The sequence below is a fragment of the Cricetulus griseus genome (genome assembly GCF_003668045.3).
Source record: "Cricetulus griseus strain 17A/GY chromosome 1 unlocalized genomic scaffold, alternate assembly CriGri-PICRH-1.0 chr1_1, whole genome shotgun sequence".
Classification (NCBI taxonomy): domain Eukaryota; kingdom Metazoa; phylum Chordata; class Mammalia; order Rodentia; family Cricetidae; genus Cricetulus; species Cricetulus griseus.
Genome location: NW_023276807.1, coordinates 102290429 through 102357120, shown reverse-complemented (window position 1 = coordinate 102357120; position 66692 = coordinate 102290429). Strand labels below are relative to the sequence as shown.

The 66692-nt window shown below is 46.7% G+C and overlaps 1 protein-coding gene and 1 pseudogene across 4 annotated transcripts; both read left to right on the top strand.

The window, feature by feature from the left end:
* Positions 1-325, top strand: part of LOC100770829 — a 583-nt pseudogene extending 258 nt beyond the window's left edge.
* Positions 326-37052: 36727 nt separating this feature from the next.
* Ctbp1 (C-terminal binding protein 1) lies at positions 37053-61920 on the top strand. 4 transcript variants are annotated; one of them, XM_027387223.2, is made up of 10 exons: positions 37061-37287; positions 42394-42586; positions 44978-45132; positions 50282-50426; positions 51333-51539; positions 58568-58782; positions 59118-59248; positions 59900-60027; positions 60389-60506; positions 60955-61920. In XM_027387223.2, exons 2-10 carry the CDS (start codon positions 42580-42582, stop codon positions 61139-61141), a joined length of 1293 nt encoding a protein of 430 aa, XP_027243024.1. In that variant the 5' UTR covers positions 37061-37287; positions 42394-42579; the 3' UTR covers positions 61142-61920. The 4 variants fall into 4 exon arrangements, with proteins under 4 accessions (XP_027243023.1, XP_027243022.1, XP_027243024.1 ...); XM_027387222.2 differs by lacking the exon at positions 42394-42586 and having other exon boundaries at positions 37053-37287; positions 60958-61920; XM_027387221.2 differs by lacking the exon at positions 42394-42586 and having other exon boundaries at positions 37058-37287.
* The last annotated feature ends 4772 nt before the right edge of the window (positions 61921-66692 follow it).

Sequence of the window (66692 nt, the reverse complement as noted above, 5' to 3'; positions counted from 1 at the left end):
TTTTAGATCTAATTCAAGTATTTGTGGAAACACTAGATAAATGTTTTGATAAAGTCTGTGAACTGGATTTAATATTCCATGTAGATAAGGTTCCTAATATTCTTGCAGAAATGGTGATGGGGGAATGGTACTGGAGACCAACATGAATGAGATTGTTACACAAACTGATGCCCAAAATAAACTGGAGAAATCTGAGGCTGGCTTAGCAGGAGCTTCAGCCGGTGCTGTATCAACTGTAAAGAATATGAATCTTGCCGAGATCTCAAGAAATATTAACATTGGTGACATCAGTATAAAAGTGCCAAACCTGACCGCTTCTAAATAAAATTGTAAAAAGGTCACTCCCAGGTAAATCCAGAGTGAAAGTCATCTAAGTTTACCATGAAGTTGTTTACCAAAAATAGAGGAGGAGAGTCTTAACTTTGCTCTTGGATTTAAGTCAAGGTACTGTATAGAAGCTGCATAAAATCAGTATGGAAGTTCAATGTTGCTTTTCTTGTTCAGTGATTTTAAAGAAATTGAGTGGTTCCAGTGTTTTTTTTTTTTCCCTCTTTTCTTAATTGCAATCCTATGCCCACATAAAGGCATACCTCTATATATTGGCTATTACAGTATTTCTAAAAGTGAGATGTTTCTTTAATTATGTACAACCCAAAATGTTGATGTTTTGTATGGATCACAAGTGCAGAGGATCACAAGATCCTCTAGTTCTTTCTGCTGTTTGTCACAATTGTTATTTAAAGAACCAAGTATGTATTGCAGGAAAACATGACCTTTTCCTTAGTTTAAATAAACTCCAAGGTAACTGGATTCGAAAGTAAAACAAAAACAAAAACAAACAAAAACAAAAACAAAAACAACCTCAAACGAATTGGAAGTGGGCTGCTTCCTACAACTGTGCCTGGGACAGTCCCTCTGGGGGTGGTAAATAAAGACTCCATATGACTTAATGAGTCATCTCCGGAGTGTTTCTCTTCAGGAACCCCATGACAGTCTTGACTCCTGTTTTTTTTTTTTTGTTGTTGTTTGTTTTGTTTGTTTGTTTGTTTTTTAAAGATTCATTAATTTATTATGTATACAGTGTCCTGCCTACATGTATGCATGCAGGCCAGAAGAGGGCACCAGATCTCATTATGGATGGTTGTGAGCCACCATGTGGTTGCTAGGAATTGAACTCAGGACCTCTGGAAGAGCAGCCAGTGCTCTTAACCTCTGAGCCATCTCTCCAACCTCCAGTCTTGACTCCTTAAAGGTTGCATGAATCCTTAAAATTCACAAAAGAGGCCAGGCATTGGTGGTCATGCCTTTAGTCCCAGCACTTGGGAGGCAGAGGCAGGAGGATCTCTGTGAGTTTGAGGCCAGCCTGGTCTACAGAGCAAGTTCCAGGATAGGCTCCAAAGCAATACAGAGAAACCCTGTCTTAAAAACCAAATAAATAAATAACATTGACAAAAGAGATAGGAGTTTTTGATATATTAGCATGGCCACTGTCTGAATGAAATCTGAAATGAAATCTTCATTGCAGAAAAAGCAGTGTCTGTAAATAGCTGGAGCAGATTCATTCAAGCCTTTGATCCATAGCAAAACAAAGCCAGAAAAGTTAATGTAAGAGGAGTATGAATATTCATTTGTAACAGGACAGAAATTCCTTGGTAGAAAAGAGAAAAAGGGTAAGAATAGCTTAAGGACTCCAAAAAGATGGCTTGGGATAACTTCTCCCTCTGTGAAGAGGGCTGGATATATAGATATAGATGATATAGATAGAGACAGATAGATTGAACAGAGAAGTTTTCAGTACACTGAGATGCATTTTTAAGTCTATATTTAGAAAATAACCAAAGGCAATTTAAAATTTGAACCTGTGACTATGATAATATAACTATTACCAGGACTAGATTAATAATTTATCAGAATTCTATTGAACTTTGAAGTCTTACCAGCATATGTATCTTTAAACCTCATTTTTCACATACCTTAAATAAATTCCTCAGATCTTCACAACTTATATCAACTATAAACTTATTTTTGGAAACATTTAATCATACACTTGGATTCTGAGGTATCTGGTTCCTGAGAACAGTTATTGAAAAGCAAGTCCTTTTAAGTAAAAGAATAGTAAAAAGTAAATTTCTAGTCAATAACAACAGCACGGTAGCTTGAGTTTGATTTTACATTGAAATCTGGCTATGAGTCAGTCTGTGTCTCTCGGTGGGAGCTAGTAGTTCTAGGAAAAGCAAGGCCATATTTTCATAGATGGAACGAATTCAGGCTGGCAGGTAATCATGCCTCAGCCTCAAAGCCTTTTATTTAAGAGACTCGGGTAATTTACACTTTTTAGAAAGGTTTTTAAATTTGTATCACCAGTAAGTAACATTTTTATCTCTTGCGCCATACTTTAAAGCCAAAATGTTTGAAGGTGAACTCTAGTACCTAAAGTTACTGCAACACCAAATGTCTTAATGTGAAAGCCGACTATCTATGAATGAACTGACCTGGCAGCTGCAGTCTAGTGGGAGATCTGGTTGAGTTTGGCTTGCTGCTGCTAAATTGTCTGGGAAAGCTAGGGCCCACCATCAATGCCATCACAGGGAACTAAGAAGGATATATTTGAGCAGTAAGTATTAACCAAGTAGCCTTTGTATGAATTAAAAATGGCAGAGACTGTAACAGCCTTAGCACAGCTGGCCATGTTAGAGGCAGCATTCTGACCTTAGAACCCTAATGCAGTAACTTTGTTTTTGTTTTTGTTTTTTGGCTTCTATAATTTTACTTCTCACTAACTGTTCTTACTAAGTGAAGTGTGTCAACCAGGGTGTGATTTTCATGCATAGGAGGTAAAGAATGGTGAGGCTCAGGGCTGCATGATCTGGGCAAGTTCCCCTGACTTCCTACTCAGCTGTAAGAGTGTCCACGGATGTTCTCTGGTGGACTTAACTTGTAATGTTCTAGAAGCACCCACGAACTTCCCAGAGATTAGATGCTGGGACAGGGCATGGGAGTGGGGCCTCGGATCTCCTCGGGGCTGGTAGCACAGGGGTCAGGCAGTTCCTAGGGAATGCACACTCTGAGCTATTCCAGAGCCCCAGGAACTCCTCCCACCACTGCTCCTGTGAACTCGGAGGCTTCTGATACCTCCACTCTAAATGGGAAACTGCAGAAAGTTGCCTGGATCTGTCCCCTCCAAGGTTGAGTCTGTTTGTGGCACCTTCTGCATAAGACATTTAGAAAAGGGTGGATAAGACCCTATGTCTGGGATCCATATTTGATATCACTGGATCCCGTTTTCAGTTTATGTGGTGGCCACTCCTGGTTGTCTTTACTTTGTGTCTGTGTGTGTTTCAGTCAGTTCTCTTGATTGGAGAAACAGATCTAAAATGTCAGGGGGAGTGAGCAGACCTGGGACCACATCTGCTGGGGCTGGCTGGGAGTGGCCATGGCCCCAGGAGGGTTTTGTGAACAAGGATGAATATGATGTCTGTTTCTTGCCTGGAAAACTCTGAACCTTTTGTGAAATTGGTTGGTCCTCTTTTGGAGTCACGTGGCACAGTGGAATATGGTACTGGAGACCCTAGCCATCACAACCAGTTTTCCTATACTTACCTGTGACTTTCTCTGTCCTTTTGTTGGGGACCCAAATCCTCTTGGTTCAGCCAGGTGGCCCAGAGTAATCCAAACCTCTGCCTGTTCTCAGTCCTGTCAGAGGAAACTGACTTCCCCTCCATATGGGCCAGGAGAAAATTGACTTTCCCTCTCCATATGGACCCTGGTCACATGGGGAAGGGATGGTGGAGAGACAGTCTCTTCTACCTCTGACCCCTTCTCCTCCCTCCACATGCATGGAGTGGCTCTGGTTATGGGAGTTCTGGAAGGAGTTTCCCTGGGGCAGAGGTAGCCCCCATCCTCCCTTTAAAGGAGGAACCTCCAGCAGGAACTTGATCTCTTCCCCCTTTCATGGTTTATATCTTCTTTTCAACCAATGGTCTGATAATTGGAAAACTCATAACCCAAACTTTCCCCCAACACTCCCCTGCCACAGGCTTTCATTAGTCTCTTTGAGACTGTCTTCTACATCCACCAGCCAACCAGCCACTAGACCAACACCCACCAGCCAACCAGCCACCAGGCCAACAGCTCTCCTGGGCCACTCTCTTCATGGCTAAGGAGTGGGACAGAATCTGGCTTGGGAATGGGAAAGCCACCTGGGACTAGATGGGGGATTGCTGCGGGACAGTGCGGCTCAGATAAAGTGGATTCCCCATTGCATGACCTGACTGAGACCCCAACACTAACCAATGTAAGGAGGTTCTAGATAATTTTTGCCAGGCCTTTTTAGGAAGATTGAAAGCAGCTGCTAGAAAATCTGCTAATCTGTCTAAGGTCACCAAGGCAATACAAGAGCCCCCTCTAAATTGCCCACTGGATTCCTGGAGCGCCTTTACAAGACTTACTGGGTGTTTAACCCTCTAGATCCAGATGCACCAGAAAACCAGTGAGCAACCTATATTGCTTTTGTTATGCAGTCAGCCCTAGATATTAGAAACTTCAGAGCCACGAAGTGGTGGTGCACACCTTTAATCCCAACACTCAGTAGACAAAGGCAGGTGAATTTCTGAGTTGGAGACCAGCCTGGTCTATAGAGAGAGCTCCAGGTCAGCTAGGGATACATAGTGAAGCCCTGTCTCAAAAACAAACAAACAAAGCAACAAAACAAAAACATAAGCAAAGAAACTTCAGAAGTTACAAGCCCTTGAGAATATGAACAGATCTCAATTAAACTGTGACTCTGTAAAAGAAAAGCAGAATAAAAGATTGACCTGAGCAGTAGTGGTAATTTTCAGGGAGACTGATAAAGGGACCCTGGGGGGATGTCAGAGACCTTGGGAGGAGAAGAGGCTAGAGAAGGACCAATGTTCTTATTGTAAACAAAAAGGACACTGGAAAAATGAATGCCCAAGTCAAAATAGGAAAGAAGAATGTCCTGTCCTTCATTTGGGTGAGAACCAAGAGGTCTGGGGCTGTTCCACCGAGCCCCTAGTAGCCCAGGTTAAAATTAAAGATAGGTAGAAAATCTGTTAAATTCCTAGTTGATGCCAGACTTCCCCATCCTCTAATTGGTAGAGCCCAGACACTGGGGCCCTTGGAAAAGGTCAGTGGCCCACCTATCCAAAGGACTTGATCTTATTTCTGCCAGTTGACCAGCTTGTTTGTGGATAGTTGCCACTACAGCCATGATAGTAAAAGAAGCTGACAAGTGGACATTGGGCCAGGAACTAATTGTCCCTAATCATCCTGCACTCTGTAGAGGGCCTCCTGAGGGGAACCCCAGAGAGGTGGACGTCCAATGCCCACGTAAAGCATTATCAAGCACTTCTCCTGGACCACCCTCTATCCAATTCTGTAAAAGCTCAGCCATAAACCCAGACAGCCTGCTGCAGAGTCTCTCCATGATTGCCTGGAAGTGACTGATGTGGTCCAGTACATCAGACCAAAGCTAAAATGTGTTCTGCTACAGGAAGTGGAAGAGATACTGTATACTGAGGGGAGAGGTTTTCTTCAAGATGGAATCAGGTATTTATACAATGGAGTACTACTCAGTGGTAAGAAACAATGGCATCCTAAAATTTGCAAGCAAATGGACAGAACTAGGAAAAGCCATCCTGAGTGAGGTAACCCAGAGCCAGAAAGACAAATATAGTGTGTGCTCACTCATAAGGGGATACTAGACATAAAACAAAAATTGCCCAGCCTACAATCCACAGCCCCAGAGAAGCTAGAACTCTCTTCCAGAAACAGATGGAAGCAGATGTAGAAATCCACAACTAACCATTGGGCCAAGCTCTTGGAGTACAATTGAAGTACAATTTGAACAAAGGAGTCAAGATCATGATGGGAAACCCACAGAATCAGCTGACCTGAGCTAGTGAGAGATCACTGACTCAGGTCTGACAAATGGGGAACCTGCATAAGACTGAACTAGACTCCCTTAATATAGGTGACAATGGTGTGACTGGGATAATATATGAGGCCACTGGCTGAGGGTCCAAGATCTAACACTAATGCACAAACTGACTTAGTGAATCCCATTCTGAATAGAGAGGTACCTTGCTCGGCCTAGACACAGGGTTGGGGGGTGGAGAGGTGCCTTGGTCCTGCCTCAATGAGATGATAGGACAGACTAATAGACTTCCTAGGGAAGGCCTTACCTTTTCTGAAGAGCAGATGGGAGGTGGAGTGGGGGAAGCAGGAGGAGAGGGAGGGAGGGAGAACTGGAATTGGAATGTAAAAACAAATTAATATAAAAAGAAACAAGGAGTCCCACCTCCATCCACCGGCCTGGGTGGGCCAGGGGCTGTTTTGGGTTCGGTTCAGTGACTCTGCTCGTAGGCATCTGATGCTAAGGGTTTGCTCACCAGATCCGAGATCGGCAGCCGGATCCAACACACCCGGACACTGCCAAGGCCCCGGTGGCAGTTCTGCCTCCATATACGACAAGAGGACAGACATTAGAGTATTGGAACTGTTTGCATCTACTAGAATGGAACCTTGGTCCCATACCCACCAGGAGAGGAAGAGACTCCTGCTACACCCACCAGAAGAAAGGATGAGAAGAGGTCAAGGTAAAAACACATTCAACAACAGAAAACCCAATATGACACCACCAGAGACTAGGAACCAGACACCAGCAAGATCTGAACATCACAATGCAGATAAAGCAAAAGAGAATGACCTTAAACACATCTTCATGAAAATGATAGAGGGCCACAAAGAGGACATGAGAAAATCCCTTAAAGAAATGGAAGAAAAAACAAATCAAAAATTACAAGGTATCAACAAATCTCTCAAGGAAACAGTTCAAGACCTAAAAACTGAAATACAGACAATAAAGAAAGCACAATCTGAGGGAATGCTGGAAATAGAAAAACTGGGTAAACGATCAGGAAATCTTAAGTCCATCAAATCCCTAACACAAAACATCCAGGAAACATGGGACACCGTGAAAAGACCAAACCTAAGGATAATAGGTATAGAAGAAGGTGAAGAAATCCAACTCAAAGGCACAGAAAACATATTCAACAAAATCATAGAAGAGAACTTTCCCAACCTAAAGAAAGACATGCTAATAAAAATACAAGAAGCCTACAGAACACCAAATAGACTGAACCAAAATAAAAGGTCTCCTGGCTACATAATACTCCAAACACCAAACATACAGAACAAAGAGAAAATATTAAGATCAGCAAAGGAAAAAGGTCAAGTAACTTATAAAGGCAAACCTATCAGAATTACACCTCACTTTTCCATGGAAACTTTGAAAGCCAGAAGGTCCTGGATAGATATTCTACCTACACCATGGATGCCAGCCCAGACTACTCTACCCAGCAAAGCTTTCAATCAATATAGATGGAGAAAACAAGATATTCCATGACAAAACCAGGTTCAAACAGTACATGTCCACCAATCCAGCCCTACAGAAAGTTCTGGAAGGAAATCTGCAACCCAAGGAAGTTAACTACAACCAGAAAAATATAGGCAATAGATAATCCCACTTTACAAACAGCCAAAAGGAAAAAGGGATAGAATTCCACACACAATTTCGTCACCATCACCAAATCAAAAACAAACAAGAATGAACAATCAGTGGTCATTAATATCCATCAACATTAATGGTCTTAACTCACCTATAAAAAGACACAGATTAGCAGAATGGATAAGAAGACAGAATTCATCCTTCTGCTGCATATAAGAAACACACCTCAACTTCAAAGACAGACGGTACCTAAGAATTAAAGGTTGGGGAAAGATTTTCCAATCAAATGGACCCAAGAAACAAGCGGGGGTAGCAATCCTAATATCCAACAAACTGGATTTTAAAATAAAATCAATCAAAAGAGAAGGAGGTCGCTTCCTACTCATCACAGGAGAAATCCATCAGGATGAAATCTCAATTCTGAACATTTACGCCCCAAATACAAACACGTCCATGTTTGGAAAAGAAACATTACTAAAACTCATATCACACATAAAATTGCACACACTTATAGTGGGAGACTTCAACACCCCACTCTCACCACTGGACAGGAACACCAGACAGAAACTTAACAAGGAAACAAAGGAACTAATTGAAGTTATGGCCCAATTGGATTTAACAGATATCTATAGAACATTCCATCCAAATACAAAACAATTTACCTTCTTCTCAGCGCCACATGGAACCTTCCCTAAAATGGACCACATACTTGGCAACATAGCAAACCTCAACAGGTACAAAAAAATTGAAATAACCCCTGTATCTTATCAGACCACCATGCTTTAAAGTTAAAATTCAACAACAACGCAAATTACAGAAAACCTACAAACTCATGGAAATTAAGTAACACCTAATTGCACAATTCCTGGGTTGAGGAAGAAATAAAAAAAGAAATTAAAGATTTCCTAGAATTCAATGAGAATGCAGACACAACATATCCAAACCTATGGGACACTTTGAAAGCAGTGCTAAGAGGAAAGTTCATAGCTCTAAGTGCCCACATGAAGAAACAGGAGAATAATCACGCTAGAGAATTAACAGCACAACTGGAAGCTTTAGAAAACAAAGAAGCCAATACACTCCGGAGGAGCAGACGCCAGGAAATAATCAAATTGAGGGCTGAAATCAATAAAATGGAAACTAGGAGAACAATACAAAGAATCAATATAACAAAGAGTTGGTTCTTCGAGAAAATCAACAAGATAGACAAACCTTTATCCAAACTTACTAAACAGCAGAGAATGAACATGCAAATTAATAAAATCAGGAATGAAAAGGGGGACGTAACAACAGACACAGAGGAAATCCAGAGAATCATCAGGTCATACTTAGAAAACCTATATTCCTCAAATTCGAAAATCTAAAGGATATGGACAATTTTCTGGACAGATTTCACTTACCAAAATTAAATCAAGAACAGATAAGCAACTTAAATAGACCTATAACCCCTAATGAAATTGAAGCAGTCATCAGAAGTCTCCCAACCAAAAAAAGCCCAGGGCCAGATAGCTTCAGTGCAGAATTCTACCAGAAGTTCAAGGTACAGCTAATATCAATTCTCCTCAAAGTATTCCACACAATAGAAGCAGAAGGGTCATTGACAAACTCTTTTTATGAGGCTTCAATAACCTTGATACCCAAGCCACACAAAGACACAACTAAGAAAGAGAATTACAGACCAATATCCCTCATGAACATTGATGCAAAAATAATCAATAAAATACTGGCAAATTGAATCCAAGAACACATCAGAGAAATCATCCACCATGATCAAGTAGGCTTCATCCTTGGGATGCAAGGATGGTTCAACATACGAAAATCTGTCAATGTAATCCACCATATAAACAGACTGAAGAAAAAAAAAAAACCCACACGATCATCTCACTAGATGCCAAAAAAGCTGTTGACAAAATCCAACACTCCTTCATGATAAAGGTCTTGGAGAAATCAGGGATAACAGGAACATACCTCAACATAATAAAAGCGATATACGGCAAGCTGACAGCCAACATCAAATTAAATGGAGATAAACTCAGTGCAATTCCTCTAAAATCAGGGACAAGACAAGGCTGTCCACTCTCTCCTTACCTCTTCAATATTGTCCTTGAAGTTCTAGCTAGAGCAATAAGACAACAAAAGGAGATCAAGGGAATACAAATGGGAAAGGAAGAAGTCAAACTCTCACTATTTGCAGGTAATATGATAGTCTACATAAGTGACCCAAAAAACTCTACCAGGGAACTCCTACAGCTGATAAACACCTTCAGCAAAGTGGCAGGATACAAGATTAGCTCAAGAAAATCTATAGCCCTACTATATACCCATGACACATCGGTGGAGAAAGAAATCAGAGAAACATCACCCTTTACAATTGCCACAAACAACATAAAATACCTTGGGGTAACACTAACCAAAAAACATGAAAGACCTGTACTGTAAGAATTTTGAGTCTCTAAAGAAAGAAATTAAAGAAGATACCAGAAAATGGAAAGATCTCCCATGCTCTTGGATAGGTAGGATCAACATAGTAAAAATGGCAATCTTGCCAAAAGCAATCTACAGATTCAATGCAATCCCCATCAAAATCTCAACACAATTCTTTACAGACCTTGAAAGAACAATTCTCAACTTTATATGGAGAAACAAAAGACCCAGGATAGTCAAAACAACCTTGTGCAATAAAGGAACTTCTGGAGGCATCACCATGCCTGACTTCAAGCTCTATTATAGAGCTATCCTGAAAACAGCTTGGTATTAGCACAAAAATAGATAGGTAGACCAATGGAATAGAGGTGAAAAACTTGATATTAACCCACACACCTACGAACACCTGATTTTTGACAAACAATCCAAATTTATACGCTGGAACAAAGAGAACATCTTCAACAAATGGTGCTGGCATAACTGGATGCAAACATGTAGAAGACTACAGATAGACCCAAGCCTATCACCATGCACAAAACTTAAGTCAAAATGGATCAGAGACCTCAACATAAACCCAGCTACACTAACCCTAATAGAAGACAAAGTGGGAAATACCCTTGAATTAATTGGTACAGGAGACCACTTCCTGAACCACTTCCTTACACCAGTAGCACAGACACTGAGGTCAACAATTGATAAATGGGACTCCTGAAACTGAGAAGCTTCTGTAAGGCAAAGGACACAGTCAGCAAGACAAAACGGCAGCCGACAGACTGGGAAAAGATATTCACCAACCCCACATTTGACAGAGGGCTGATCTCCAAAATAAACAAAGAACTCAAGAAGCTAGTCTCCAAAACACTGAACAATCCAATTAAAAAGTGGGGTACAGAACTAAATAGACAATTCTCAATAGAGGAATCTAAAATGCTGAAAGACACATAAGAAAGTGTTCAACATCCTTAGCCATTGGGGAAATGCAAATCAAAACAACTCTGAGATACCATCTTACCCTGTCAGAATGGCCAAAATCAAAAACACCAATGACAGTTTATGCTGTAGAGGATGTAGAGAAAGGGGAACACTTCTCCACTGCTGGTGGGAGTGCCAACTTGTACAACCACTTTGGAAATCAGTATGGCGACTCTTCAAGAAAATGGGAATCAGTCTACCACAAGATCCAGCAATTCCATTCTTATGCATATACCCAAAGAAGTGCATTCATACAACAAGGACATCTGTTTAATGATATTCATAGCAGCACCATTTGTAATAGCCAGAAACTGGAAGCAGCCTAGATGCCCCTCAACCGAAGAATGGATAGAGAAAATGTGGTACATTTACACAATGGAGTACTACTCAGCAGAAAAAAACAATGGAATTTTGAAATTTGCAGGAAAATGGATGGAACTTGAAGAAACCATTCTGAGTGAGGTAACTCAATCACAAAAACACAAACATGATATGTACTCACTCATATGTGGATTTTAGATATAGAGTAAAGGATTACCAGCCTACAATCCACATTGCCAGAGAAGCTAGGAAACAAGGAGGACCCTAAAAGATTCAAAAATGGTCCCCTGGGGATGGGGAAAGGGTCAAGATCCCCTGAGCAAATTGAGAGCATGGGAAGAGGAGGGAGGAGTTACGAGAATGAGAAGGGAAGAAGAGGAGGGATGCAGAGGTCATGAGGGAGCAGAAAGGTTGAATCAGGGGAAGAATAGAAGAAAAGATGTGATAGGTAGGGCTTTAGTTGAGGGGGGGTGGTAGGGGAGGAAGGGAGGGAGAAGGGAACTGGGATTGTCATGTAAAACAATCTTGTTTCTAATTCAAATTAAAAAATTATTTTTTAAAAAAGAAACAAGGAAAAACAAAAGATGGAATCAGGTATGTTGGGGCTGCCATTGTCAGCTTGGACAGGACAGTGTGGGCCAATCCCTCAGCTGAGGGACTTTAGCACAAAGGCCTGAGCTCCTAGCATTAACCCAGGTCCTTCACTGGGGAAAGGGCAAAGACATTATTATTTACATATAGGTTGGTATGCATTTGCCATATCTCATGTCCTTGGGCCTTCTGGAGAGAGAGAGAGAGAGAGAGGTCTTCCTCTCAGCTGAAAGAAAGACAAAAACAAGGAATCCTGACCTACTAGAGGCAATATGGCTACCAAAAGAGGTAGCCACTGTCCATTGCAAAGGGCATAAAATAGAAGATTCCCCAGAGGTCAAAGAAACAGTGCAACAGACTTGGCCACTATCTTAGAATTACTTTAGCTGTGATGAAACACCATGACCAAAAGCAACCTTGGGAGAAAAGGATTCATTTGGCTTATATTTCCACATTATAGTCTGTCATTGAATGAGTCCAGGACAGGAGCTTAAAGAGGGAAGAAACCTGGAGGCAGGAACTGATGCAGAGATCATGGAAGGGCACTGATTACTGACTTGTTCCTCATGTCTTGATCAGCCTGCTTTCTTACAGAACCCAGGATCACAAGCCTAGGGATGATACTACTCATGATGGGCTGGGCCTTCCTCCATCAATCACTAATTAAGAAAATGCTCTATAGGCCTGTGTATAGCCTAATCTTACTGATTTTTTAATTGTGGTTTTTCTTAATTGTGGTTCTCTCCTCTTAGATGACTCTGGCTTGTGTCAAGTTGGCATAAAACTATCCAGTATAGCCACCCAGAAGGCAGACTGATAACTAGTGGGGCCTCTTCAGATCTTGGTTACCCTGCTCAAACTCCAACTGCAACGATACACAAACCACACAGGGGAAGACACCAAGTGGCTAAACAGGATGATGTACAGTGGTTCTTGCTGGACAAGAGACCCATACTCCCTGCTGCTGGACAATCTTGTCAAGTACATTGTGTCTAAGTGTACCACTTGTGTGAAAGTGAACCACAAAGGAGGAAGAAAAGCCCCAGAAGAAATTCATGCTAAGGGAGTACTCCCAGGGAACACTGGGAAGTGGACCTTAGAGAAATAAAACCCACAGTTCTTGGCTATAAGTATTTGTTAGTTTTCATAAATACCTTCTCTGGATAGGTGGAAGCCTATCTAACCTGTCTTAGTCACTGTTCTATTGCTATAAATAAACACCACGGCCAAGGCAACTCTTATAAAGGAAAACATTTAACTGGGGGCTGGCTTGCAGTTTCACAGACAGAGTCCATTTTCGTCATGGCAGGGAGCATGACAGCACAGAACACATGGAGTGGAAACTGAACGCTACATCCTGATCTGTAGGCAGAGAGAGAAACTGGGCTTAGTATTGGTTTTTTGAAAATCAAAGCCCACTCCCAGTGACACTCTTCCTCCAACAAGGCTACACATAATCCAACAAGGGCAAATCTACTCCAACAAGGCCACACCTCCTAATACTTCTCAAATAGTGCCACTCCCTGATGAGGTTCAAACATAGGAGCCTAGGGGGGCATTCTAATTCAAAACACCGTACCACAAGAATGAGACAGCCTCAGTGGTCACCAAAAAACTTCTCTAAGAGCTAATTCCTAGATTTGGATTGCCTCTCTCCCTGGGGTTCAACAATGGCCTGGCCTTCACAGCCAATGTTTCCCAAAATCTGGCCAAGTTCCTAAATGCTGACTGGAGGCACAATGTAACTGTGCCTGTAGGCCACAGAGCTCAGGGCAGCAAGAAAGGATGAGGAGGACCTTAAAGGAGTCTTTAACTGAATGTGTCCTTGAAACTGACAAAAATTGGGTCAACCTCCTTCTTTTTGTCCTCCTAAGAACTAGGTGAACCCTGTATCAAGAAGGTTTTGCCCCATTTGAAATTACCTCCCTTACTCCTCATTAAGTTCAGAGATGTTCATAAAGCAGAAATTACTAACCTCTCTCTCCTCAGTTCCTTACAGGCTCTTCAAAAAACCCACAGGACTATTCATCAGACGGCTTGAGAGGATGTGCTCTTGCTTGTGTCTAAGCTTACCCACAAGTTCCAGCCTGGCAACATTGAACAGTGTGGTGGTTTGAAGGAAAATAGAGAGCTCATAGTGAGTGTCACTATTAGGCGGTATGACCTTGTTGGAGAGGGTGTGTCGCTAGGAGGCTGGCTTTGAGGTTTCAGATGCTCAAGCCACACCCAGTGTGGCACTCTCTTCCTGCTGCCTGTGGATCCAGATATAGAACTCTCAGCTATCTGGTGCCATGGTGCCTCTCCAGCACCATGTCTTCCTGCATGCCACCATGCTTCCTGCCGTGACAATAATTGACAAAACCTCTGAAACTGTAAGCCAGCCCCAATTAAATGTATGTTTTTTTATAAGAGTTGCCATGGTTATGGCATTTCTTCACAGTAATAAAACTCTAAGGCATATGGGTAAAGACAATCCCAGCACAGAGCCTAAAACCAATGTGGAAAGGTATATACACTGTAATCCTCACTGTTTCCACAGCAGTGAAAATTGCCAGTGTCACCCCATGGAGTTACACCCAGATGAAGATGAAAGGGGAAAACTAAACTAAAAGGCTTCACTTCTAAGAATGAAGGGACCAGTCCCTCACTCAGCTCCTGCTTTAGCAGCCATGACAGGCTACAAAAAAGATACGTAGGCCTCTGACACAAGGAAACTACAGATCCTCTGGCCTCCTGGAGCCTAGGGCCAAAACTGAACACAAAGAAACTCCAGCCCCCCACCTCCCCAGCCTCCTAGGTACTTGGTTCCTGGGAACTGTTTGGCTACAAAAGAAACTCCAGGGGATACCAAAACCTCCCCTATAGTCTCCAGGATACAGTTCTAAAAACTATTGGTATCTATGAACAACAGGCCACCTGCAAGTAACAAGACAAAGCCATAGAAACCACAGAATGTTCCCTCTCAGCACTGACCAACGAGAATACTCGGTACATAGGTATTTCATGCCAAAATATGACTTTGAGAAATTTTCCTGATTGTTCCCAAATGTCAACCAATCAGAAACCATCCTGTACCTACTGATGTAATCCTGTAGCTTTTGTCTTTAAAACCTAACAGAAGACAGGAAACTTCACTCCCTCTGGAGGCTGCTGCATCAGCTTGCTAGACAGGGTCCCTCCCAAGGTAGGATAGACAATTTAATAAACCTTGTGCATTTTCATCGGTGGTCTGTCTCTCTGGTCTCTTTGGGGATCCTTGTGACTCTGGCACAACAAAGGAAACTATAAAAGATGACAGATAGGTCATCACCAGGTCCTTAGAACCACTAAAGATAAGAGTGACATGGCCCTTTGGTTATAATGGTCTTATTTTTGTCTTCTTTGTATTTCCCTTGGTAAGACCCACTCTGGGTATGGAAATTAAGAAAGACTATTGGTTATGCTAGATCTCAAACACCAATATTATGTTAAGATAGAAGTTAAACAATAAGCTCCACTTTCAATCCTGACAACTGTAAATGGGACCAGGCCAAGCTTACCCTGGGGGACCGCCAAGAAAAGGCTGTCTGCTAAATATCACCAAAATACCACCTAGTTACTTCCCTTATGCAGATTCCTGTGGCCATACACAACTTAACCAAGTGTGCATCTTCTGAATGGTTTATACTGGAGGAGACCCCACTCCCTTTTGTCCTCATGTATATCAAAGCACAGGTGTTTATCAATAATGGAAAAGAGGGCAGGGCCCACTTAAATCTAGATTCTGGGCTCCCTCATGCATTGAAAACTGTTGCCATTCGCATTTCCCAGTTGGTGGGGAAAGTATGGCAGGCTCCATTGCAGTTGGAACCTCAGCTCTTGTTGTGGGGGATAAAGCCTGGATCTCCTCTTCATAAAACATGAAGATCTCTGTATGGCACTAGGAGAAACCTGTTGCTTCTAAGCCAATAATCCCCAGGGTAATTAAAGAAAGATTAGTGTCTTAGATAGGGTTTCTATTATTCTGAAGACACCATGACCACAGCAACTCTTTTTTAAAATTTCTTTTTAAAAAATATTTATTATATATACAGTGTTCTGCCTGCATGTATGCTTGCACACCGGAAGAGGGCACCAGATCTCATTATAGATGGTTGTGAACCACCATGTGCTTGCTGGGAATTGAACTCAGTACCTCTGGAAGAGCAGCCAGTGCTCTTAACCTCTGAGCCATCTCTCCAGCCCCCACAGCAACTCTTATAAAGGAAAACATTTGAGCCAGGCAGTGGTGGTGCACACCTTTAATTCTAGCACTGGGGAGGCAGAGGCAGGCAGATCTCTGTGAGTTTGAGGTCAGCCTCACCTACAAAGCCACACAGAGAAACCCTGTCTTGAAGAAGCAAAACACATACACACACACACACACACACACACACGCACGCACGCACGCACGCACGCACGCACGCACGCACGCACGCACGCACGCACGCACATACCACTTAATGGGGTGGCTTACAGGGTCTCAGAAGTATCATCATGGTGGTGTGCAGGCAGAGAGAGTGCTGGAGTTGAGAGCCCTGTATCTTGATCACAGGCAACCTCCACGGTGACACATTTCTTCCAACAAGGCACACACTCTAACAAAGGTGCACCTCCCAATAGTGCCATTCGCTATGAGCTTATGGGGACCAATTACATTCAAACTACCACATTCTACTCCCTGACCCCCATATGCTTGTAACAATATCATAGTGCAAAATGCATTTAGTTGAACTTCAAAAGTCCCCAAAAGTTTAAAAGTCCAAAGTTTGAAGTATCTTCTGAGATTCAAGCAGTTTCTCAACTGTAATCCTCTATAAATGCAAACTAAAAAAGAGATCACATACTTCCAAAATATAATGACACAGAATATATATTACAGTTCCAAAATGTAGGGAAGGTGGGATAGTAAGGAAATACTGGACCAAAGCAAGATTGAAAACCAGCTGGGCAAACTCCAAACTCTACATGTCTGATATCAAAATGTTCTTCATATCTCTAACTCCGTTCAGCTTTGTTGACTGCAACACACTTCTTTTCTTGGGCTGGTTACACTTCCTGTTAGTAGCTCTCTTTGGCAGGTGTCACATGGCTCTGGCATCTCGAACATCTTGGGTTCTCCAAGGCAATCTAGGCTTCAACCTCACAGCTTCACACAATGGCCTTTCTTGGCCTCATTCAGGGACACCTCTGACAAATGCCTGGCCTCAGCAGCTTTATTTAGGGGTAGAGGCAGATTCTATAGTGCCTTTTTTTCTATCCTTAACTCTAAAACCAGACCACGTGGCCAAAGCTGCCAAGTTCTGCTGCTTGCTGGGACTGGGACATGACTGGGCCCTCTTGTTCAGCTACATTTTCACCAGCTAGCTTTGTTTTTTATGGTTCCTTCACTGTCTAAGCTTGGCTGTCATGGAACTTGCTTTGTAGACCAGGCTGGCCTCAAAGTCAGAGATCCACCAGCCTCTGCTTTCTGTGTATTGGGATTAAAGGCATGTACCAACACACCCAGTTCTAAGTTTTTCTTAATTCCTTTTTACAAGTTGGAAACTTAGCTGGGTGGGATCTTGCCCTGTGGTTACTACTCCCTTCATTCCATTTTGTTCGTTTGCTTTATTTTTTCAAGACAGGGTTTCACTGTGTATTCCTGACTGTCCTGGAACTCACTCTGTAGACCAGGCTGGCTTTGAACTCACAGAAATCCACCTGCCTCTGCCTCCCAAGTGTTGGGATTAAAGGTGTGTGCCACCATGCCTGGCTCTTCTCTAAACAACCTAGACTTTCCAGAAGTTTGTCTATTTCTTTAAATGCCACGTCTCCCTTGTAGATGGAGGTTTCTGTCCTGCTAGGTCCTGCAACCCTTTAGTCCCAAATAAATCCACGGAAGCTTATATTAATTATAAACTATTTGACTGATGGTTCAGGCTTCTTATTGTCTAGCTCTTTCTTAATTATTAACCCATTTCTATTATCTATGTATCTCCTTGTAGTCTTGGCTTAACAGAGCATGCCCAGACATCCAAGCTTCATGGTGTCTTGCTGGCAATTCACTCTCTCCCTTCCTCTTCCCAGCATTCTCCTAGTCTGGTAGCCCTGACTATACTTCCTGCCTGGCTATTGGTCAAAACAGCTTTATTCATCAACCAATAAGAGAAACATATGTTCACAGCATATAGAAGGACATCCCTCATCACTCTCTGTTTTGCTCAATTAATCTCATGGACTTAATCTGTGAGTCCAAGCAATCCCCCTGCCTCAGCCTTATGAGAAGTCAAGAGCAACTTTATCTATGGTGACTGTTGTCTTCCATCATTGACATTCTGTGATGGACAGTTTTATGTTAACTTGACACAAGCTAAAGTCATCTGGGAGGAGAGAACCTTAATTGAGAGAATGCTTCCATACTGGGGCTGTAGCAAGCTTATAGGGAACTTTCTTAACTAGTTACTGATGTGGGAGGCCCCAGCCCATGTAGGTAGTGCCCATTGGACTGGTGGTCCTGGGTTCTATTAAGAAAGTAGGCTGAGTAAGCCAGGGAGAGGAAGCCAGTAAGTAGTACCCCTCCATGGCCTCTGCATCAGCTCCTACCTCCAGGTTCCTGCCCTGTTTGAGTCCCTGTCCTGACTTACTTGGCCTCAATGGGCTTGCTCTGTATGATCATTCTACAGAAACACAAGTTGCAGAGAAATGCTTACTAGTAGTAGATGATGGGGGATATCCTTCTGTATATGTGTTTCTCTTATTGGGTGATGAATAAAACACTGTTTGGCCAATAAGGTCTAGGAGATGAGGAGAATTCTGGGAGAGAGGTGCCGCTCGAGGAATTGCCATGTAGCCAAGAAAGGAGTAACAGTTCCAGACCCTTCTCTGGTAAGATAAGACCACGTGGAAATACTTAGATGAATAGAAATTGGTTATTAATTAAAACAGAGCTAGCCAATAAGAAGCTCTAGCCTCTGGACAACAGTTTTATAATTAATATAGTGTCTCTGTGTGTTCATTTGGGACTGACGTGGTGGGACCTAGCAGGATGAGAAAACTCCAGAAACAAGTAGGTTAAATACAACATTGTCCATCAGGCATGAATGGAGGGCAGTGTAATGGGTCTTTTTCTGTTCCTCCAGCCAGCTCCCAAATAGTAACACAAAGACTTGCTAATTATTAAAGCTTGGCCTATACCTTAGGCTTGTTCCTGATTAGTTTTTATAACAACACATTTATATTAATTCATGTTCTATAATGTGGTGTTACCTCTCTTCCATCTTGCGCCTCCTGTCTCCTCTCCATGTCTACCTTTCTCTCTCTGGAAATCCTTCCTATATCTGCTACTTAGCTATTGGCTGTTCAGCTTTTTACTATACCAATCACAGCAATACATCTTCATGCAGTATACAAATATTCCACAAGACAGCCCAATAAGGAACAGTACACTATATGGGATGGTGCCACCCACATTCAGGGTAGGTCTTCCCATCTCAATTTACCCAATATGTAAACTGTTTAAGGATATGCCCAGAGGGTTGGTGACCCTAGATACTGTCAAATTAACAGTGGTAACCATCACACTAGGAAAATACAATCTCATTCTTTAAAATAAAACAAGTCCTGTTGAGATTAAGGTTAATGCAGGAAAAGATGATCCAAACAAGCAAATGAAGGTCTTGGGAGGAATGATGCCGTGCTTTGAGGGCATTTTTCTGGATGGAGGTGTTGGGGTTTGGTGAAGGGAAAGCATATTTATGTTCTCTGATTAAGCCAGGCCTCAACAAGGGGCAGTGACATAGCCAGCCAGTTTCCCTAACAGGGGGTGGGGGGCAGATGAAGCTGTCTGGCTGTATCTTCTCAGTGCTGTGACCACAGGTAGCATGAAACGGCTAAGGAAGACCCTGTGCTCCAGAGGTTGAGGCTTCCTGTGCCAGCATGCAGACTTCCCAAAGATGTCTTCAATTTATGCTGCCCTGGATCCCTGCACAACCTCCTTTCCTAGCCCAAATGCTTAAAAAGGCAAGCACATCAGGAAACAACAGCTGTGTGCAGAGAAATTGTGATGGTGTCTCTCAAACAATACTCAAGTTGTGAGCATCCAGGTTGAGAAACAGCAGGGAGGTGAAGACACTGGCTTTCCCCTCCTCTGTGGGTCAGTGGGATATGGAGGAGCAGATGGGGCAGAGCCAGGTAAGGGGCAGATCTAGAGTGCCATAGAGAATAGCTAGTACTCAAATCCTTTTACAAAGGCTGGAAAGACTGCACATTCTGAGCCAGCTCTATTTAAAAGGCAAATAACTACCAATACGAGCACCAGCCATAAAAGGCTGGAGGAAAATAGCTTCAATACCACAAAGAATGCAGAAGGTGGTTAACCATGTAGTCTTGACTTCAGAAAGTCAAAATAGGGATTAATCTCTAGAGTAATAATTCTGCTTGATAGGGGTAATAATAAAAATGATGTAGTTTTAACGTTAAGAACAGGGATGTTAGTGGGAATGATTTCTTACAGGAGACTGTGTTAGACAAGTCATTATTCTGGGCAGAACCATGGATCCTAGCAGCCGCTCCATCATTGTGTTGTTTCGTCAGCTGCTTTGTAAAGCATGTTTATAGACACTGTCCACTTCCCTCTCCAGCTGCTGGAGAAAGTCAGATTTTGCAGTTTATCACAAAATGCCAGATTTTCCCAGCATGTAATTTAATCTCTTGCTTGGAGGCCTCCATATTACGTGGTTATCACAAAATTATTCTTTAATAAAAATGCATGCATTGCAGTCCCTATTTTATTAATTTGGCATGTCATTTCATCCATCACCATAGATGCCAGGAATTCCATTTGTCACAGTTATTGGCTGGCTAGCAGCGTGTGCTCATGCTGCACCATAGCTCCCCACTCCCAGACTTCATGGAAATAAGTGTCTTGATCTACAAAAGACAGCGCTGGAATGGCAGGTGTTAACAATTCTAACACTGCTGCAGTTTCAGTGTCAAAGTATCAGGATGGGGTTATTTTAAACTCCATTTAAAAATCTGTACCTGTGGAAGGCAGGACAGTGAGTCCTGTGAGCAAAGAACCACTGCCCAGTGGGAGCCCAGGTCTCTCTGGTGACACCAGAACCTTTAGAGGGCAAGCTGGAAACTGGTAGAGCCACTGGCAGTTTGCAGAACTGCCCTTAATTGCTATCAGTCAAAATAGAAGGCAGTTTTGACAGTGCAACTCTGTATTAGCCTTTTTCATGTTATCTACTTATATATAATGAATGAGAGAGCCCACAATTTATTATATCAACTAGGTGATTCTTTTATTATTCATTTTGCTGGTGCTGGAGACCTAATATCTGGGTCTTACAGATATAGATGAGCATACTGCTTCTGAGCTGCAGACTGACCCAGTGGTATAAGTCTCAGCTAAGCCCATGAATTAGAGTGTCTGCCTCTTCCAGCTTCCCTGAAATAAGGTTCCCCTTCTTCAGAGCATGGAGAACCATATCCCAGTGGGGTTCCATATCCCAGTATCCTGGAAGGTCTGTGATGAGTGGGCTCATGGTAGGAGACTGTGGTGGCTTGAAAGAAAATGCCCCCCAGAGGGAGCAGCACTATTAGGAGGCATGGTCTTTTTGGAGGAAGTGTGTCACTGTGGAAGCAGGCTTTGAGGTCTCATATGTGTTCAAGATACCTCCCAATGTCTTAGACTACTTCCTGTTGCCTGTGCAAGATGTAGAGCTCTCAGCTACCTCTCCAGCACCATGTCTGCCTATACACCACTGTGTCCCACCATGATGATAATGGACTAAACCTCTGCAACTGTAATCTAGCCACAATTGAATGTTTTCCTTTATAAGAGTTGCTGTGGCCATAGCATCTCTTTACAATAAAAACCCTAACTAAGAGGCAGAGCTGGGATCTTGGGGATGGGGAGTGTAGGGTCCCTATACCCTCATCTCCTCCCTCCTAGAAGCAGAACCAGGCCTGATCACTGACCCTCCTTTTTCAATACCCTTTCAGATGGAGTAGGGGCTCTGGACACAGAGAGGCACCTAAAACATGGTAGGCAGTAAAAACGGGCTGAACTGCTTCCTTCTCTCAAATGGGCCTGCTGCACCCACATGGGAGTCTCATCAAAGTAAACCTCTAAAACATCAAGCAAGACAATAAAAGAGAAAATAAAGCCTTTATTACAGAGATTAAATAAGGTGCTTGCATTTGGTTTTTATTTAGTTTTTGTCGAGACAGGATTTCTCTGTGTAGCTTTGGAACCTGTCCTGGAACCAGGGCGGTCTCAAATTCACAGAGATCCGCTGCCTCTGCCTCCCGAGTGCTGGAATTAAAGGCATGCACCACCACTACCCAGCTTGGTGCTTGTGTTTGGATTTTAGTGTCCCTTGTGTCTCTTCCGATACAGTTCAGTGGGAACCTCCATGCTGATTTTGAGGTGTGGCTCTAGAGATTACTGTGTGCCCTTTAACACTTCGTGATTTGCTCATATGCTGCATCCATAAAACAAGAACCTCACCAGTGCATTTTTACTTGACATCCTCCCTCCTTGATGCTCCTATGTTGTGTTGTTTTTGCTTCTGTTGTGCTATAACCCCAACAGTGTGCTGATGCTGATGCATCAGTTTAGAGAAAGGATCTCTTTCCAGATAAATGGTAAATAGACCGGCTTCACTTGCTTTTCCTCTTCTTAACATTTATGTGCATCTTTAGTATGTGAAGTGTGGCCCATCCACTTATCTATTTAGTCTTCTGCTTCTCTCATCTGTTCATGCAGATTCAGCTTCCAACTGCTCTTCCATTCCTTCACCCTCTAGAGCTCTGCTTGTACCTACTGTGCAGGCCTTCTGGAAATGAGCCTGCTTAGATTAGCTTTGTCCACCTTGTTCTGTGAAGACTAGGTCATGCCCTACCCAAAAGACACTCCACATTGTTTGGAACAGTGACTTTCCCGCTGTGCCTTATCCAAGGTAACTCCATTTTATCTGTAGCACTCAGCTCTGTTTTGAGAGCAAACACAGAGGCAGGATGATTCTCCTTGTTCCTGGATGTAGAAGACACAATGTGCCTGCCCTGCACTACCCATGAGGCATAGCCTGATAAATAGCTTGCTGCTACAGATGAAAAGCTATCACACAGAAACTTGTCAAAGTAGATCAGAAAAATGTGAGCACATGGAGATATTAAAACCATATCAAGGAGCTGGAGAGATGGCCCAGTAATAAAGACTGCTTGCTGCCTTTGCAGAGGACTCAAGTTCAGTTCCCAGTGTCCACATTAGGTGGCTCACAACGGGCTGTAACTCCAGCTCCAGGGGATCTTATGCCTCTGGCTTCTGTGGGTGCCTGCATACACATGTCTATTTATGCAGAGGCACACTCACAAGAAAACAAATAGTTAAGTAAAAGTAATCTTAAAATAACACATTGGATGAACCATGACCAAGAGCTTATAAAACGTGTTATAACAAGGAAAGGTGCAATGCTGTCACCTGGAACCCATAAAGAGGAGGGCATGCACCACTGTAATGGCTGTGACAGCATCACTGATCTGCTATTCAGACACATTATGTGTGGGTAAAGGGACCAACAGGCAGATAATTCCTGACTCTCCCGGGACTTCAACTCAGTTGATCCCCAGGGCTTTACATGGTCCAATCGAATTTCAAATTGTGCACTCATCATCCACCCCCTCCCACCTATCGTCTTAGACAGGCCTACACCTTACCTTCAAGGTCCTGTGTTGCTGTGGCTCCCCAGACCCTGCAGTTTCATTTTGCCTCCAGCAGCTGATATCAAGCTTGGTTCCTTTTAGTGTCTTGTCTACCTACCTGCAGTGACACAGATGTTTCTGTATCTATATCAGCTCTCTGCCTCTAGTATGGCCTTTGGGAATCTTGTGGCTTCTTTAACTCTTTGGTGGTTATTCTGTACTATGAGTGTGTGTGTGTGTGTGTGTGTGTGTGTGTGTGTGTGTGTGTGTGTGTGTGTGAGAGAGAGAGAGAGAGAGAGAGAGAGAGAGACAGACAGACAGACAGACAGACAGACAGACAGACAGACAGAGAGGGGGGGAGAAATGAGATTTAATATAACTAATGAAGATTACTTCGTAAATTGCAGCCACCAAAACAAGGTAGCTTATGAACTGATTATTACTGAACGCATCTGATATCATGGAAGTCAGTAATTAGTAATCACAGATTAGTAATCACAGAAGGATGTGAACATGCCCATCCGTGTTTCAGGCACAGTGTGCTCACAACACCTTGATTTGTGCTGGATATAAGGTTGAGCTGGCATTACGTTATCTCTTTAACAATCTTCTGTTCTCTGGCATCTTGTAAGATGAGGATAATGAGTAGGCACGATCAAGGTAAATAAGGAGGTCAGTGGACAGGTTCATGGAGTTGGTTCTCTCCTTCCATCTTTCTTGGGTTTCAGGGATCGAATTTGGATTGCCTAGCTTGTACAGTAAGCATCTTTGCCCACCTAGCCATTTTTATATACCAAGGTCTCCATTTTTTAAAAAGATTTTATTTATTTAGTATACAACATTCTGCTTCCATGTATATCTGCACACCAGAAGAGGGCAACAGGTCTCATAATGGATGGTTGTGAGCCACCATGTGGTTGCTGGGAATTGAACTCAGGACCTATGGAAGAGCAGTCAGTGCTCTTAACCTCTGAGCCATCGCTCCAGCCCCAAGGTCTCCATTTTTTAAAAAGCCATATTTCTCCCATTTATTTGCCATCATGATCCCACCATCATATGTCTTCCTTTTTTTTTGTTTTAGTTACACAAGTCTTTTTTTTTCTGCAGATTTTTTATTTGAATTAGAAACAAGATTGTTTTACAGGACAATCCCAGTTCCTTCTCCCTCCCCTCCTCCCCTACCACCTTATGAATTGATTCCCCCCCTAACTAAAACCCTACCTATCACATATCCTTTCTGCTCCCCCTGGATGGTGAGGCATTCCATAGGGTGTCATCAGATTCTATAGTATCCTTTGGGATAGGGCCTAGACTCTATCTTGTGTCTTGGCTCAGGGAGTATTCCTCTATGTGGAATGGGCTCCCAAAGTCCACACCTATGCTAGGGATAAGTAGTGAACTACTACAGGAGGTCCTTAGATTTCTGAGGTTTCCTTACTGAAACCCATGTTCCTGGAATCTGGATCAGTCCCATGCTGGTATCTCAGCTATCAATCTGGGGAGCAAGAGCGTCCCGATGTTTAGGTCAGCTGTTTCTGTGGGTTTCACCAGCCTGGTCTGGACCCCTTTGCTCATCACTCCTCCCTCTCTGCAACTGGATTCCAGTTCAGTTCAGTGATTAGTTGTGGGTGTCTGCTTCTACTTCCACCAGCTGCTGGATGAGGGCTATCGGGTGGCATATAAGTCAGTCATCAATCTCATTATCAGGGGAGGGCATTTAAGGTAGCCTCTCCTCTGTTGCTTAGATTGTTAGCTGGTGTCATCTTTGTAGATCTCCAGACATTTCCCTAGTGCCTGATTTCTCTGCAAACCTAAAATGTCTCCCTCTATTATGGTATCTCCATTCTTGTTATCTTCTGTTCTTCCCCTGCAAGGTCTCCATTTTTAATGATGAGATTTTCTCTATGTCTTACTTTTTCTTTTCCTTCCTTTCTGTCTTTCTGTCTTTCTTTCTTTCTTTCTTTCTTTCTTTCTTTCTTTCTTTCTTTCTTTCTTTCTTTTTTGGTTTTTCGAGACAGGGTTTCTCTGAGGCTTTGGAGGCTGTCCTGGAACTAGCTCTTGTAGACCAGGCTGGCCTTGAACTCACAGAGATCCGCCTGCCTCTGCCTCCCGAGTGCTGGGATTAAAGGTGTGTGCCACCACTGCCTGGCTTATTTCTTACTTTTTCATAGCTGGTTTTATGATTGTTTTATCTTTGCCTTTCAGCAACAAGGCTGACCTGTCAGGGAGTAATTTTCCTGGACTTACCCCTTTGGGATTTGGTAACATTCTTTGGTGTGTGGGTTGAACTTTTCTATAACTTCGAAAGTCCTTGACCATTCCTGTCTCCATGGGTTATTCTGTTCACCTCCTTCCAGTACGTTTCTGGATGTCATACTATATACACATTAAGCCTCTTGAGCTTGCCCCATATATCTCAGATGTCTTTTTATGTTTTTATTTTTATGCTCTCCATCCTTTCTTTCAACTCGCTACCCCCCCCTGTGTGTGTGTGTGTGTGTAAATCAGAGTATAACTTATGTTCCTTCTCCCCATAGGGTGATGACACCCTATGGAAGGCCTCACCATCCAGGGGGAGCAGAAAGGATATGTGATAGGTAGGGTTTTAGTTAGGGGGGGAATCAATTCATAAGGTGGTAGGGGAGGAGGGGAGGGAGAAGGAACTCCCCAGATTGATAGCTGGGATACCAGCAGGGGACTGATCCAGATTCCAGGAACATGGGTTTCAGTAAGGAAACCTCAGAAATCTAAGGACCTCCTGTAGTAGTTCACTCCATCCATCCTCTACCATGTGGATTCTGGAAATTGAATTCAAGTTTTCAAAATTGGTGGCAAGACCCTTAAGCTGATAACCCAATTAGTTTTCTCTTTTGTTTTTGTTTTGTTTTGATAATTTTCTTTTTAGGCTTCAATTTGTTTGTGTGTATTGTTGTGTGGGTGAATGTGAGCCATGGCATGAAATGCTATGGAGATCAGAGGACAACATTATAGAGTCAGTTTCTCCTTCCCACCTTTATGTAGGTTCCATGAACTGAATTCAGTTCATCAGGTGTGTGAGATAAGTGTTTTTACCTTTGGAAACATCTTATCATCACTTTTCCAGGCTGTTTTGGGAAACGGTCTCTCACTCTGTAGCCCAGGCTGCACTCAAACACATGGTCTTCCTGCCTCCTCAATATACGATCATATATTGATCAGAAATCTTTTTTTTTTTAAAACTCATTTTCTTTCTTTTTTTTTTTTTTTTGGAGACAGGGTTTCTCTGTGACTTTGGAGGCTGTCCTAGAACTAGTTTTTGTAGATTAGGCTGGTCTCAAACTCACAGAGATCCGCCTGCCTCTGCCTCCCGAGTGCTGGGATTAAAGGCGTGCACCACCAATGCCTGGCCAGGCTTTCTTTTTCTTAATGTATCTTTATTCACTGTGTGTGTGTACATGTGTGTATATGAATGCCAAAGTGCGTGGCATGTGTGGAAGTCAATGTGTTGCAGTAGGGGTTCTCGACTTCTACCATGTGAGTTCTGGGACTCCAACTCAGGGCACCAGGCTTGACAACAAGTGTCTTTACCCGGTGAGCTACCTTGCAGGCCCTAGTCAACATCTTCTTATCCTCAAGTTCACAGAGTCCTTCCTCTGATTAATTCATTTCCAATGCCATGTTTTTATTTTTAGAATTTCATTTTGGTGCTTTTTATGGCTCTCACCTATCTCCTGAAATTTCCTGTTTGTTTATGCATGCTGCCACATTTCCTGCCCCTTCTCTGATCTATACTGATGGCTTTAGTCCCTTCTGACCACAGTGTCAGTGCCACTTTTCCAAGTCACTATCTGCCAATATGTCTCCTTGTGTGTCTGGTAAGTTTTAACTTTATGCTGTTTGTTGTGGATAAAGACTTGTTGAGACCCAAGTAAATAGTATCTAGGAAGGGCAGACTTTCTCTTTGGTCAGAACACTCATGTGACAGGATGAAACATTTATCTGAAGTTGAGCAGTGGAGTCCAGGTTGTGCTGTGACTTTAATGAGGTTTAGTCACTGTAAACATACTGCAAGTGCGATCACTACTTCCCTGCAGCAGAACCCAGGATCTGCATGTGGACGAGACAGAAGTGTGGGTCTCTCAAGGCTTTACAGCTGGACCACAGACTTCTAGAACTTCTAGATTAGTAGATGGGTCTGACTGCTACCCAACTTGGTTTTCTGGGACTCTGGGCACTTTTCTCTGACCCATGTCCTGTCCTCAGACTTTAGAAAGTTATGGTATGTACTTAGAAGAAGTCCTACATCTAAGAGGACCTCTTTGGAAGTTTGAAAGAAAATGGCCCCCAAAGGGAGTGGCATTATTAGGAAGTGTGGCTTTGTTGGAGGAAGTGTGTCACCACGGGGGCAGGCTTTGAGGTCTCTTTTGCTCAAGTTTCCCTCAGTGTGACAGTCAGTTGACTTCCTGTTGCTTGCAAGATGTAGTAATCTCAGCTCCAGCACCACATCTACCTGTATGCTGCCATGCTCCCCCACCATGACAATAATAGATTGAACCTCAGAAACTATGAGGGAGCCATCTACAATTAATTAAATTTAATTCAAAATTGCATGGTCATGGTGTCTTTTCACAGCAATAAAAACCCAAGTTGTGAGAGACTCCATCAAGGACTCTGACTCCTAGTTACACCCATGTGCTCTGTAAGACCTACAGGAAGGCTAGAAACAGAATGCAGGCCCTGTGCTGGCCTGGGAGGGCTCATCATGTCACAAACTCGCTGCACATTCCTTGACATTGCTGTTGCTCTTCTCTCTACAGAAATGAAAGCAGCTACAGTTCAGTGCCCAGGGAAGGCTGCAGACTTTCTAGAGTTTGGCTTATCCAGGCTTCTTGGCATCTTTAGGCATTTGATGAAATTAGAAAAACAAGCAACACTGCTGTGGCTTATCCAACTGTCCCCCATGCTCCAGTGGGCAGGACTATGCTCTGTGGGCAGACTGTGTTCTGTTAGCCTCCACAGCCTGTGGGGATGCAAACGTCCTGGAAGGCTGATTTTAGCAAACTGGGAGAGACTGGAGGAAAGTGCTTCAGGACTGGGATTTCCATCTGGCCTCAGTCATGATGCCCTCAGCAATAAGGATACTCACTCAGCTCAACCATCAGAATGTTTGGTGTGAATAAATTTCACTACAATAAAATAGATTTGTTATTCTCTGGAACCGAGTGTCCCTCTGCTTTCCAAGGGTAATTACGCATTCTAAAATCCCAGTGTCTCCTAACATTGCTCCCTGAATTTTAGTCATTTTTTAATGCCAAGTCATCAATGCACTAAGCTTTTCTGCTTATTTTATTCACTTGAGTTATAGATACAACCTTAATTAGAAAAATTTGAACCAGGTATGGTGGTACATGGCTGTAATTCAAGTACTCCAGAGGTTGAGGTAGGAGAATTGAGTTATACAACTAATAACAATGTTAAAATTCTTTATTAATATAATGAAACAGAGAAAAACCAAATGCAAGAGTCTTCTTGGAACTCTCTTGTGTGAGGTTTAAGCACTCCTGTGTTCAGCGCTCAATGTTTTAACTTGTAAATCCCACATCAGATGCATTCTTTTTGCTGTGGTAGAGTTGAGATTATTTGCAGGTGATTTGCACTTGTCATAGAGTTTTCTGAGCACTAGGATGAAGGCCTTGCCCAGAGTTCACAGTTTGACATGCCATAGAAACCCTAGAATGGAGGAAACATGTGGCTGAAGCCCCAGAGTTCCCTATGGCTAGAGCTGCCGTCCTGATGGCAGCTCTCATAGGAAGATACCTTCCAATGAGCATGCACAGGTTCCAGAGGCAGCTGCGAGCCAGGTACTTGTGAGGCTGTGGACAAAGCTTTGGCATGTGTTTTCACATCATGTATGTTAGGATCCCCAAGAACAGGAAGGAATTGAGGGGCTGGAGAGATAGCTCAGCAGTTAAGAGTGCTTACTGCTCTTGTAGAGGACCTGGGTTTGGTTCCTGGTACTCTCTGTAACTCTGCCTCCAGGGGATCTGATGCCCTCTTTTGGTCTCTGCAGATACTTGTATGCATATGGTACATACAAACTCATGTAGATACATACACATAAAAATAAATAAATAGCTGGGTGTGGCGCACACCTTTAATCCCATCACTCAGGAGACAGAGGCAGGTGGATCTCTGTGAATTTGAGGTCAGCCTTGTTTAAATGGCAAGAGTGAGTTGTAGACTAGCCAAGGCTACCATAGTGAGTTCCTGTTTTAAGAATAAATAGCCGGGCATGGTGGTGCATGCCTTTAATCCCAGAATTCGGGAGGCAGAGGCAGGTGGATCTCTGAGTTTGAGGCCAGCCTAGTTTACACAGTGAGTTCCAGGATAGTCAAGGGTACACAGAGAAACCCTGTTTGGAAAAACAAAACAAAACAAAACAAAATCAATTAACCAGTCAATCAGTCAACCAACCAACCAATCAATCAGTATTTAAAAGGGATATTGGTGGGGATTTAGCTCAGTTTGCTTGCTTAGCAAACACAAGGTTCTGAATTTAGCTCTAAGCTTCTGTTTAAAAAGGAGCTGAGAGTGCAAAGCTGAGAAGTAGACAGGCCAGTGGCAGGTCTCCTTTTCTGCCAACATGGTCTAGCCTACACTGCCCAGGAGTTCTAGAACACTCCATTCTATCTTACCTGTGCAATTACATGGAGGGCCTCTGTCAAGGGGGAAGTATAGGGCAAGTCCAGTGTCATGAGCTTGGTAGCACTGTTCGCCAGGCCCCTGGTGTGGGCCTCCATGTCCTGACTGAGCTCTCTATGGCAGACCAGCCTGGCCCGAGAACTTGTGCTCTCCATGACCATTCCAACACCACCATCAGAGGATGAGTTGTCTTCCCCAACCAAATCCTTAGAAAACTTTTCACGTGTCCAGTGGTTTTGTGTATGGCAGTTGGTTCATAGTTGGCAGCAGATAGCAAGTGATTTTATGTGATTCCTGACAATGATGCAAAAAGCTGTATCTCAGATAAACAGTATTGCACCCCCCTCCTCAAAATTATCTTACTGTAGTTCAGCAGAGAATTTGTTAATAGCCATTTTAAAGGGGGGCATCTTTAGCTTGGACATGTGGACCTGGTAGGGAAAGAGGCTGTGTGTAGTGGGAGATCCAGCTCAGTCTGAGCAGGTGGGGCCTTTTCCCATGAGGTATCACCAACTCCATTTCAAAACAGAGGTGGTAGTCTCCCTCCAGGGAACATGTGGGGCAATTGTAGGCCAATAGGAAAACAGAAGAGAAAGTGAAATAAATGATCTCTTTGACAGAGATCTGAATGCATCCACAACTGGGCCATTTGAGAATTGTGTGCAGCACACTCAAGCCATGAGAGACAAGTTGACAACGGAAACCAGCACAGGGATGAAGCATCACAGGACTGTGAGCACAGGGATGAAGCATCACAGGACTGTGAGCACAGGGCCACAGCACTCAATGCTTTGGGGCTACCACAAGGTGTCTGCTAGCACAGTGCCACCTTTGGAGAGGAAGGGACATGAGCCAGGGAGAGTGCTGAGTATGTAAGATTTCAAAATCCTTGTCCTAGAAGGGATCTGGTGTCAGAGAGTTTACACACACACACACACACACACACACACACACACACACACACACACACACACACACACACACACACACACGGGTGGGGGTGGGGAAACAGGGCGGAATGGGAATGGGAATCAGCAAAGCTCTATGTTTCTCTAGGACTTCCTTATTCAACAAGGAACTGTAGAACTGCAGGGGGCAGCAAAGAGTGCCCAGGCCATTCCACCCACCACAATGTAAGTTATATCCTGTCATGCCTGGCTGTGAGGTTGGCTTGCTATGGGGTCTCAGCTCTGCCACTAATTGTGTATGAGGCACTGGACAGGCTGCCTATCGGTCTGTGACTCAGTTTCCTCACCTGTTAAATGGGGTTAACAGCAGTGCTTAGCTTATAGATTACAGAGCTCACTAAATGTGTGTCATTAAATGACACAACTCTGAAGAGAGACAGACATGAGACTTCTCCACCTCAAAGTTCCTGTTATGATTTCACCATTGACCTTAAACATTTTACTACAAGTTCTGCTCAGAGTATAGAGTAGAAAAGGAAAGAACAAGAAGATACATTTAAATCAGAAAGGAAGCAATCCCATACACAGCAACCTCTGAAAGAGCTCAGCACCTAAGAGTGAACCTGCCAAAGAGAGGAGAGACCTGTATGCTAAAAACTAAGGACATTTAAAAAAGAAGCCAAAGAATAAATAAACAGAAAGGCATCCCATATTCACAGACAGGAAGATTTGCCACAATGATTCTGCTCCTCAAAGGGATCTACAGATTCAACACCAGGCAGCTTAGGGAAGCAAAACCAAAATCTCTAGAAGCTAAAACATCAAGAACTTGCAATATCTAACAACAGAAATATTTGTCCTCCAGACATCTGGAGATGGAACATTGCATCGCATTTGTCTGACCTCGTAACATGAGCCTGGGTGAACAAGAAGGGAGTGGACCATTTCTTCCCATCCACTTTATTGTTAAACTGTATCTTGTCAGCATTGCCAGATGTGACCAAAAGACAACTCAGCTCCCTGGGGCCCACTCACAGAAGCTGTTCCTTCACCCAGAAGGATACAAATTATTTGATTCCCGAGCAATGTCTGGAGCCACAAAAGCTAGAACACTGCTCATGGGGAGCCTGCTGTGTGAGGCACAGATCTGCCTCTCCTGCCACTCCTTCCACCTCACTCACAAGAGACAGGGTTTCTCTGTGGAGCCCTGGCTGTCCTGGAACTGGCTCTGTAGACCAGGCTGGCCTGGGAACTCACAGAGATCAGCCTGCCTCTGCCTCCCGAGTGCTGGGATTAAAGGTATGTATCATCATTCCTGGCTAAAATTTAATCTGTTGAAGTGTGTCCTGGCTACTGACAATGCTATTTACACAAATGACTTACTTGTTTTGGGAAAATACATATATACACACATACATACTGACAGAAAGAAATAAATGTCTAGAGGTTGTGCAGAGTCTGCCTCTGTAGAAAGCCTTGCTCTCCCTCTGACCACAAAGGAAACTTTGCATTTCAAGACTTTGGGGGATAAGAGATTGCAAACTTTCATATTGTTATTTTTATTACAAAAATTCGAATTTCAGGCTGGAGAGATGGCTCAGCGGTTAAGAGCACTGACTGTTCTTCCAGAGGTCCTGAGTTCAATTCCTGGCAACCACATGGTGGTCACAACCACCTTGAATGAGATCTGGTACCCTCTGTTGGCATGCGGGCAGAAGACTGTATATATAATAAATAAATAAAATCTTTTAAAAAATTTCAAATTTCTACCTCATTCACTTTGTGTGAGTGTTCATATCACTGTGACAGAATGTCTGCCATAAACAACCTAATCGGTTATTTTGCTCAGAGTTTCCAGGGTCTTGGCCCATCATGGCAAGGAAGGCACAGGGGAGCCGAACATGTGAGTGGGCCATACCAGCCGGCTCCTTTTGTTCAGTGGGGCTCCAACTTATGACGATGGCTCCACCCACATTCCTCCTTAGTCCTCCTGGAAATGTCTTCACAGACAAGCCCAAGGTGTGTAGAACTAACCTCCTTGCTCTTAATTTAATCAGCTGTCAATCAAGATGAACCATGTTGTCTTGTGAATATTTTGTTGCAATGTTTTAAATTTTTATTACATGTTAACAAACTGTAGCAGTGGATATAGGAAATCTTGAGGCCAGAAGATACATTAGCTGTGGCACTAACCGGTACATGGCTTTTCACAGAGCACAGAGAATCTGGGTGGGAAAGTGAGGCCTCAGCTCCAGGATCCATGGGTGCCTGTGGCCCCTATGGTGCAGATCTGCTGTTAGGTGTTAGGCTCAAGTTTTGCAGTCTTGTGGTGTGGGTCCCTTACAGATTTCCACTATATTGCCACTGGAGCCCTCCAGTGGAGCTATAGGCCACCATACTCAGTGAAGTTCAGCTGTGTGCAGTAACATTTGTGTGTGTCGGGTTTTTAGTTTCTGGCCACATTAAACCCCTCTTCTGTCAGTGTTTCCCTCCCTTCCAGTCTGATGCTGGTAGCTCTGGAGCTCTGGAGCTCTGGGAGGATCCTGGTTGCTGCCTCAAGAATGGGAACTCTCAAAGAACAAAATTCAGCAGGTAGGATATGCCAGGGAGCTTTGAGAAACACAGGGCCATATGCACAGAAAATTATTCAACAATCATGAGTGTAAATGTCTTGGCTCTGGTCACTGCACTAGATAGCAGATAAGAGCTCTGTGGGTGGCCCTGACCCCAGCTAGAGAGGACACACCCAGATAAGGCAAGGCTGCCAGCAGAGGGGAAGCGGTTATCAGTTTGAAATGTCTCTCATATGTTTGGATACTTGGTTACCAGATAATGGCAGTGTTTTGAGGCGTTGTGAAACCTTTGGGACTTGTGGACTAGTTAGCAGAAGTAGGCTGTGTGTATGTGTATGCCCATGGGGATACGGGCAGAGTTGGAGGTGGTATCTGCTCTCTTCTTCCTGATCTACCAAGATGTGAGGAGCTCTGCCATGTGCTCCCTTCACCATGGGCTGACCCACTCTCACTGTCCTGATGGACTACCACTCTTCAACTGTGAGCTAAAATAAATGGTCACCCTTTTAGCTTTTCTGTCAGGTTTTCTGTCATGGTGACAAGAAAAGTAACATATAAAGAGGAGCCACGACCCAGCACTGACAAGGCCATCAGAGGGAGAGTGAAATTCAGCAGGTGCCGATCTGTGGCTCACTTCTATTAGTTGTCTTAGCCACTGTTCTATTGCTGTGGAGAGACACCATGACCAAGGCAACTTGTAAAAGAACCAACACATTTGCCTAATCCTAAGATATGCCCAGAAGTTGGGGAGAAGGGGTTGGTTTCAGCTACATTTCAAAATAAAATAGATCTGAGAGAGAAAATATTTCTGAGCTGAGAGTGCCTGTTTCCCAGGAGCCCTACTTACTGAGCTTGATCCTGTGTGAAGTTTGTTGTACCTGTGGCCTTCTGCAAGTCCTGTCATTCAAAGTTCAAGGCATAGGCCTAGATTTCTTTCTTTACTATTTTGTTTACTGGCTCCTTGGTGTGTTTCAGCCTCATTACAAATGGAGAGGACAGACTTAGAAGAGCCTCTGTCCCCACCACCTTTTCTGCTCAGTGGCTAGACTTTGGGTTCTGCCTACTTTCCCTGATATAACCTCTCTGGATGTCACTAGATATCTTTTGGGTCACCTATCCACCAAGCTGACAAGCCCAGTGGGCTCTCTGCCATTTGTATCCCAACAACCATGATATCCCTTCCCAAAAGTCCTTGGGCCTGCAAACCCAGCTCTTCTTGGCCTCCAGTCATGCCTTCTGTTTCCTGTATTATATCTGGGCTTTGAGTTTTCTGCTCATTTTCTTGGAGTGTTCTTTTCCCAAGTCTCTGCAGGGCTGCTCCCCATTCCTCCATGGCTCCACATGTTCCAAATCAGCAGCCTCCACTGACTGGGACACCACCCCTAAACCTTCCAGATGCTTCCTAGGTGATCAGCAGATATGTGGGTGTCGATGTCTTGGTGACCAGAAAAGGAAGTGAGCAATTACCCTGGAGACCTCCTTAGAGCCTAGAATATGTCTTAGAGTGGATATGCTCAAAGCTCCATGCAGTTTCCACACTACTATTCTGTAAATTGTGTAATCTGAACAACATTTGAGAAAAGCAGAGTTAAGAGTCTCAAATGGCTTACAAGAATGGCTGGTGGACAGGGTAGTGCCTTGGGAACCGTCTGTCTCTCCATAGGTCTCTTTGGTTGAGTACAGAGTGTCCTCTAGCCTCAGCAGACAGATGTGATTTCATTAAGCTGAGGAAGAGCCATGTTAGCATGCTCATTCCTTGGATGCAAACCTAGTGCTTTCAAGTAAGGGAAGAGCTGGGGGTTCCTCTGGTCTTGTCCTCCCAGGAAGAGGACTGCTTTGCCAGAGGGTGGACAGCTGAGAGAGGCAGGCAGGATGGGTCCATTTACCAGGTACCCAGGCCACTCTGTGGCCTGGGGTGGAGACAGTCAAGACAAGGGTGAACATCACACTCTCTCACTGGCTAGCTGGCACCAGGATGATGACTCAGGCTTTCAGGTTTTGAGCAGCTGGGCAGAGCGGAGTGGAGTGCAGGGTGAGTGAGGCCCAACAGACACCAGATCCTCTCTCAGAAGCAGGTGGTGCAGGTGCCTCTGGGCAATCATAAAGTCAGGTCTCTCTTAGGATGGGTGTGTTCAGACCCTGTCCATTTCCATATCCCTACCCAGCAGCTCTCCACTTCAAATACTCAGGAGTCGACTCCTGCCGGCAAGGGGCTATTTCTGGAGTAGGAGGATGACAGCCCGGTAGTCCTACAGCAGGCACAAGGGTCCAAGTCAACGTGATGGGGACAAGAAACCTGGGCTTCCTCTAGCGCAATGGGAGGCCCTAACGGGTTTCAAACAAGCCCTGATACAGTCTCCCGATGTGGTGGCCCTGGTCGCACTGTGCAAGAAAAATGAGAATTGGGTAGACTGAAATGGGAGGTGTCAGGCTGCCATGGAGTTGCCATGCTAGGATGGAAGAACTGGGAGGAGCCCTTTGGACGATCTCTAGGGAGTTACCTGCTGCCTGAGAAAACTGGAACGGAGCGGGAGAGGCAGTCCAGAGGCAGTTCCGGATGGGGGTGAGGGCTAAGGGGAGGTGTATGTCTGCTGGTCTTACCCCAGCCCTTAGTCTGTTTAGGAAGTACCGTAGCAGGTTTGAAACTCCACCTGTTAGATCCTTTTCTCTATCCATGCCAGCTAATGGATCGAATTGGAAGGTATTTTCAAAGCATTTGCTCTGTAAACAGACGCCCAGACCCTTGTCATCAGTCACTCGATCTGCCCACTTTTCTCAAGATTTGATTTTCACAGCATGTAGGTAACAAAATGGCCTTCAGCACCCTCCAGTTTGGGCTGTTTTCGTGAAAAAATTTTTTTTTTGAACCGCTAAGTGGTATCACTTGCCACGCCTGCCTGACAGTTCCAGAAACAGCCAGCCTCCCACTCAGATCACCTTCCCAGGCTAGGGCGCTGTCCAGCTCCTGGGTCCTGGGTCCGCGGCCCCGGCTCCGGCCGTGCTCAGGCCGGGTGCGCCCCTCTCGCTATCCGCTCGAGGCCGCGGCGACCAGCCCGGTAGCGCCCCACGCGGATGGGCTGCTCCACCACGCGGGCTCCGGCCCGGGTCACCGCGCCAAGGAGTGGCAGAGGCGCAGTCCCGGGTACGCGCAGGGGAGGGGAGGGGAGGGGCGGCCCGGGGCGGGAACATCTGGGGGCGTGTCCAGGAAGAGGATCCAGCCTGGGAGGGGCGCGAGTGGTGGGGGCCGAGCGCCGGGCCGGCGGGCAGCGCGGCCCCTGAGCCGCCCGCGTACGTCCAGCGTGCCGCCTTGCCGGCAAACAGCAGACCAACCGAGGCCCCGCCCGCGCGCGCGCGCGCGTGTCCCCGCCCGCTCGTCGGTCGGAGCGCGGCTGGCGGCGCGCGGTGGCGGCTCGGCACGCGGCGGCCGGGCGCAGGCGGCCGGGCGGAGCAGCAGACTGCGCCGAAGCCGCCCCAGGCGTAGGCCTCGCGGCGGCGGAGACCGCCACACTCATCGGGCGCCGCGGCCACCCGCGCCTTTCAATGGGCAGCTCGCACTTGCTCAACAAGGGCCTGCCGCTCGGTAAGGCCGCCGCGCGCGCGCATTTCCGGCTGCGGCGGGGGGCGGGGGGGGCGGCCGGGCGCGCGCGGCGCTGGCTTTGTGTGCGAGTGCGCGTGCGCGCTCGGTGAGCGCGCCGGGGTTGGGGGGGGCCGGTGCGGCCACAGGGCGGGGCGCATGCGCGAACTGCTGCACATGAGTGCGCGTCCCTATTTTCCCCTACCCGCTCGCGACCCGTGCAGGTGACAAAGAGGCCTGTGGTGCTTCGACCCAGGCTGTGACCGAGCTGGGCCCGTCTTCTTGGCCTATGGCCCCACGAGGCTCCTTCCCGTGGCCATCCGGGCGGGACCTAGGTGTTCCCGGAGTGACGAGCCTGCGAATCCCGCCTGGGCCTCGGGTTGGCGGATCCGGGAGCAGTTCTCTAGAGGTGGCATTGAGGGAACATGGGTGGCATACACGCCCATCACGCCTCCAGGCGACTTAGTGATGCTCAGCTTGGCCCCTGGCCTTGGACCATTTAAGTTTTTTATTCATTTGTGAAAGTCCTTAAACCGCAGGAGTCCTGCTGGTGGAGGGCAGTCTTGGCGGCGTTCGCTGGCTGCGTAGCCTGGCGCACGCGCAGTGGGACCGACCCCACCTTCGGGCGGGGCGGCCCAGAGGTTGCAGAGCCCAGAGGAGCTTTTGCCCACCGTCCTAGCGCCCCATGGTGTCCCCCTCTCTGTCTCTTCTACCTTAATAATAAAAGGGCCTGCCTGAACCCATCTCTGCCCTCACAAGGACACTCACTGCCGTCTTCCTCATAGCCTGAAAGATCCTTGCAGTGTGTGCTGCCAGCAGGAAATACGGAACTGTGGGCACGAGGGAAGGAGGGAGGCGCCCTGTGATGGCCTACTGCGCCTCTTATCACACAAGGCCGTTTCGCAGAGTCTGTCAGCCTGTTTCAGGGTGTGGCAGGGTATGGGCCTCCAGGCCTGCCCTGCATTCTGGGCCGGTGGTAGGTACCCCTCCCCCAAGACTGCACTATTTCAGAGCTGTAACTCCCTGAAGGCATTCTATATATTGTGTGTGTGTTTGTGGGAAGCTACTCTGCACCCAAACCATCAGGGTTATAGGCCAGAATTTCATGTGGGGTAGGGAAGGCAGGCCCAGCTCATTGATTTTCAGAGATAAGGAGGACCGCCTGCATCTTGGCCTTGCCTGTCAAACCTTTCCAGGCCCAGGGCCATCACCCTTGTTCTGATGAGTTTGTGATTGGTTAGGACAAATAAGCTTTCTAGGAAGGAAAAGGGAAGGAGTTTTCTAGTATTCAGGAAGGTGAACCCTGTGAGCCAGGGTGTCAGCAAGATGACACCAAGATTTTCCCTCACTGTTTCTGCTTTGTCATTTCCAGAGTCAGAGAGCATTTGTTCATTATAAACAGGAGTGTACAGGAGCCCACCCCACTGTAGTTGGCATGCAGGACACTAGGCCCACTGCTATAGAATGGAGCCAACATCTTTGAGTCCTGGGGCAGCATGATCTTTGGAAGAACGGTGGCTATGGCCATGAATATGATCCTGGGCTCATGTGTGATCTCTCTGTGTTTCATCCACAACATGGGGTAAATAGCTGTGGGATGTGCCAAGTTCAGGGACAGCTTTGTGGGTATGTGGGGTGATACTGTTCTCCGGAACTGTGTGTGCTTCCTTGTCTTGTTACTATTTAGACTGGCAGCTGTGGTTTGAGGCTGCCCTTTCTCCACTCTGGAGCTTGGTCAGGCATGGCTCTGGTATGTGTGTCAGCCAGCTTCCAGGATGTTTGAGGCTACCATGTCATGTTAGTTGTGCATAATGTAGACTGGAGCCTGTAGATTCTTGGTGGGACCTCAGTGACACACTGCTCTTCCTCTGGTCTCTTACTTTTCTTCTATCACCTGTGGGCCTGTCGTTGGGTTTCAGCAGTGTGCTTAGCCTCTCCAGCTGGGCCTTGGGCTCAGAGAGGTCCAGTGTTCCCCTCAGGGTTTCAGGTAGGATCAGGTCCTTGCCCCCCAGCTTCCAGCAGCTTACTGTTTCCTGCCTGCCTTTTGAACTAAAGTGGTGCCTGTCCTGCCCTGTAACCTGGCCAGAGGCTTCTGTGACCATTCATCCTCAGACCTAGGTACTGCTGAGGACCCTCTTGGAGTAGAACCTGCATGTTACCTGGTGGCCCTGTGGTTCCTGGGCAAGATGTGTGAAGCAGAAATAAATGCCCCGAGGTCTTTGTTGCATGGCAACACCTTTACACCAGCTCTCATTCTGCTGGTGGCAGGAAAGGGTTTGGCCTGCATGGTGCTGGGCAGGGTGGCCTGCCTCCAAGCCCTGGGATGTAAGCTGGTATAAGAGAAGTATTAGTTTATATTGCGTTGGTTTTGTAGTTCAGCCATGTCACTTGAAAGTCTGCCAGCACCAGGGTCTGCACTCTGTATCCTCACAGTCACTGTAATGGTGACTCTGTGAGTTCTGCAGGGTAGACATGTTCAGCCTCCTGAGTCTTTCAGCATTCCTGCAGCAGCTGCAGCACCCTGCCCTCAGGTACTGAGGACCATGATCACAAACATGCACCATCTTTCCCAGAGCCCAGGCTGCGTACTGTGGGGTGACATCTTTAGAAGATATGCTCATTTCCTATAAAATTAAAACTTTTAGTATACTCTTTTGTCAACCTTGCTTGACTTAGCTGCTGTGATGTCCTAGGTCTTTGCGTGTCCTCCAGTCAGCATCAGACCTGTGTTATATAGGCAGTGTAGGAGCTTGAAGACTTTGGGGGACAGGGTTAAATTGGCCTGGGTGGCTCAAGGAAAAATCTAGCAGGCTTGGGATGATGTTGTATGGGCCAGGGGTGTGGGATTTATAGCTCACAGGGAGGCATAGATAGTGGAGACCCAGATTTGTAACCCTCCCTAGGCATCACTGTCCATTCTTTTAGTTCTGTGTGGTGCTCTTCCTGCCATTGTCTCCAGTGGAGATACACACAGGGCTGCTTTGTCTAGAGACAAGTCTCCAGTGAAGCTTTCTGTAAGTCGCATGACCTCTATGTCCTCTACAAGACCAAGCCTCCCTACAGCATTGGAAGATGTCCTACTAAGAAGGGCAGGGAGGGGGGCAGCCCCTAAAAAACTGGAATATCACGCACAGCCTGTGCTCTTCCAGTGAGGATAGTGTTCCCAGATGGCTTTGAAATGGACAGGTGTTCTCAGGTGTCAAGACCTGAGGCATCTGTTGTAACATACACAGGCAGGCAGACACACAAAGTTGACCAACATTACTGAAATTGAGTCTTGGTGGCAAATGCATGCCCTGTATCATAGTTTCCATTCTGTGCCTTCCCTAGTATGTGATCTAAGTCGAAGCTGGCTGGGAACACTCTTGTTTCTCATGGGCACCTTCCCTCCTTGCTGTCCCACTGTCCTGTTGTGTTTTACCCATCCATGCCTTTGGCAGTGCCTGTGCTGGAGGTTCATGTAGTGATGTTTTGCCTACCTTACTCCATGTTGCCCTTCCCAGTCAGCTCTATTGCCAGGCAGCAGGCACTTCCAGCTTCTGCCTCCACCCGACCTGAGTGACCAGGTTCTGTCCCCTGGCTTCCAGAACTGGGTAGGACTAGCTTAAGGACAGCTTTGCCACCAGAGAGGGCTGCTTGGGAGTAGAGCTGGCCTTGTACCCCACAGGGATCTGGGCCTAGAGATAGGAGGAGACCCTCTCTGTTGCTGCAGAATCCCTTCCCAGAGTACCTTTAAAGAGGATGGCGGATGCTGAAGGGTAGGAGGGATCTGGTCCTAGTTGAGAAGTGATGGCTATTCCCAGGAAGAGTTTTTGGTTGATTGTTTGAGACAGAGTCCCTGAGCCCCCTTGGCCCAGATAACTGTTGCTTTTGCTATTGGAGATGATGGTGGCCCATGGCCCATGCAGGGTGCAAACACTCCTTGCCTGAAGTCTGTCAGAGCTTCCAGCATTCTGACTTCAGGTCCTTTCCTTCTGCAGTGGCGCCTTAGCGCCCTCTGCTGGGAAAGTCTATCCTGGCACCTACTGAGGGGAGAATTGGGCCTGTGGCAGGTGCCTGGCACGGGCAGGACTGTGACTCAAGGACATTGTTGCTGCTTTATTGACAGGTTCTTCATTGTCTGTAGTGTTTCTCAAGTCTGGGAATATCCTGGAAGCCAGCACTGGGCACATGTGCTGGGAACTCACAGAGAGAGCATGTGAAAAAGTTTGTGAGCCTTCTGGAAGGAACTGTCCTCAAATACACTGGGTGCTGGGTCCTAAGGCCCCGATCTGCCTTGGATTGGTGGCCACATATGGCCTTTCTGGATGAGCTTCCAGAGCCTGGGTTGACAAGTGGTCTTGTCTCTTGGTTGTGTTGAAGGGTGTCATAGCCAGACTCTATCCTAGCCAGCCTGATGTTCAGCTAAACTGAGGGGTTGGCCCCTGTTAGGAACAGGGACCAGGGCTTTGGCTGCTCAGTGACTGACACACACTTCAGAGGCTGGGTTTTTGTGCTCACCTGTAATAACCTGAGTCTTTGGGCTATTGGCCCTGGCAAAATATGTTTGGATGTCATGGCCTCCATTTTCAGCATAGCCAGGCAGCACTTTCAGGTGAACCAAGTAATTGTTAGCTGTGCAGGGACTGGGAAAGAAGTTGGGTGGAATGCTGGAAAGCTAGCACCTGGCAAGCTTTCCTGATAGCTTTGCTAAAAGATCTATGTTGGGGCATGGTTGGGATAGCCTTAGATGTCAGGAAATGTAAATGTAAAGGAGAGAGTCCCAGGGAAGCTAGTAGACCCCTTTCTGCAGTTTCACAGCCCTGTACCCAATGCTGGCTGCTTTTACCTCCCAATTTGAGAACACTGTGGAGTCTGGGCTGAGCCAGAAGTCTGATGGGGTAGCCAACTACAGAGCTGTTCCTAGGTTCACACAGATGACTTGGGCTTGCCCCAACCTGGGATTATGAACTCAGTGAGTGAGTGTCTTGCTGTCCGGTTGATCTTCCGCAGCTGTGACTGGACAGGGCTAAGGTTGTAGGACACAGCTTCTCTCTCATGGAGCATCCTGGAGTCTGAGCTTTAGCTGGCCTTTGATGGCATTTTAACTTGTCTCTTGTGTTTGATTTTTAGTAAGACTTTGAACCCGACGCAGGCTTCAGTGGCTGCTGTGGAGCAGAAGCCTGAGAGCTTTGGTTGGAGAGAATAAGACGTGGGATGAGGCTCCGTGACAGAACGTGGTTCGGCCTGGGGATTCTGAAGACAAAAAGCTTTGGACAGGCGAATTCATGGTCGTGGAAACCCCGCCCCAATTAAGCAATGTCAGGTTGGTAGGGGTTGCCAAGTGAAGCCATCTCTGTGAGGGAACTACAGGAGGGACTTGGGCTGCACTGCCATAAGCTAGGCAGGCTGACCCATGCCTGAGGAATGTGCTTGGTGTTTGCAGGCTGCCTTGGCCAGTGGCCATCCAGCTACTGCGCTAGGGGTTGGTTTCTGTCAGAAAAAGTGTCCCAAGGGTATGGAGGTGGGTGCTGAGGTCAGGTCTTACCTGAAGGAGCTTGAGGGTCAGTTCTGAGGCTGTGCATGCCCCAATGCAGACCTGAGATCCTTGTTTCTTGTCTTTTCTGTCTTCTGCCTGGGAAAAGTTCTTAAGTAAGCTCAGCCCTGGGCTAGAGCTCCTGCATAGCATGGGTCCAGTTAGTAGATCTGTGTCTCCTGGATGGGTTTGTTTGGGAAGACCCTAGGGCTGGAGCAGCTCTGTGAATGAAGAGGTGGCCAAGCCCACCAGCTTTTAGAGGGCTTGGACTTTGGTCCTCCCATATGAATCTTTGGGTGTCATACCCATCATTTAGATGAAGATACAGGCTCAGACCCCAGCCTAGCCACACCCACATCCATAGGTCCTCTCTGAGGAGTTGTTTATAGGGCGAGAGAGTGGGGTTTCCACCCAGGCTGGGCAGGTCCTTGATGAGGTATAGGCCACTTCCCAGGCAATAGGTTCAGGCTGTGCTCTGAACCTATTGGACTTGCTTTGTAGCCTTAGAGGATTTGTGGACATGGGCATTGCTCACCACATTCTTATAGAATGTGGTGTTCAAGCCAGGGAATGAGAAAAGTAGATGTTTATCAACTCTTTTAAAATAGCAGTAAGTCTGTTACCTTCTATAAAAAGTAATACTTTTATGTGAGAAAAGCCACTTTGCAAGTCCGAGTTGGAGGACAAGTGGATTGTTGTTTTTCCACCTCTGCTGTCTGGTGACAGGGGTAGCTAGGGATGTGATCCATAGGGGTCAAGGAAGGAAGTATGCAAATGCCAAGCCTGTGACCTTGAAGTCTGGACCATCAAGTCTTCGTACCTTTACTTTTACAGTTTATGAAGGACTGGTGTGTCCTTCATATGTGTGTCTTCTCATAGTCACATTGACTCTGGGGAAGGGCTGTGTATAGCAACACCTCTGTTCCACAGCTGGAGTCCTTGTGCTTAGTGTTGTCTATCAGGCAGCTCCATTATGGGTGGTCACTGAGACCTGTGTCACAGTCCAGGTATCCAGTTCCAGACTGGAAGCACTCAGTGATTTTTCACCAGCCCTGTTAAACATAGGTGTGACAATCCAAAGGACATTGCTTTTCTGTGACATGTGTTCTCTGAGGCACTTACTTGGCACTGGCAGCTTGGGGCAGCCTCTGCACCTGGAGGCAAGAAAGGTGACTGTGAACTCTACTGCAGCTGTTGCACGGTTACCTTTGGCCTGCTCAGTGGGAGACTGTGGTGACTTGTTTCTTGCCTTTACCCCCCCCCCCCCACTGTGCCTACTCCATGGTCCATACTCCTGGCTAACTCTTTTGGAGGCCCTGGGGCTGGACAAGGTCCTGCCTGGTGTTGTCTGCTACTGTGGAGCTACCTTTGGTCTCCATGAGGTGTCTGCTGCCCTGCCCAAGGTGGCTATAGTACCTGGGACTACTGTGTTGGCTGTGTACTTGTGAAGCCCTTGGTACTGTACTTGGCCCCATGTGGGGTCTAGTTTTTTAGGGTGTCGTGTTAGGAGCAAGCTGATTTCATATCCATAAAGGCTTTTGTGGAGCTAGGAAACAGACCCAGACCTCACACTCACTGGGCAAGTGCTCTTTGGAGTTGCACTCCAGGCCTAAGGTTCTTTCTCACCTTGGTCTGGGAGGTGGGTTCTGAGAGTGTGGTAGCCCTTTTTTCCTGTCGCAGTTTTTTGGCCCTTGAAATCTACCACTAGGAATGATACCAGGTTGGGTCACATGCTAAAATCACTGTGGTCTCTCTGTGGGGTTCTGGGCAGTTACACAGTGGTTTTTAGGCAGCAAAGAGTGAACAGGCACTTTCCTGAATCATATTCTTTTGTGTCTGCACATTTTTGTGTTGACAAGATAGCTTACAGCTGTAGGATGCCAGGGCTGAGGTGCCTCCTACCTCCTCTGTACCCTTGTCCCCTATATCCCCACTAGGGTCTCCAAAGATTTCAGGTCCTGCGCCCTTGAGGTCTGAGTCCACTCAGTCATCAGTGAAATGTTGCAAACTCCTATTTCCTTCTTCCTGGTTTTAATTTGCTTTCTACAAAGCCTTGTGTAGCCAGAGGCTGAGTGCAGTAAGTTCTCAGGGCTGATTTCCCCAGCCCTAGTGGGTAATACAGTTCTCAGATCATAGACTAGAGCTGCTGAGGGCATTAAGTGGTCTGCTCCTTTCTTGCAGGCGTCCGACCTCCCATCATGAACGGGCCCTTGCACCCCCGGCCCCTGGTGGCGCTGCTGGATGGCCGGGACTGCACAGTGGAGATGCCTATCCTGAAGGATGTGGCCACAGTAGCCTTCTGTGATGCACAGTCCACACAGGAGATCCATGAGAAGGTAGTGTCTTAAGTTGGCCAAGTTTCATGGGGTACAGGGGGGCTCCAGAGCATGGGCCATGCAACCTCAGGCTGCAATCTCAGTCAGCACACAGCACTAGTCATGCTCCTTGGTCTCTGGCAACAGTAGGTCTAAATACCACAAGGTCTTGTATGGCCTGTCACTGTGCCTGGCCTTGTCAGGAGGTAAATATTTCTTACTCTGTATTTTCTTGGTTTCTTACATCACAGCCAGTTATTAGAAGAAGTGGAACTGTGGGCATCTGCCAGTGATTATGCTGGATGCTACCTGGAATATAGCAGGTCACAGTATCTTTACCCACAGTACCTACGGAGAGCTTGTTGTTGGGTGGTTAGCAGCTCTGAGCAGCTTCCGTGATTCATGTTTGCTCAGATCTGTTGGGTTCTTCCATGACCTGGAGTGTGCTCATCTGGTTTCTGGTTGTGTCATAGCCAATTCAGACTTTGCACTGGAGACAGCTTGAAAACATTCTTTACCACAAATCTAAAAAACCTTCAGGAGCTGACAAGGTAGAACCAGTCAGGGATTGCAACCATGAGCGACCTGGCATCTGCTCTTATGGACAGTCTGGTTGGGTAGCCTGGAGATTTGCTCCTCTGGGAGGAGTGGTGAGCTCTGGTCTTGGTGGCATCATGGCCTTGGAGGGTGAGCCTGTTGGCCCATTGCAGATGTTGCCTCAGACCCAGAGAGCAGTGAAACCCGTATCTGAATGTACCTTCACCTAGCCTATTACCCAGCCTTGTAAGTCTGCCAGGCATGGGATTTAGCATATAGTGGACCTATAGCCCTGCTCCCCAGGGGCTGTAGAGTCATCTGGGACAGTCATTCCAGCCTGGCCTCAGTATGTGTCTATAGTCTTTGGGCACTCACTCAGCTATAAGGAGGCAAGGCTCTGTGAGGAGAAGAGAGCTTCTCACCAGCAGGAACCCCAGTTTGACTGTGGGGTGGGCTGCCTTCAGGCAAGAAAGAGACAGTGCTATCTTGGGGTTCATGTAGCAGGTATGGGGGAGCAATACAAGACACAGAGCTGTACTATAGTAAAGCTAAAAGTGAGAATCACTCCTTTGGGCATAGTAAGTAGTAGGGAGGAAGGGATCAGAAGTCCTGATTCTTATGCCTTGTGGTGAGAGTGGGGAATGGGAGGAGCAAGGAGTGGGCAAGGTAATAGAATCCATAACTAAAGAGGGAAGGAACTAGATGCAAAAGCTGGAGACACTGTGGTGGAAGATTTCCCCAGACAATAGGAAACTGTGTTAGTGAAGGGCCTTGAGCCTGTGGCATGGCATGGCATGGCATGGACAGTAGTCAGTGGCACTCTGTATTGATATACAACCTTTCAGCATTCTAGCAGCCTTTGTAGCAGACATGACATGCACTATCATCATCATCTGTATTTGAAGGTATGGCAGCTTGATTCACAGTAGCCCAAATTGGGCAACCACCAGTACCCTTTGGTGATATGGCTGTGAAGATTGTATCCTGCCACAGATCCTGCCTGACTCAGGAAAGGGGTGACCTATAGGCACACAGCACCTTGGGTGTATGTCACCTTCCCCCTTTTTGCTGGCCGGCTGGAAATCTGATATGATGGCTGAAGCCTTGGGTAGGTACCTTGTACTATAAGAGGGAAGCCATATACTGGTAATGGTATAGCTACAAGGCAAGAGTCTAGTACCCAAATAACTATGAAGATGTAACTGAACGTGTGGGACACCTGTCTCTAGATGTGGGAAGTAAGTAACTGTCTTATATATTCTTGTTATGTGGGAATTTCCACCTTTTAGAGCAAGAAGTCCTCACAACTGGCTGAGTGTCACTGTCTACATTGCAGATGAGAATGTTACACTATCAATGAAGAACATGATGAAGAAAACTTCCCAGAGACCTTGGCTCTTCTGCCATGGACCCAGCAGGACTATGAGAGGGGATAGGAGACGCCCACTGGGTGTGGGAAAGTCACCTTGTAGCAGGAATCTCAAAGCACCCCTGGGCTGGGTGCTGTACAACTTCTCAGCCAAATGACCTTCAGCCCAGGGCTACATGGGCCCAGAAGGAATCCAGGGAGACACTGCTCCCAGCATGTGCTGAGTGAGGACTTAGGGCAGCAGGAAGTCCGCACTGGAGATGGGAGAATGATACTTCATGACCCATGGGTGCAGAACGTCCCAGGCCAGAGGAAGTCCCCTTGCAACTATGATGTATGAAAAACAAGTGGTCAGAAGTGTCTCATGTCACCAGCAGGCTGCTAAGGCACTGGCCTTGGGCTCAAGTTGCAGACACATCTGGAACCAGGACAAAGGTTGAGAGGAGAGGTTTCACTGTGAAGGAGTCCATTACCATGGGTCAACAGGTCCCCCTTTCAGAGTGTGCTGAGATTCTGAGACCCATTGTTAATGCCTTGATGGTGCAGAACAGGGGACCAAGGGATGTGTGTGGCCCTCAGGTGTATGGACAAAGTGCTGGTGAACTAAGTTACAGGTTGGAATGGTGTTCTGGTTGGATGGCAACAGTTAGAAGAGCAGGAGGAGGGTGCTTTTCTTACATATCTACACAGAGAAGACTTACACAGCTCTACAAAGGAATCTGTAGGCATGCTCAAATGACAGAGGAAAGTAAAAAGCGGGAAAATTCAGTGAGGTCAAGTGGGCACTGCCCTTTGTGCCCTGGCCCAAGGGTCCCATGTAAGACCTTCAGGCCCTCCCAGTCAGCAGGAAAAGGAAATCCTTACAGAAAGCTGGCCAGAGAAGCACTGCTTATGTAAACCACTTCAGCAAGCCCCTCTTTGGCACCTTGAAAACTCACAATTCACCACCAGGTGGCCAGGTAAACACTGGCCCAGCAGAAAGCCTGGATGCCGCTTCCTCTGTGGAGAACAGCTGCAAAGTCCCCCCGTGATTCTGAAGTTGGATAATGTGCAGAGGCTTCAGCCAGCATCTGCTCTGCTTGTATTTGACTGTCAGCAGAAAAGTATCAGGCATGATGGTGAGGTGGGAAGGGCTATAGTTTCACATGATAGCTGTTCCTATGCACACCAGGTGACAAAACCATCTAGTGTGGTTTGTATCGTCAGTGTTCTCTCAGAGAGAGGTTGGCACAGTGTTGTCCTGACAGGGAAACCTCACTGTGGTTTGGGGTGTGAGCCCCATTCAGAACTTGCTGCCACTGGGGACACTCATGGCCTATTACCAGCCAAGGGTAGCTGACATGCATTAGTCACTCATCGTATGCTATACCTGCTATGAACATCTGGGACCCATTTCTGTCCTTCCCATTCTGGTATTGAGGACACCAAGTGCACTAGGGCCAAATCATTAACATGATCATACGGTTGGTGTATGGGGACATGTGAGAGCTTGCTTGCAGAGGGTATTCTTGGTGGCCTATCATAAGGGGACAGGCCTAGTGGCACCTACCTTCAGCAGACTTCCTTGGAAATACTAAAGGGAATATAGGAGAGGTACAGGGGGTGTGGATCTGTGGCCAACAAACAAACAAACAAACAAAGACACCATGAAAAAAATTCATGGAGAAATATGGATGGGCAGGTTTTACCCAGGAAGGCAAATTCAAGCACCAGTAGTAGATGAACAGTAGACTGTGTTTTAGATATAGAAAGCTCAGTGGTGATATTAGAAAGTCAGTGGACAGTTAGACAACAGGGTCTAGAGCCTCAGAGGACCCTCCATTTCTAGGAAATTATCTCAAGGAAATAAACACACTGGCTTTTCTCATGGAAGAGTGATAGTCAGTGCAGTGGAAGGTCCAGATGCTTTGATGTCACCCTTCCCTGCTGGAACATTTGCAGGACATCGAAAACATGTTTTTGAAAGACATTACTCTCATGGCTAAGTGCTAAGGATAAGAAGTAAGCTGGCTGTCCACATATACACATATTGACATTCATCATAGACCTCCAGGGTATGGATCTGTCCTGTCCACAGCCAACCCTTTTCAAACACAGTGAGGGACCCGTGTCAGGTGTCAAATCTGTCCCTAACTATAGACTTATTCCAGTACTGCCCCAAGATCTGCATTTTTGGTCTGTACTGCTGTACCTGCCATGGGCCTCAGCCTCACCTGTCCTATGGAGCTGTCCAGGTCCTTCCTGTGCTCGTGATTGCCCATCTGAAGTCCATGTGGCACAAAGCTGTCAAGGACTTCCCTAAATCTCCCCTTATTTCCTGTGCTGTCTCAGCTGCCCATTCTCTATTTACTCTTTCCCACATGGGCTCTCCGTGACTCTCCACTGTCAAATGGGTACCTACTTTTCCACACAGGTCTAAGTAGTATATGTGGTCCTGATCCCCTCGAAGCCAAGGGCAGCCATCAGTTCTGGCCCTGAGCTTAAGTACCCTAGGGGCCACTCACTCCAGCATTTCAGAGGTCCTCATTTCAGCCTCTTAGCGTCTTCCCTCAGTGCCTGGCTTTTTCTTCCTCATGTAGTAGTCTAGATGGCCCCTAGACCCAAAATGAGTGGAAAGGCTACTATCTCCACCCTTGTGGGTCTTCATGACTGGTGAAGGCCATTCTCCCTCAGTGACAGTTGTCTACATTCTGAGTCATGCACCTGGCTATTGAGGTTGTGTAGCTGTAGCAAAGGGATACTGCACCAGCCTTTCCACATGGAGCAGCCTCCACCCCAGAACAATACCCTAGCTCTACAGCCAACCAGATCAGCAGGAAGTACAAGTATATAAGAGGATAGATAGCAGAGTTGTCTTGTTGCAGGGTGTGGTGCTCTCTTAGAGGCTGGCCCTGCCAACTCCCAGTTGACAAGTGCCTCTGGATATGCTTGTTCACTTGGGTCCTCTTTGTACTTTTCCACAGAGACTAGTGTGTACTGGGCCCCATTGTTTTGGGCATGGAGTCTGGTTGCTTGCAGGTGCTGCTGCTAGTTCTTGCCCTTGGACACTACCCACACCCTCTCTGCTGAGGCTCTACTGGTAGCATGCTGCTCTGTCTGAGACAGTTGAGAGAACACAGCTGCCTCTCCATTGTGTTTTAATATCTTCCATTGTGTTCCCTATGCCTCTCCTGCCTCTCTTTTCGAGGCAGGCCACTCAGAATTTTTGGGTACCTTTGGTGGGTCCTGGAAGCTTAGTAAGCAGCCTGTTTTCCCTCCATGCAGGTACTGAATGAGGCTGTGGGTGCTCTGATGTACCACACCATCACACTGACCAGAGAAGATCTGGAGAAGTTCAAAGCTCTCAGAATCATCGTCCGAATTGGCAGCGGGTTTGACAACATTGACATCAAGTCAGCTGGGGATCTAGGTAGGAGCTCTGAAGTCCCTGTTTCCATTGACCAAGATGTCTCACTTAACCTTCAGGCTCTATTAGACAATCAGTAGAGCTGGGACTGCTCCTTGAATGGAAAGGTGATTTGGGCCTATGGGTAGGGCAGGTTGTGCCAGGCAGCACAGGATGTGGGTACAGCTTCACTCATTGTGTTGTCACCAACCTACCAGGCCCTAGGGTTTGGTTGAGACAAGGGGCCAGTCGGGGAGATCATTGCCCTCCTCCTAAGATAACAGCAAAGGGAATGTGTGCTAAAGCCATGCATACATACACATGAAGCAACAAGTGCTCAGACTGTACACACATGAGCACAAATCTGTACCTGTGCATGTATTTATATTGAAACAGCATAGTCATACTTTACCATTCTAGGGTAGCCTGTTTTCTGTGCTAGTAGCCTGCTGACAAAGCCAGGCTACACTCTACAGTGTATGTTGTTGACGTCATTCTGCTACTCTGCTCCTTAAGGCTACAGAGAGAGGCTAGAGCTGACCTGTCTGGGAACCACAGGGCAGCTGAGCACTTCAGTAGTGTGTTGGGAAAGTCAGTCTTGTTCTGTTGGTTCATGCTGCCCTGGCAAGCCACAGGGGCCAAAGCCTTGGTGGCTGACCTGTCCCTCCCTGGGCAAGGCCCTACCATTTGGAATGATCAAGGCAGCATTTGCCTGTCCTCTGTCCTGTTTGCTTGTTAGCTGCCACATCTGTGTTCTGCAAGGCTGTGGGTACAGGCTTAAGTATGCCTAATGACATGTAGTCTCCTAGGTGGCTGTGGGACGTGTCCTCTGACATATTACTACTGTAGCACCACCCTGAGGGTAGGACCTCTGACTGTGGATGACAGGAGGCTATGGACCTGGTACATGTGTCGCCACATATCTTGTAGGCATCGCAGTATGCAATGTGCCCGCAGCATCTGTGGAAGAGACGGCAGACTCCACCCTGTGCCACATCCTGAACCTATACCGACGAACCACCTGGCTGCATCAGGCACTTCGGGAAGGCACTCGGGTCCAGAGTGTAGAGCAGATCCGAGAGGTGGCTTCAGGAGCTGCCAGGATCCGTGGAGAGACCTTGGGCATCATTGGACTAGGTACGTTGGCCACTGTGACTCAGCACAGATAGCCTGTGCCCATCTGCTACCCTTCCACTCCATAAAGCTGAGGCCATGGACTTGCTGGTTGTGTTGCTGTCCCCAGCTCAGCATAAGATATAGGATAAGTAGTCCAGGGGCAGGGCCAGAGACACCAGGCTATGTGTCTTACAGATGCCATCAATGGAGGTCACGTAAGAGTACAAATGAACATCATACATGGATGGTAACATGCATCACATGGGGATTAAACAGACATGGTGTACACATGGACACACTTAGATATATGCACAGTCTATACAAATGTTGTTGCATACACACTCACTCCCCACAGCTCTGGTGCAGTTGAGTGGGCATGACCTCGAGGCCCGTTTCTACCTTGCTTAGGTTATCATTGGTTCCTATGCTCCCTGGCTTGTTCTCACAGCCATCACCTTTTTGTGGGTACCCATCTGTTATGCGTACCATAGAGATGGCACAGTAAATTGTGCTAGAGTTCACCTTTGAGGGCTCCCTTGTTACCAGGCAGCCTACCCTTTGCTGACCCTGGCTGCATTGTGCTTCTGCCTTAGCCCTGCTGCCAGCAGCAAGAGATGGGAAGTGTGTGTAGGTCACCTTAGTTACAGGAAGAGGTGGGCCTGGGATATGGTTGTTGCTGTACTAGTGGACATGCATAGCAGGGCTGTTTGACCCTCCATGGTTCTGAATGTGCCCTTCCTGTCCAGTGTATAGGACAAGACAGCACCTCCTACCTCAGGGTCCTAGTGCCAAGACGTGTTGAAGGATGGAAGAAAGATAAGCATGGGTGGAATAAGGCATAAAGGGTATTGCTGGGCAGGTCTGGGTGGTCAGAGCATCTCCACCCTCAGATCTTGCCCTCGGGCAGTTTGTTTGGTCTCCATCTGCCTCTGCTTTCATCACTAGTGTTTAGGGCCTGAGTCGTGTCCTTTTTGTACCCTCTCTTGCAATGCCAGTTTGTCCAGTATACCATGTAGCTGCCACTACCTATTGGCCTGCTGTTCCTTCTGCTGTGTCAAGCTGTTTACTGTAGCCATCCCAAAGCTCCCTAGGGCTCAGGATACACGGATGGTGACATATATCCAATGTGGATGATGTAGATGACACAGACATGATTATACATGTAAACATACTTGTGTGTGAGTGTACAGTCTATACAAGCAAGGAGGGTGAATTTTGTCCCCTCGGGACACAGCAAGGGCTCCTGAGTTGTCACACCTACCTTGAGGACCCCCTATTCATATGTAATTGCTGTCTACCAACTACAGTACAGGTCTGAGGCTGGTTTCCACACACTCTGGAAGGGAGATGGGCACGTGTCCCAGTGTCCCTGTATCTCCTGCTCTTCTCTTCTGCTACCTGTTGAGGCTGTCTCCTGTGTGGAATATGGTGATTAGTTCTTGGTTCATCAGTGAGGCCACATAGGCAGTGTGGGCTGTAAGTTTTGGTTCTGTAATGGATGTGCCAGCTACTTTCCCTGGCTATTGGACTCTACACCCATAATGCCTGCCTGCCTTCTTTTCCTCTTATAACTGAAACATACTCTGCTTCTTTCATGAGAGTATAGAATGTATTTCTGTCTGAGACAGCCCTGTACTGTTTCCAGCAAGCCCTCTCTGCCTGTGGTCTTTGTGCTCTGTCTGGCACAGCTTGCTAGGTTCATCAGTCCTGGTGAAATGGAACCACAGGGCAGGGACCCTGGGTCTGTGCTCCTTCAACAGACATAAGGTTTCAGGTCTTCTCCACATACCTGTCTTGCTCGGAAGTTCTTCATGTTGAACAGGATTCTATTGATCTGTTTAGCCACTGGACAGATGAAGCTGCTGTAAACAAGTGTAGACATGCCTCTTTGTGACATGTGACACTGTTTTTCTTTAATTTAACCAGAAGTGGAGTGACTTGACAGAGCAGGCAGGAACCACCAAGGCATTCTTCAAGCAGGTGTGTGTCTTTGACACTTCTTAGCTGGGTACCTGCCCTAAGAGTTTGGACTTTGCTGACACTTAATTAATGTCAGCATTAGTGCTGCCCCTTACGTTTTCATCTGCACCTTTCCAATAGCTGAAGTGTCTGAGTGCCTTTCTTGCCGGAATGCCTGGCCCTTAGAGAACTTGTGCCTGTGTTGTGAAGCATGGTGCCTGTTGTGTTCTCTTTGGTTTGTCCTGGTGTGCATCTGCAAGATTCCATCTGTGTTCTGCCTCAGGGTCTCATCAGACAAGCATATTGACACCGTGGTACCCACTTAGTAACTGTGATGAGGACAGATTCTGGTTCTGAAGAAATCCAGCTTATTACTTGTAAGTTGTTACCATTTCTGTTCTAAGTAGTCTCTGCCTTCTCTAGTGCTATGCAGATACTGCTTTCTTCTGGAAGCTTCATAGTTTTGATTTTTACAGGTCTCAGACCACCTGGAATCATACGCCTTACCCAGTGCTATGAGTGTATTATTCCAGAAATGTAGGCAAACATGTTTGTGTCTTTCCACAGTAACAATAAATTCACAGGGCTCAGTGGTTGTAGTGGCAGCAATTTGTTAGATAATTTTGCCTCCCCAGTAATCTGGCCAAGGTGAATGCAGGATTTATTGTTTGTTTGTTTTTTGAGACAGGATTTCTTTGTGTAACAGTCCTGGAAATTGTTTTGTAGACCAGGCTGGTCTTGAACTCACAGAGATCCACCTGCTTCTGCCTCCTTAGTGCTGGGATTAAAGGCATGAGGCACAACTGCCCAGCTTGTTACTCCTAACGACTTAATTTTAATTGGACCCATTCAGACTTAGAAATAAAAGCTCCCAGCAAGGACATCCTTCGTCTCTTGGCAGTCTGTTCCTTATGGTGATATATTGTTAATGATCTAATAAAGTCACTGGAGATCAGAATGCAGAGCCAGCCACACTGCTTAGCTATAGAAACTGGGCAGTGGTGGCACACAACTTTAATCCCAGGACTCAGGAGACAGAGACAGATGAATCTCTCTGAGGTCAAGGCCACCCAGGGTTACAGTAGAGTAAATCAGTCTAAAAGATTAACAGAGCTCACGCCTTTAATCCCAGCACTAGAAAGTATATAAGGAGCTCAGTGCAGTCTCAGAGAGCAGTCTAGGATTCTGAGGTTTGGTGTAGAGCAGTGCAGTCTGGAGATGTAGTCTGAGGTTCAGTGGATCACCCCTTTGGTCTGAGCATTGGTAGTGGCTTTCTAGTGGCTGACTGCTTTGCTTCTCTGATCTTCAGCTTGAACCCCAATATCTCTGGGCTTTTATTATTCATGTTACAAATTAGCACCCAACGTGGGGCTTGAACCCACAATCCTGAGATTAAAGAGTCTCATGCTCTACTGACTGAGCTAGCCAGGCTTCAGAGGCTTTGGAGGGAAATGCACAGGATTGCCCCCTCAGTCTGAGCTAGAGGTAAGAACTGTGGCTGGCTGTTTATCTGATCTTCAGCTTGAGCCCCAATATTGGTCTGTGCGTTTTTATTATTCATACTACAGTTCCTGGTGTTTTCTTTGGCTTCTTTCATTCTTTTGGCCAAAAGTTTCACATATTCTGCAGCCTCCTCATTTTTTTTAGAGCTTTGTTTCTTTAGAGCTGTGTGTTGGTGTTTGTGTTGCAGAACACATGGAGTAACAAGATGCTGAATCTTGGGGGCTGGTTATGGTCCTGGGCTGCTTATCTTCTTTGTTTCTTTGCTCTCTGAAAGTATATTGACAGATGTCTTAGTTACTTTTCTATTGCTGTGACCAAGGCAAATTATAAAATAAAGTATTTAATTTGGAGGCTCATGGTTCTAGAAAGTTGAGTCCATGACCATCATGGTGGGGAGCATGGTAACAGGCAGGCAGGCAGGCATAGTGCTGGAAAAGTAGCCGAGAGCTTACATCTGATCCACAGTCACAAGGCAGAGAGAGAGAGAGAGTAATTCTGAGTATGATGTAGCTGGGAGTGGTGTGGGGTTTTGAAACCTCAAAACCCACCCTCAGTGACACACTTTCTCCAACAAGGCCGCAAACAGTTCTACAAACTGGGGACCAAGCATTCAAATATATGAGCCTATGGGAGCCACTCTCATTCAAACCACCACAGCAGACATCATTTTACTTAGATTGAAAAGTTTTAGATTTTGCTAGCTCTTTTGGTCCCTAACTACCACGTTGTACCTGTCAGTCTGGAAATAGCCTCCCTCCCTCCCTTCTTCCCTCCTTCCCTTCCTCCCTCCCCCTCTCTCTTTCTCTTTAAACAATAGCCCAATTGAGAACACTTAGATTAGCATCCACAATGCAAAGTTGATCAAAATTGTGTTTCCTCTCTCCAGTTCTCTTTGGTCTATAACAAGAATGCCTTTACTTAATAGAAGACACACTTTGCTGTGGGTCAGAAGACCTTGCTTTGTGGAAAAACCTTGTTTGTCATTCATTTCTTTCTTTCTTTCTTTCTTTTTTTTTTTGGTAGTGGTTTTTCAAGACAGTGTTTCTTTGTGTAACAGCCCTAGATGTACAGGAACTTGCTCTGTAGTCCAGGTTGGTCTTGAACTCACAGATGTCTGCCTACCTCTGCCTCCAAATGCTGGTATTAAAGGCATACACCACCACACCAGGCCATGTCATTCATTTCTGATAGCTCCACTTTAGAATTAGCTCATCAGTTTGTGTTTTGCTTAGTCCTTGTATTGTAGGAACACTGGTCTCTGAAAATCACACATATGTCCTCAAGACATACATGAGCCTGTTATTTCATGTCTTGATTTCTCTTGGCAGCATTCTGTAGTGATCAGTACAGAGCATTTTCATAGAGCTTGTTAAACTTGCTAATGTGTTTCCCCTATGCTGGTGGCAGAATCTAGGCGACGTGTTTGGTGTAACTACTGTAACAATATGTGTGTTTTAATTTCCTGTGGCATTTAGAAACACACTTGGTTTTTGCATATTGACCTACCCTGCACTTTCCCCGAATTCTGGTTTGCAGGTTCTCTGGGCCTTTCTCAACCCTGAAGGGTCACCTGTCATGCACTGTGTGCTCTCTCCTCTAGCATTTCACTTGCTTCCATTCTTTGTTCTTGCTCCTTTGACATTAGCTGTGATGGCCAGTGCTTTATAGGATAGAAGCCACAGTGGGGTAGCTCTGTCATTTATTGTGGCCTCTTATTGTCACCCAGCCTGTTAATGTTACCATACAGCATTCTCTGACTGAATGGTGGTATGGCACATCTTTTCTCCTCCTTTCCCAAACTTGATTGTCTTTTGTTCTTTAGAAGGCTTTTTTAAAATTCCATTTCCTTGCTGCTTTAGTTGGGGTCATTTCTGTTGGCCATTGTTCTGTCTTTGGTGTTAGACCTTCTAATGAGTTCTTTTCTGCAGATACAACTTTTCCAGCTCTAGAATGTGTATCCATGTCTTTTATAGAGGATAGTTTCTCTGCTGGAGTTCATCGTCCTCTCAAATTTATCACATGTGCCTATGATACATGTTCTCAGCATCTATCAAAAGTCCTTTCATCTGATCCCTCATCTGGGCTGTCTGTGGATCTGCTTGTTTTCTTTTATCTATTTAATTTCTGTGGTACATAGATCTCATCTAGAAAGGACTGGTAGAGACTAAAGTAAAGGACATTTATATCCTGAGTGGTTGTCCGTTAGGGATGTCAGTTGGGATGGTGCTGGCTGATGGCCTTTGGTACTTCAGGAGTCAGCTCTCTGAGAGCCATGTTCAGGGCAGCCCCCATCCCTCACAATGGGGAGGTTTTTCTCCTTGTCCCTACTGTCCACATTGCCAGCAGCAGCTTTCCTGCACTTCCCTCATTCCTCTTAGATTCTGCAGAGTTCTCCCACCTGGCCTGTGACTGACAGGCCTCTGGCCTCAGCATTTCTCATAGACTTCAGTTATGGAGGCTGGGAAGAAGCCCTCCTGATTCCCCTCCCTGGCCTTTGGGCCCTATCCTGTAGAGTCGCTGGGAAGGCCTTTGATCTTTGGTGGGCCCTGCCCTACCTGTTGGTCCTGCTGCTCTGATGGAACCTCCACACTTGCTCCTGTCACCTTTATCTCTCCCTCAAACTTGAACTTCCTGAGGAGGCTGTCCTGGCTACCCTCTCTAAAATTGTGCCCATGTTCTGCAAGTATGCCTGATTCCTCAATGCTCTTTTCCTGGTGGGTGTTACCTTCTCTCTTGATAGATGCTGCAGGAGAGACTATGTCCCCAGCATCTCCTACCAGCAACCTATGATATCTGTGCTCCCTCTGTATCCAGCATGCAGTTGATGTGTGGATACAACCCCCTGCCAGAACCAGGCCTGCCTCAGAGGTCACAGGGTGTAGATCTGTGGAGTTGGGCCAGGAAGGTGGCAGCTACAACTGTATGCAGTATCCTCTCCACTGCTAGATCCTTGTTTTTTTTTCTCTCAAGATTGATTTCTATTATTTTATTGTATGTATGTATGTGTGTGTGTATGAGTGTGGGGGTGGTGTTCATATGAGTGCAGGTACCTACGGAGGCCAGAGGTGTCAGATCCTCCTGGAGTTGGAGTTAAAGGTGGTTCTGAGTTTCCTGACATGGATATTAAGAACAGAAGTTAGTTCTGCAAGAGCATCAGGCACTCCTAACCACTGAGCCATCTCCTCATCCCTGTGTTGGTATATTCTAATGGTATATGAATCTCTAGGAGAGTGCTGTCCAGAATGGTCCCCACATATGCCATTTGTGGCCAGAATTGAGATTCCAAAGACATCTGGTAAGTGACCCAGTGGTCAGGAAAGGGACCAAGCTGATGGTGTATTGGCTCTGCAAACCAATATAGCTGATAATGGCAGGCAGCTGTAGTGTGGCAGCTAGCTCCCACCCCTCAATTGTGGTGCCTCAGCACCTGGGAGCAGGTGCCTTGCCCAAGTGTTTGTGTCTAAGGCCGCAGGGATCTGGCAAAACATTGGCAGACAGGCAGTTATATTTGAGGCCCTTGAATCCTGGCTATGAGGCCAGCTTCAAGTCCTCAGGATGCGTGTCTCACTTCATCTTGACTTTGCCAGGTCGTGTGGGCCAGGCAGTGGCACTGCGGGCAAAGGCTTTTGGCTTCAACGTCCTCTTCTATGACCCATACCTATCTGATGGCATCGAGCGGGCCCTGGGGCTGCAGCGTGTGAGCACACTGCAGGACCTGCTCTTCCACAGTGACTGCGTGACCCTGCACTGCGGCCTCAATGAGCACAACCACCACCTCATCAATGACTTCACTGTCAAGCAGGTGCACTGCAAATGTCCCTCCACCCTCCTCTTCTCCTTCAGGGCAATGCTGTCCCTTCCTTATAGTGTGGCTCCCTACTCTTCCCTCAGGATCTGCCTCCCCACAGGAGGCAATGGACCTCTGGCCAAGACAGCAGCAACAGTTAGATACTTGGGTCTGTCTCCTTGATATACCAGGATGTACCTGCTGGTGCCACTGCCCACCCTGGCCCCTAGTCCCTCCCAGAACTAATCTGTATTAGACCAGGCCCAGGGGGTGGGAAGTGAGATTTGCTTGTACCACCACAGTGAGAAGCTCCAATGTCAATCACTCACACAGTCATCCTGTCTTCTCAGATGAGACAAGGAGCCTTCCTGGTGAACACAGCCCGTGGTGGCTTGGTGGACGAGAAGGCGCTGGCCCAGGCCCTGAAGGAAGGGCGGATCCGTGGCGCAGCGCTGGACGTGCATGAATCAGAGCCCTTCAGGTGCCCCCTGTGCCCCAGGATGTTCTATGCCCACCAGCCTACTAACTATGATGTGGAAACTGTCTTTCAGCTCTGGCCTTTTGCTGGACAGGGTTAGGGAGGGTTGCTATTTAGTCTCAGGTGGGGAGAAGAGCCTCAAGATTCTATATAGCTTTGGACACAGTTATAGGCTAGGCTTAGGGCTTGGCTTGTTCCTCAGTTTGTCTCTTGATGTCCATGATGGTCCCATGATCCTCAATCTTAGGTAACCATGGGGCTAGGGCTAGTTTGGTTTTGCATGTGCCTCTAGACCTGTTTGGGCAGACTTTCTGGGGCTCTAGTAGCTGACAAAGCCCATCTTGGAGTAACAGACCAATTGGGTGTTAGCTACTGGAAGAGCTAGCAGTAGAGTCTGTGTCTGAGAGCCCACACTCCTAGGGTTTGTTCTGCCGGGCAAGGCTGTGCAAACACCCCATCAGGGCTCCTCGCCTAAGGCTTGGAAGACCATCCACCCCTTATTGTTAAGACCTTGGGGTAGGTTTGAAGGTCCTGCAGTTCACAAATGGCTTTGGCAACAGGTCATGGCCTGTCAGATCCCAGGGCTGGATGCCTTCTGCACCTCCCCAGATATGGGTGCTCAGACCTCTCTGACTGGGTATGTGCTGTCCTCAGCTTTAGCCAGGGACCCTTAAAGGATGCACCCAACCTCATCTGCACCCCTCATGCCGCATGGTACAGTGAGCAGGCGTCCATTGAGATGCGAGAGGAGGCAGCCCGAGAGATCCGGAGAGCCATCACAGGTGAGTAGCTTTGCTGTCAGACTGATAAGTCTGTTTATGCCAGGTCAGGGAGGTAACTCTTGGTTATACCTTTACTGGGGGTCCCTTGGGTGAAGTTGGGTAGCACATGTATCATTTTCATACATGAAGACCTGCCAAGCTGAGTACTGTCAGCTGCTTGTGAGCTGAGGCCACATGTGCTGGGCTGAGGTTTCCAAGTGGGAGCTGACTTCTCAAGTGGACAGGGTCCTGTGGTGTTAATGGGGAGTAATCCAGGGCTGTGGGGGAAAGGGCGACTGTGTGCCTGCCTCCTGGTCCCTGCAGAGGTGGCAGTGTTAACCAACATTACTGTCTCTCTCTGGTGTACCTCCCAACCTCCCAGGCCGGATCCCAGATAGCTTGAAAAACTGTGTCAACAAGGACCACCTGACAGCTGCCACCCACTGGGCCAGCATGGACCCTGCTGTGGTGCACCCTGAGCTCAATGGGGCTGCCTACAGGTGAGCAGGCAGGGGCAGAGGATAGCCTCCAGGACAATGAGGCTTAAACCTGGACCTTGACCATTTGTAATGCAGTGGGCCATGATATGGTTGGGGATGCACCCTATGTAGGCCCCTGTGAATGTAGAGGATTGAGCTGGATGGCACAGTCCACGCACCTGGAGCTTTTTGGAAGGAGATGAAGAGGGTTGGCCTTAGAGCCTCCTAGACAAGACTGCTGGGCAGAACTATTATTGGGGCAGAGAGTAGTAAGGAGCCAGAGGATAGAGCTTGGGGAAGACCTCATAAATGAGAAGCCAGTCAGGGATGCTACCCAGCATTGACCAAGTGCTCACTGCCCCCAGCCTTTCTGGACCTCAGGGGTCACTGAAGCCCCACAAAGAAAGGGCTGTGTGCAGCAGGTGGGGTTCTCCAAAGATGACCTCACATATCTGCCCTCCTCTCCCAGTAGGTACCCTCCAGGTGTGGTGAGTGTGGCCCCCACTGGCATCCCAGCTGCTGTGGAAGGTATTGTTCCCAGCGCCATGTCCCTATCCCATGGCCTGCCCCCCGTGGCCCACCCACCCCACGCTCCTTCTCCTGGCCAGACTGTCAAGCCTGAGGCGGATAGAGACCATACAAGTGACCAGTTGTAGCCTGTGAGGAGCTCTCCAGCCTTGGCGCCTGGTGGAGGGCGTCACATGCCCTTGGACCCAAGTGTGCAGAGGTGGCATCCAGTATGGGCCTTGGCGCTCCAGAGACTGGCCCAGGCGTGCACTAGGCGGGGCAAGAGGAAGCACGTCCCCAAGTCGATTGTAGTTGTCCCGTCCTGTGGGCTGGCTCACTGTCCTGTGTCCTTTGCGTTCTTCGTTAAGCAAAAGAAGTTAGTAGCTAATTCTATCACGAATGTTCTTGTCTGTGTACAAATTTTTAGAACATTACAAAGGATTTGTTTGCTTAGCTGTCAACAAAAAGAAAACCTGAGGGAGCATTCAGCAAGTCAGTTTGAGATTATTTTTCCTTTTCTACGTTGGAACGTGCCCCGGAATGTGGCCGTCGGCACACTTCTCAGGACAATGAATCCTTCCCGTTTTTCTTTTTATGCCACACAGTGCATTGTTTTTCTACCTGCTTGTCTTATTTTTAGAATAATTTAGAAAAACAACAAAGGCTGTTTTTCCTAATTTTGGCATGAACCCCTTTGTTCCAAATGAAGACGGCATCGCGAGTGGCTCAGAGGAGTGTTTGCAGTGCCCAGTGTGCTCAGGACCATTGGTGTCTGTCCTGGGGGGAGGCAGGGGTTGGCAGACCTTTGCCTGCGTGGTGCCGTCCTGCTGATGTGGTAGGCTAGCAATATTTTGGTTAAAATCATGTTTGTGACTGTAACCATTTGTATGAATTATTTTAAAGAAATAAAAATCCCAGAAAGAGCCAGCATGCCTGGTACTGGTTTTAATGGCTTCAAGTGGGAGCACTGGTGAATCCCTTCTGGTCCTGGCTGTCATGACCTCCAGGGCCTGACTTGGCTTCTATGGAGCAGGCAGTCCTGGGGAGACCCAGAAGAGGGCAGCAGCAGGTAGGACTGCAGTTCCCACGGCATCTTCAGGGCACAGAGGGCCCTGAGTTGGGGAGGCCACCCTAATATGCAGGGAGGACTGGGTGGGGCTACACAACTCTGACCACCCCTTTTGCCCAGAAAACAGCCCCTGGACCAGCAGCATTTGTACTGACATTTTGGACAAACTCTCAAAGGAAATGGCAACAGAATTACTAAATAGAAGTCTTAGCACACATGCAAAGTGCCAGGCAGGGTAGGGTTTTGCTTCCTGTTTCTTCCACTGCACTGACTTCAGGTGCAGGCTTTGATCTATTGAATTGATTTGACAGTAATACCCAAAGGGTCTGAGCCTGGCACCATTGGTCCAGCCTGAAAGTCAACCAAAGAGGAAGTGCCTTTGTGGATGCTGAAATAGTTGAAACTAGAGACAAGCCTTGTTTGTGGAGCTGTATAGCTTCAATGAACAAGCGACAGCATTCCCAGGACCCAACTGTGTGTTTTCAGTGGGTCAAATTTATCTGGAATAATGAATGTCTGATATCTGGGATTATAAGACTAGGGCATAGTAAAAGCAAGTGGTGTCTGGGAAGACGGTTCAGTGGGTAAGTATACTCCCTCTGCAAGCACAAGGGCTTATGTTTGAATCACCACCATGTAAAAATTAGCCAGGCATGGCTACACGTGCCTGTAACCCCAGTATTGGGGGGACAAACAGGTGGAACTGGGGAGCTTGTCAACAAGCAAGCCTAGGCAAAACAGGGAGCTTTCAGTTCTAAGAGTGACCTTGTCATGAGGTAGAAAGTGATGGAAGAAGACAACTGACATTCTGCTCTGTCCTCTGCATGTGCGGGCTCATGTACCCACACTTGTGAGCAAGGGGAACAGATCAAAGAGCTTCACCTTTCAGTGGGCAAAACTATAGAATGACTGTCGGAGAGGGTAGTTTGTTCAAATAGGATCAAAAAGTACAAATCATGGGGCAAAAACTGGACTGATTTGTATTTAGGCTTCTTGGTAATAGCTGCTCTAGAAAAGACTGATTATGTGGGCCAGGATACCTGAATGGTATGGCATGCAAGGGTCCTGTGGCAGCAAGAACAGAGCTTGAGTCCCTGGAGCAGGAGTGAGAGGTTGTTCTTCAGGCCTAGGGCAGTTTGGGTGGGCTGGACAAGGAGCAAACCAGGACCTGAGGATGGGTAGACAAGAGGCCCAGCTTTAGGGACTGGGTACCTATCTACTTCTACAGCCTCCCTCGACCCCTCTGCTTGGGCAAGTAGTTGGGAGAGGGTGGACATTCTGAGGCAGCGTGAGCAGGGGCACAGCAGTGGCCAGGCTCTTTTTCCTGTGGCCACACTAGTCTGGCCTCACACTGATCCCAGAATGAGCCCAAGGAGGCCAGGAAACACCCTCTGCTCCCCACTGCTCTGGGTCAGAGCCCAGAGGGACTCTGGAAATGGATTTTCCAGCAAAAAACAACTATTAAAACGGAAGAATGGAGGGAGGCCAGCTGCCCAGTCCCTTCTCTGGCTGTTGGCTCTCTCTGAGTAAATAAAACCATCTGCTCTGCTGGCCGAAGGCCAGGGCCCAGAGGAAAGACCTCCAGTCCCTCTAAGCAGCACCACTCACCCCCAGCTGGTCCTGTGAGCCTCTTCCTGCCTGGCCTGCTCCCACCTTGGCCCCAAGCCTTGGAGGCCTCTACAGATGCCCAGGCAAGGGTGGCCTGGGTCATCGTAGTGCTGAGGACCAAGCTGAGGAGCTCGAGTCTTTCCCGTACTAACACCAAGTGAATCCATACCTCCCATCCACGACACAAACCTGATCCTCACTAACCAGATGGCCATGGCTGTCCTCTGCTCCCCAGGATCCACCTCTGCCAGTGGCAGGAGGGGATTATGTAAACCTTAGTGTCTTCTGCTGTGATAAAACACCGTGGTCAGAAGTAGCTTGGGGAAGGAAGGTTTTTTTGTTTGTTTTGTTTTGTTTTATTTTGTTTTTCAAGACAGGGTTTCTCTGTAGGTTTGGAGCCTGTTCTGGAACTCACTCTGTAGACCACGCTGCCTGCCTCTGCCTCCCAAGTGCTGGGATTCAAGGCTTGCACCACCACCTCAAAGAAAGGGTTTTATGTTATCTTAATGACTCTCAGCTCATGCTCCATCACTGAAGTCAGTAGGGTAGGAACTCAAGGTAGGAACTGGTGCAGAGGCTGTATGGGAATGCTTCTAACTGGCTTGCTCCTCTTGACTTGTTCAGTTTGCCTTCTTAAACCACTCAGGACTACCTATCTGGAGTTGGGCCCTCTCACATCAGTCATTAATCAAAATGCCCTTCAGGCCAGTCTTATGGAGGCATTTTCTCAATTAAGATTCCCTCAGATATGTCTAGGTTTGTGTCGAGATGACGAAAACCAACCCAGACAATGTGTGAAGATTTAGAAATCCCTAATAGATTGTTCATAGATGACCTTGAGCAATATCCGAGAAATACAGAAGGATGGGAGGTCACAGGCCCTGCCAGGCCTGGACTGGTTTGTATCTCCTCAGAAAAGTTTATAAACAAAGACATAAAAACATCCTGGTTTGTCCCCTCTTACAGGCAGTGTGTCTTCTTAAGTTATCTTGTAGTGTCAGCATTGGATGTTTTAATGGGGTCCCACAGTGCATGGGGATGAAGCACCATTACTCAGTTTCCATTCAGCTCTGGAGTATGGCTAGTCTTGGGTCAGCAGGTCGTCACAGTGAGCAGCTGTGTGGTTTGGATTCTCAGGGGGTGGGGTTGAAAGACACAGCTGTGGACAATCTGGGGAGACAGTCCCATGCTACATCTCCTTCAGTGCCTGTTCACCACAGCCCTCAGTCTGCACACCCTCAAATCCCACAATCCAGGCATGTGGAGATATGGAACCCCTGCTTACCTATCTTTTCTATCCCTTACGGAGTTGTACACCTTCATATTGCCTACCGCGCCCGCGCGCGCGCGTGCGTGCGTGCGTGCGTGCGTGTGTGTGTGTGTGTGTTTTACATATGTATATGCATGTTCCCGTGCGCGCGTGTGTACACATGTTTGCATGTGTATGGTGCACGTGTGTGTATAGGTGTGCACGGAAATGTGTGCACACGAGTGTGGAAACCCGATGTTGATGCTGAGTGTTCCTTGACCACTCTCCACATTGTATACTGAGGCAAGGTCTCTCAGGAGCGCCCAGAGCCCATTGATTTGTCTAACCAGCCAGTTTACTCTGGGGAGTTCCTGCCTCAGCCTCCCATGTGTTGGTATTACACCACACACCTCTGTCACTTGAGTGTTGGAGAGCTGAATGTCAGTTCTTTAGCCTTGAACAGTGAGTGATTTACCTACTGAGTCATCTCCCCAATCCCTTCAACTGTTTTCATTGTGTAAACTGATTGTACATAGCAATGGCTTCATATGACATTTTCATGCATGCTGTAATGACCCTGTGTTCACCCCCTTTTTCTTTCTCAACCACCCCATTCATTTTTTTTTTTTTTTTACTTAGCAAGTGCCTTCTCTTACTGATTCGTAAGGGCTCTTCACATAGTTTGGAAATTATAGTTTTATCTGTGGCAGGAGTTGTAAATCATTGTGTTTTTTATAAATGTATTTATTTATTTTACATCTTGGCTGCAGTTTCCCTTCCTTCTTCTCCCAGCCTGCCCCCCTCCGCCTTCCCACCCAAATGATTTTCTAATCTGTTGTTTATTGCTCATATGTTCCTGGCTGCTGTGTGACCAGGATGGAAAATGGCTCCCCTTTACTCGCTGTGGGTGTTTTGCTCTTATATTTATCTGAACCACATGTCTTCGTCACCTGAGAGGAACTACCTAGTCAGAACTCAGGCCATCTGCCTTTGGGGATCCCAAGTATGCTGAGTTAGGGTCATAGGGGAAAGCTAGGGTGACCCACTAAGAGGTCCTAAAGTGGTTACCACCAGGTGGACAGGCTCCTTGGTTTGTTGAGGAACAAGGGGCTTTGGTCCAAGACAATTGATGTCTGGATTAATTGGGTCCAGAAGCAATGGTTTTCCACAAGAAATGATCTAAAACTAACAGACTTGAAAGATTGTATTTAGCATTCATGTCTGTTCCCAAAGCTGAGAGCCTGTGGGTCTTTTAGGGTACTGTGGGCATGGCCTCCATCTAGGCAGGCCTTCCTAGGATGCAGGCTGCTCCTTCTTCTCTGACTTTGGCATGCTCTGACTGGGGTTAGTCTGGTCCCCAGGACCCCAGAGCAGAGCATACATGTCAGCCCCTCCCCAGAAAGCCTTGGGTGGAATGGCCCTCATGCTAGCTGCCTGTCTTATAGTGGTTGCAATTCCCCCTAGACTTGGCTTTGCATCTTTGAGGATCCCTTTCTTATATGACTTCCATTGATGTCCGTCACAGTAAGGCTGCCAGACTAGGCCTGACACCACAGATCCCTGTCTGCAGGTACTCTGTTGTTTGTTTTGTCCCTACAGACTTTTCTCCAGCTTTATAGTGTAGACAGGGAGGAGGTCCATGATGGCAGTAGGTAGGGCTGAAGTGATCTGTGAGCATGGTGGGTGAACAGTGGCCCAGTCATGAGGACAATATCCAAGGAGGATCCAGGGCCCACGGCCAGCTATTCTGTTCCATTTGCTCTGGGCCAGCCTC

What these genes read in the sequence shown, in the direction of transcription:
- Ctbp1 (XM_027387221.2), top strand. Translation starts at nt 37,248, where the DNA reads ATGGGCAGCTCGCACTTGCTCAACAAGGGCCTGCCGCTCG. An exon ending in CATGAATCAGAGCCCTTCAG is followed by an intron (nt 59,249 to 59,899) that starts GTGCCCCCTGTG and finishes TGCTGTCCTCAG; the next exon opens with CTTTAGCCAGGGACCCTTAA. An exon ending in CTCAATGGGGCTGCCTACAG is followed by an intron (nt 60,507 to 60,954) that starts GTGAGCAGGCAG and finishes CTCCTCTCCCAG; the next exon opens with TAGGTACCCTCCAGGTGTGG.